This window comes from Cucumis melo, chromosome 4, assembly GCF_025177605.1.
Source record: "Cucumis melo cultivar AY chromosome 4, USDA_Cmelo_AY_1.0, whole genome shotgun sequence".
NCBI lineage: Eukaryota > Viridiplantae > Streptophyta > Magnoliopsida > Cucurbitales > Cucurbitaceae > Cucumis > Cucumis melo.
In genome coordinates, this window is record NC_066860.1 from 4,406,437 (window position 1) to 4,477,984 (window position 71,548).

Genomic DNA, 71,548 nt, shown 5'->3' on the forward strand with positions numbered 1-71,548 from the left:
TTCTCTCTTGTTTCTATTTGGTTCTTGACTGCTATCAGTGTCAATTTCTTCTTGTGGTTCTTGACTGCTACCAATGTCAATTTCTTTTTCAGTTTCAGTTTCGTTATTATCAAATTCATCTTCATCAATCAACTTTTGTTTTCCTTTTGTTGTATCTTTTGTATTTTCTTCCCCTTGTTTTTCTATTTTTTTCTTCAACGATTACAATATTTCCCAATTGAATCTGGCTTCGTTTTGTTTTGTTTTCCTGGCTCCTATTTTCAACTTCTTCTTCTTTTTCTCCATCTTTAAATTCAATTATCTGAATGTAAAAAGAGAATGTGTTGTCAAAATGATTGTGCAACAAAATGTAGACAGCCATGCAATATAAAGATCGTTTAAATATGTATATACGATCATCAAAGCAGCTGAGTAGCAAACAATTAAAAAATATATAAAAGAATTACAAACTAAACGAACAATCGTGTGAAATAAATAAACGATTGTCTAATATAATTAAATGATCGTTTAGTTATTCTAAACGATCGTTTAGTTATTTTAAACGGTCATTTAGTTATGTCAAATGATCGTTTAGTTATGTTAAACGATCGTTCAATTATATTTAAAAGATCGTTTAGTTATATTTAAACGATCGTGAAACCAGTTGTATAGTAAACAAAGTAAAACCTGTGTCAATACGCGTGTTTTTTGTGTTCCTAAATGAATAAGCCAGTTGTTATTTTCGTCTTCTTTATCTATCTGGAAGCACATAAAGTAAGAATATTCAAATACATCATGAAGAAAACACATCCAGACTAATAAATTATATCTGTCTATATGAGTTATTTTTATTGTTTGGAAAAGAGTTAAACCTTCGGCAATATTTGTGTTTTGGAGTTTCTAAATTTGTAGTTGCTATTGTTTCCAAGCTACTTTGTGTTTCCAAAACAGCAGTTTCCTGTAAAGAAAAAGAAACAACATAATCATGTTTTATTTTATTTGGAAAGTGAGGAACATTAAACAAAACAAATGAGTGGAAAATGAATAAGGCACTGATCTTAGGGCAATTTGTTGTTGCATACTTCACCATTGTATTAACTTGTTCATCATCATCAAGAAGATCAAGGCTACAAGTAGGTGGTTTATTTTTCTCCATGACTTTTGTATATGCAACTTCTTTCTCATTCTGTTGTTGTTGAAGTTTGGCTGATGGTGGTGGAACATTCAAGCTTGTCATAACCATTGTCAACATGCATATTATTTCTTTTATTCCATGTCTTAATAATATTTGTTATCTTTCTATTTTTTCTTGATTTTTTCTGATTTCACTTATTTCATTTAAGATTTTATTTGTTTCATTGTTTTTTTTCCATTTCTTTCTCTTTTTTTTTTCTTTTTTTTTTCTGTTGTTGCTTTGCTTTTTCTTTTCTTTCCTACTTCTCAATATTTTTGAAATATCTCAAAATTGTTTGAGACTCTTCTTCTGATGAGTCTAGAGGTGTCATGGAGAACTACAAATAAAATGATATTACATAATTAGTGAAAAAGTAGTAGCAAAGGTATTGATAAACAGTGATAGATTTATATCATCATCTATTCAACACAATTCATGAATTTCTATTCAAAAATGTCGATGTTTAGAGTCCTCCAGTCACTTGTTTCCAAACATTCCCATGTTATAATTGGTGGCCCTTCCTTTGCAAGCTTTCTTCCAAACCCAACATCTAAATTGGAAAGTCTTGGTATTTTCTCAAAAGCCCAATAGACTAAAGCTAAGGGAAATCCTTGAAGGTATACAGCATCCTTGTCACTGTAGGATGCTTTTTTCAAGAACTGATATGTTAGGATGTACGATAACCTCCCCCATGGATAGCCTTTGAAGATTTCTTCATTATCCAATATGTCTAGATGTAGGAGATTTATGTGGTTGTGTTGCTGTTTGGGAATTAAAAATGCTTCTAAGATATAGAGGTTAACTAGTTTTTCTTTCATTGAGTCTTTCTCATTGCATAACACTTTGAAAGTTCTTTCTATATCTCTTCTTGTTATAAAGTCATCATGACGAAAAAGCGCATTTTTCATACCATTTTCTTTTCTTTCTCCTAAATTTAACTCAGGGAATTTGTGACCTTTTAGTCCAGTCACAAAACAAAAGTCTTTCAACCCAAATTCTGCTATATGTCCATTGAAGTTGAAAGCAAGAACATTAGTTTTTTTTTTTTTTTTTTTTTGTATGACATTGTTTTCTTAATAGAAATTCATGAATTGTGTTGGTATTTTGGCCATTTTAATGTTAAGGAACTGGCCAAAAGGGTTGTTTGTCAAAACTCGAGAGAGAATCCTTTTGTCTATTTTTGACTTGATCTGATTCAATGTTTCTAAGCTGTAGTATACAGTAATTCTAAGGTTTTTTTGTTCATCTTCCATAATAATGTCATTAGGATAGTGTTTCACCTGTTGAATGACATAATAAATAGTATGTTTCAAACTAGGGCAACTTTAAACAAATTTACAACTGCAGAGCGCTATAAAGAAAAAGATACAGAAATATACAACGTTATACATACAGATATTCATATTCTAGTTTGTTACCTTTTTTTCCTTTTTCTTTCTTTACTTTATTTTCTTCTATCTTTGCTTTACACCTTATTGATTTGCTACACGATGTTTGTTGATTATTGCTCACCATCTATTTGTAAAAAAGAAGACTAATATAAATTATACAAACAGTATAGAAACAAACATGTTTGTATGTGGCATAGATCGCGATAAATATAGATTAAACGAAATGAATATAGATTACGGCCTATTTGTATGCAATATAAATCGTGGTACATATATATGGACGGTGGAGATAGATTGAAATGAATATAGACTCATACCTTTTTTATTCTTGCTCACCATCTATTTGTAAAAAAGAAGACTAGTATAAATTATATTAAATGAAATATATGCAATCACTATAGAAACAAACATGTTTGTATGTGTGATCGATCGCGATAGATATAGATTGATGGAAATGAATATAGATTAAGACCTTTTTGTATGTGATATAGATGGTGCTAGATATATGTGGATTATGGAGATAGATTGAAATGAATATAGATTCAAACCTTTTTGTATGCAAGGCAGATCGTCGATCGCGACAATTCTGTTGAAGTAGTTACCAGGATGTAAACGATTGATGACGAAGACGATGAAAGAAAAAGTCTGAGCAAGTTCCTTCACCTTTTTATAGCCTCTTTATTTAGATGGCATTTTTGTAATTACGATTTATTGGAGTTTCTGTAAATTTTCGTTTATAAACGATCGTTGAAATTTCTCTACACGATCGTGTATACTTAAACTTTTCCGTCATCTTTTACTGTTTATTACCTTATCGTTTATATTATGATTATCGTTTATATAATGCATAGAATCGTGTATGCTTATCGTTTATATTTACAAACATGATCAGATGTACAATCGTTAAAGTATATTTAGGGTTTAAATCATATTCAAATATGAATTTCTCTCATAACCTATAGTTTTAATATGTATCATATACACGTTAAATTTTAACTTATAGATTTAGTATGAAACTAATTCACATTAAATTAATATTTGAACTTATTCAAAATATTTTATTATTCAAAATATTTTATTCTCTCATGAATTAATTTTGAATCATATCTAAAATTAAATTTATATATTAAAGTCTAATTAAAATATAAACTTTATATTATAATGTATCACCACTACAAGAAATCTGGCCTTTAATGTCGGTTTAAAACCGACATTAAAGGCCTTTAATGTCACTTGGCGACCGACATCTTTGCGAGCGTTATTAAAGGCCTTTAATGTCGGTTATAAACCGACATCTTTGAAGGTGTTATTGAAAGCCTTTAATGTCGGTTCATCTTTAATGTCGGTGGATAACCGACATTAAAGAGGTCTTTAATTTTTTTAAAACCGACATTAAAGACACATTTAATGTCGTTTTTAAATCGACGTTAAAGACACATTTAATGTCGTATTTATAATAGTTTTTATGACGGTAAAACCGATATTATTTGAATCGATTACATCCGGAAATGTTCGTCATCGTATATTGTAAAAAAAAAAAGGCTTGCACACTGGCTATAACGCCTACTACTCAATGCCTTATAACTAGTTCACCTGCAATGCACACAATAATACCTAAAATTCCAGCATACACTTCCATATAGAACTACAACAAAAACACATCATCCAACACCTACATATAATCACATATCAATAAACACAACTATATTCAACACTATAAGTCCAACTACTCCAAATCCTCCAATATATCCACTTATATATATAATCACATATATCAAACAACACATCCTGCCATTCATGGCAAACCAATAATAAACACCTACAATGCATAAGATCCAACACTAAAATACGAGCACACTTTTCCACACTTCCATATAGTACTATAGCAAATACGATCATCCAACACCTAAAATATCAGCACACCTTTCCACCCTTCTATATAGTACTACAACAAATAAAATCATCCAACTCCTATATATAATCACATATTTAAATAAACAACCAACAACTGTAAGTGAAAACTCAAAAATATAAAGATAATATATAAGATCGTGATTAATAAACAATGTATATGTACAATAGAAAGTTCCTTCACTAACTAAAGTATACGTACAAACTATCTAACAAACAACAATTAGTACGGGACCACCTGCCCTTCAAAAAACTATAGGACTATCCGTCCCTACAAAAACTTAACTCGACCAACTACTAACCTAACTACAAAAAGCAACTACTAACTTAACTCGACCAAAAAACACATTTAAAAGATTACACAAATCTGCTAACAAAAGCTGCCCATTCAGTTCGAATCTCGTCAATCTCCTCTTGCCTATATGCATTTTTGGTATTGAACTACACACAAAGAGAAAGATATGGAAGGTATGAGTTTAAATCATAAATTGTAATATGTAAAAAGTTAAAGTAGAAACTTACAAGGCTAGTAATAGAAGTACTAGAATTATGCACTATCTCATGTATGTACTTTTGCACGTAGTACCCACACCCTACAGAATCCAATTGACGAGGGCACTGCATGTATATAAATTGAATACAAATTAATCTTATGTTTCATAAAAAATAATTACGTGTAAATGCAAATTACCTTTACAGGTCTCCATTTTGGAGTTGATCGATAGCGTTGTAGATCGTGTTTCGCTTGCCATGTCTTCAACCCTTTAAATATTTTGAAACATTAGAAGACAATAAAGTTAAATAAGAAGTAATAAAGTGAATACACTTACACATTTATGATTCCATGAATGTTTTCATTGACTTTACTCCGAAGAGAGTCCAAAACATAAACGCAATTTTCACGAAGATCAATAACATGCAACATCCAATGAAAACTACAATACAACATCTTCAATGTGAGTACACATTTAAGCTCAATGAAAATTTATTAATGTGTTTCTCTTCTTTATCTACCCGGTATTATATGGAATTAGCACTTTCTATTCCAAGTTAACTGCTTCTAGCTGGTTGGCTAAATTTCTGGATCAAAGATCACGATCTTTGATATGTGACGATATTTTTGATTGGTCAATGACAAAAAAATTCCTTGCACAGTCACCTTTTTCCCAAAGACATCTAAGTAAAAGCAACCATAGTTAAAATATCAACAAATTAACTACAACAGTGGTATTGGAGATAAAGATGAGTATAAGTTGTCTTATACTTACGTAATATACGCTAGTATACACATATAGCCGATTTCAACCATGCCGCAGTAATGCAACAAATCTTCACGAGCTAAATAAACATGTTTATATCCTTCATGTTGTTCACGACATGTCTATTTAAAAGCTTAATAATCTCGTTAACGTCAGTATAATTTGAAGAGTATACGACATCCTTCCTAGTTGAATGCTCCTATCACAACCAAGGTTCTAAATTCAAAATACATATACAAATAAAATCAAAACTTAAATAGTAAAAAAAGATACACACTTGTTTGTCATTGATAGTAGAAACAAGCCGACGAGGCCATTCTATAATGTTACCCAATGCTTGATTTAAAGTCTCTGTCTTTCCCTTCACTGGATTGGGTATAGTCAAATTTTCTCCCGTAACCACGTCTACTAGAACTTTAACATTGGGACATCCAATGTTATCCTCAACTATCGTGGCTACTGCAACAATATTATTAATGGATCCTATAGACAATTGGCATGGTGTTCCCTTTACAAATATTAAAAGCATAGTTAAGAACAATTGATCCTATATCGTTTTAAAACTAAAAGTGACAACAAAGTCAATTACCTCCACTCCTTTGTTGGTAGGTGTGTCCTCATCGGCATCAAGATCTATATTAATACTTCCAATGGATGACCTCGAGTGATTACTTCTCTTCTTGTCACTTTTGCATCTCGAGTCATCCTCTTCTTTATGACATATTTTGACTTGTGGAGTTATCATTTTCTCCTTCCCTTTTACTGTGTTGAAATATTGTGATTGAGAGGCAAAACCACCCACGCCTCTTACACGTCCACCGTGCTCCTTGGAACCCAATGCGTCAGTCAAGATGTCCTCAGTTTTATTTGTTGCAACTAATTCATCCTATAAAAAAATACAAGTATTTTCATCATCAGTTAGGTTAACAAAAGATTATGTATTGTAATCATAAGTATACTTACAATCGGAGAGGCACAATCTCGAGTAGCATCATCAAAATAATCATTATTTCTTCCTTTCCGTGCTTCTTTCCAAAGAGTTGAACGATAGGAAACATCATGCGTTATTTTCTACAACAAAAGATAGATATTTAATTAACAACAACATATTAAGATAAATTCTTCAATTTAATTAGAAATACTCACTAGTTCATCGGCAAGATTAGCATATCCCTTACGTGACATGTGGTGATTGTATACGCATTTCGACCTTCTTTCCCTTTGAATACGACTATAATCCTGTACAACGTATTAGTTTGTAGGTAGATATCAAAACAAAATTAAAGTGAAAATGTAAACTTATTTACCTCTCATTCTTCACTTAGTCTAGCATCCACAAACGATTCCCAATCTTCTTGATTTATATGAGAATAGATTTTGGGAGGAAACTGCAAGAGTGATGGTTGATCCTTAGACGGAAGTATATACTTCTAAGTTAACGTGGTCTTGAACGTTCGAAACTTTCTTGATGCAGACATAAGTATAGAATGTTTAGCATTGGGTTGTAAATCGAACGCCATCTACACAAAAAAAAAAAAAAAAAGCTTAGTTAAACTTAGAGTGTAAAGCAAACTACATTATATGAAAAACATAATAATAGAACTCATACCGATATACAATCAAAGATTTTATCTTTTAGCTCATTCGAAACTTCTTTCCAAGAGTTGTATGTGATAGGAATCTGTTGCCGAACGCACACACCAATGTAACTTTGCATTTTCTTAGACGTGGCTCCAACAGGTTGCCCGTGTTCATTAAATTGAATGGGCAACTTTTGCCCAGAATTTCTCACTAAGGTCAACTCAGACATAGTAGTTGGCCCACGTGGAACAAATGATTTCTTTCTTACTTCTGGAAGCATTTCTCTTTCATCCTCACTGCTATCCTTCATCTATGAATCTACAAAAAACGGAAATACATTAGTAAGCAAAGTCAACATACATAAGCATAACAATTATGTTACGAACTTAAACATAAATACATTATAAAGCAAAGTAATGACATACCATAAATATAGCAGTTATATTACGAACTTTAAACATAAATACATTATAAAGCAAAGTAATAAGATACCATAAGCATATCAATTATATTACGAACTCTAAACATAAATACATTATAAAGCAAAGTAATGACATACCCTTCTCTACCCATCTACCCTCACAATCATGTCTAATATAAGTTGAATTTGTATCATCAGTCTCATTAGGTGTATCAACATTGGGCATCCTTTTAATGGTTTCATAACCACACTCTTGAAGCATATCTCCTATTTCATCTTCAAAGAAATCTTCTTCAATTATTCTTTGTGGAGATGTTAAAACCACCGACCATTCAGGATTTGCAGAATCTTGGACGTAGAATACTTGTTTTGCTTGAGTGGTTAAAATAAATGAGTCTGATTTATGTCCAATACGTTTAAGATCCACGATGGTAAACCCAAGCTCGTCCACTTTGACTCCACTTCTATTGTCAACCCAATCACACTTAAATAAAATAAAAGATAATTGATGGTAATCAATCTCCCATATCTCTCGCATTACACCATAAAACATCATATCTGACATGACAGGGTTTTTGTCCTTAGAACTAGAGACTTGCATCGTAGTAGCGTTTATACTAACTCCACTATTTTGAACTCTCCTAATATCATCACGCCTTTTTGTGTGATAGTAATAACCATTAATTATGTAACCAGAATAAGTGGCCACATCTGGAGAAGGTCCGTGAGCTATCCATCTTAAAGAAGGCTTGATGGAATTTTTAGGTACTTAGAGAGCAAGTGCAACCTACACAATATATTGGATTTAGTTAGATCCAAAAAAAACATAAAAGAGTATGATTATAGTGATTACCCGTGTGGATAGCCACCGACTGAATGAGCGATTATGCTCTTCTTGAATCCACTTTTTACTTCGAGCTTTACCAGAGTTAAGCTTACGCAAACTCTCCATATGTTGTCTGTCATAAATGACAAGTTATTAAGTAATTACATAACCAACTTATATAGAATGAGAATAGATAGGATTTAGCACGTACTCGACGTATGGTAGAACATCATTTACATTCTGAATGACATAAAGATGAACTTGATCTAACTGCTCCTTACTCGGTCTGATAAAAGAAGAAGCTGATAATGCTTTATCCACGTTTGAATCTTTTTTATTACAGATGAGTTAAGTCCAATAGAACTAACTCCAGTAATAATTATTGTCTTAAAGATGTTTCAAATTTTTTTTAACAAAGAGAAATCACTTAGACATCTCAACTAGATTTACACTTCTTATCATCCTCGGCACTCCAAAGTTTAATGGAATTAAATAAAAGAAAAATTAGGATAGATATGAGTTTCTTTTAGGTAGAACAAAAAAGCCTAGAGATAGTTTAATAGTGCAGTTATGTTGACAATGTGCGGAAGATAAAATTAGTAGGAGATAATATTGAAGAAATAGAAAGTTTTTATTCTTTGAAATTTCTAACACCACAACAAAAATGATGTGGAAGCTGATAAGATTAGTGGAGATTGAAGAGAGAAAATTTTTATGATTTGAAATTTCTAACATCAGTACAGCATAAGAATGAAATGGGTGTGGGTCGGAGGTTCACAAATTCCATTGGAAATTTGAAATCACTCCTAAATAAAAAACAAATGTTGTGTGGGCCATAATTCAACTCACACCATATAATTAATCCCAAAGGTCTCAACATATCTCAAGTTCTATTCTGGAATCTGTAACCCCAACTCCTTTATGTTTTAATTTTCAAACTCTGAATTCCTAACAAGACACAAGTTTATAAATTTAGAATACTATCTACTCTGCCAAGAACTAACATTGATGGTTTAATTATATAATAAATCCTTAGTCCACAGATACTCAAATACTGAAATAACTCATGTTGAATTTTGAACAAAACCCAAACTCAGTCCTCATCAGAATGCAATAATCGCAACCACTTGAAAGAAGATGGAAATTATCGTTGCTGTGAATGTGAGAGGGAGACGCCGACATGGGCGATCAAAACAACAATGGTGGCGACAAAAAGCAAATTGGTGGCGGCGAGAACAATGGTGGCATCGATCACAATAGTGGCGACAAGCTCAATGGTGGCAGCGATGGTTATTTGGAGAAGGAACGGCCATCGGAGAAGAAAACATCATCGGAGAAGAAATGGAGGGATTCGTTTGGAGAAGAAAAGAGTTGCGAAAAGAGTAAAGAGGCGGTCGAAAAGAGTCTGGAGAAATGGAGGGATTCGTAGGAGACGGTCGCGAAAAGAGTAAAGTAAGAGAGAGACAATGTTATTTTTTCACAAAAAATTATTAAAAAAACATAAAATGGACCTTTAATGTCGGTGGAAAACCGACATTAAAGTGTCTTATTTTTTCACAAAATAAAATTATTAAAATTAAAATTTAAATGGACCTTTAATGTCGGTTTTCAAAATGGCGGACCTTTAATGTCGGTTTAAAACCGACATTAAAGCTTAGTCTTTAATATCGGTGGAAAACCGAAATTAAAGGTTCGTCTTTTCAAACCCGACATTAATGTTCTTTTTTCATTTTTCTCAACCGACATTAAAGCCTATATTTCTTCTAGTGCACCATACATTATATTAATTACCAAAGTAAATATAAATAAATCTCATTACCCTTTACGAGCTAGGAAGGGGACCTAATGGACCTACAGATCAGAAGCTACAACGATATGAGATTAATTGGCTAAACTCATTAACCACATTAATCAATATTTGTTAACTGTGTGTACACTCCACTAAAGACCCATAGTTGAACTCTTCTCACTATAGATATATTTCTGCGTCCACGGATATAGACCAATACCAGTAAGTTAGTCCTTCACAAGTGTTCGTAACACCAACTAGGTCAAATTACCATTTTACCCTTGGGTTACTTCTAATCCTTAAATACTAATGCTTCTCTAATGAAAAACCTGTTTATGGTTCAACCACTAAACAGAAACCCATCTCTTGAGATAGAGAAGGTAAGGCCCTTTGTTTAAGTCCTGGAGACACCATTTAAGGGAACACTTATCTACTTATCCTAAAGTCGGGAAGGAGTGAATTCCATCTTGTGTGGTTATGTTCCCAGCTCTCCACTCAGTCTTGTCTCCAAAATGATAAACATATTGAGTCGGCCATCTAGTCACTTTCACCCGTATAAATCAAAGGAAAATTCCTTGCGAACAGGAGTTCATAATACACTCAAGATTAAGACTAAGTTACCTAGGTTATCCTAATGAAATAGAAACCCAACTAGTTAACGTAGTTACATCTAGTGATTACTATTTCGTGGTCCGGTCTTATGCAAGCATAAGATACCCTCACTCGCATGTCGCATACATGAACGCATTGGATCAATGTGTTTGTATCAAATACAAAGTGAGTCATATCCATAGTGTTACTAGGATAAGGTATCTAGCTTAACCTTATACTATAGACCCTTTAAGCTGATCTTGAACATTGATCCCCGTATGTCTTTACATACTGTTCAAGACTCATCAAACAGCTTAGGATGTTAGTTTATTGGATTCAGATTATTAAGACAAAACTAATAATATAATCAATAACACTTATTGAAATTATAATAATAAAATACTTTATTAATAACGATCAATGGATTATATTTACTATCTACGAGTTTTAGGACATAAAACTCAACACTAACATGATTTTAGGAGTGCCACACATGCATGTTATTTTATATCATACCAAAATACTCACATTCACGAACTGTAATTATTTCAATATATGTGTTCTTATCAAAATTTTATCCAGTGTAATTAATTTGTGATACGCACTTATGAGTCTGTAATTAATTTCAATGTGATAATAACATATCAAACTCCTATCATAACATCTTCCTAATATCTCGGGATTTAACAATTTTGTTGAAGATTTTAACAACTTTAATTAAATTATAATTTCTATCAATATTGGTTTGACGTCTATAATTGGATGTTCTCTAATTGAAGAAATAAAGTACAAACTAACATGATTTCAGGAGTGCCACACGTGCATGATATTTTATACTATACCAAAATACACAATTGCGACCTGTAATAATTTAATATATGTGTTCTTATCATGATTTGTGATACACTTATGAGTATATAAATAATTTCAACGTGTTAATAACGTATCAAACCCCTATCCTAACTTCTTCCTCATATCTCGAGATTTAACAATTTTTTGAAGATTTTAATTACTTTATTCATTTTGTTATTTCAAAATAACCATATTATTACTTTTTATTGGCTAAATCTCAATTCTTGTTTTTATTTTAAAATAACGTTAATTGGTTAAATCTCAACCCTTCATAACCTGGAATTAAAATTAGTTTTCGTATTGGCTCTTAATTTATTTTTAGAATTTAAATTTTTAATTTGGAAATTAAAATTAGTTTTCGTATTAGATCTTGATTTATTTTTGAAATTTAAATTTTTAACTCATAGTCAATCTCTTCATTGATTTGTTTTTCCTCGTTCTCATATGTATCATCTTCAGTCTTTTGTTCCTCGTTACTATGATCTTACATTTAAAATAGTTATTTTTTTTAAGTGAATAATTATTCTTCACTACTTAAAGTTTCATTTTGTTTCAAATCTTTTAGTTTCAAATTTTTTAGTCTCTTTTCTTGTCAGCTCTCAATCGATCATTGCGTCTTATATTCGTTGTGGTCTTTTTCTCTTTCGTCCCTTTTAATTATATTAAAAAATGGTTTTAAAAGGATATACTATTCTATTTTTTTTCTCAACAAAATAGGCTAAGATATTTTGTTTTTTAAAATAAAATCTCCCAAAATCCCATCTATATTTTATTAGTTAAATAATATAAATAATTTTGAAAACAAATCAGTCAAAATTTCGACAAAGAAGATGCAACTTTTGTACCTTTGTTCTTTCGAGTGAAGATTTTTATTTTTCAATCCCAAGTGCTTGAGATTGCAAGTTGTAGACTTTGAAGATAAAAAATGAAAGATGAAAAATGAAGATAGTGTTTGTGTGCTTCAAATGGGACGTATTTTGTTTATATTTTTCTTCTTGAAAATGCATGATGAAATTGAAGAAGAAATGGAAACTTCAAATGAAACGGTAACTTGCAAAAGAGAGAGTGGAGATTAGCGTTTGCCCGCTTCAAGGTGGGAAGATTAGGGTTTTCCCACTTGGAGAAGATGGAATCGAAAAAGAAAAATGGAAAATGGAGACGAAGGAAGATGGAGAATCGAAAAATGGAAGATGGAGAATCGAAAAACAAAAATAAAAAATGAAGATCACTGCAATGGGTATGGAAAATGGAAATGAAGGTTCTGATTTTGATTGGACAATTAAGTAGGCGTAATTATGTTTCAACATTTATTAAAGTGTAATTATGTTTTATTTTAGCCTAAGCTTACATTCTATGTACATAGGAGTATTTTGAATTTTTAATTATTGTATATTGTTTTTCCGTTTTGTCATTTTTGAAAAAAAAAACGATTTTGCTATTTTCCAAAATGGAAACATTAAAATTGCTATTTTTCTTGTTGACCCTTTAATTTTTGCCAATCCAGATTGGTTTATAATTTGCCTTCAACCTGACTTAACCGGACTGCAACCCTACCAAACTGATTTACAAAAGAGAAACCATAGAATACCTTTAAGAAAGATTTAGAGGAAATGCCTAATTTGGCAACGAAATTTCACAATTATCATAAATTCTCAGTTTTTTACATAAATAGAAATTCTCTTTTTTTAGGACTATTTTATCCTTATGATTATCATTTAATATATATCATTTTCGGATTTAATTATTATTTATTTTCTTAATTACATTATTATTATCATAATTGTATACATTATATTTTTCTTATTTGTATTTTAAATAAATATGAATTAATTATATGAGTCAAAACGTTTCCCATTTATTATGGAAATATTATTCAAAAATCTATATTTTCTTTTAATTTTGCTTTTTTTCACTGCTCATAGGATTTTTTCCATTAGTCAAAAATTATTGTTCATCTATATCAATTCTTCCATAATTTTCTTCCACCACCGAATGACCTCAACCATCATTATTTTTTTTTTCTATCCTAATTTTATTACACAGGCGGATCTTTCGGCCACCGCCGGAAATCATCGTTAACTGAAAAAGAAATTTCACCACCGGATTTGCCTAAGAGCTTTTCCGACGTTTTTTTATTTCACGATTCCATTCCGTTTCACATATATTCGGTTAGTTTATTTAACAATATCATCATATGTCAATATATACCCAATATATTGTATGTTAGATTTTCAATTTCCGTTACAGTAGCTACATGTGCTCTCTGTTTATATAAATATATACCCCGTCATATTAACAATGTACGTACATTCATCCGGATGTACAGTTTTGCAGGATATTCCTTCCCTATTTAATTTCTTCATCACCGAAAGTCCTCAACCATCATTATATTTTTTTTCTACCGGAAATTTATTACACAACCGGATCTTTCTTCCACCGTCGGAAACCTCAACCGCCGGAAACTTTACTTTACATTACAGAGCTTCACTGCCATTTTTTTAGATTTAGAATTTCCATTACAGTAATTATTTATCTTCTCTATTTATGTAAATATATACCCAATCTACTGTATTTTAGATTTTGAGATTCCGTTACAGTAGTTATTTATCTTCTATGTGTATGTAAATATATACCTATTCATATTATGTAAATATATAACCAATGTACTGTATTTTAGATTTTTATATTGTAATGTTGTTAAAATTTTAATTTTAATTATAAACATTTCCTAAATTTTTCTTACTTTTATGTTCCTATATACTTCATAATATTGAAAATATACTATGTATTATTTTCCTATTTTTCAACCACATATTATTTTTTCAACCATAATATCTACATTATTTGCCTTAATTTTTTAGGTCAAACTTTGTAGTTCAGAACGTTACAGTATTGTATTTAATATTGTAAATTTTAGTTAACTTCAAATTATAATGTATAATATCCTGATATACATTATTTTATTTAATATATATCATCACAGTCGAAAATTGTATTATCAGATTGCTTTCAATTTTAATAACTGGAAAAATGCACTATTGTAATATACACTATTTTATTTAATATATATCATCTCAGTCGAAAAATGCATTATCAGGTTGCTTTCAATTTCAATAACTGGAAAAATGCATTATTGTAATATACACCATTTTATTTAATATATACCTCTATTTTTCTCTCACCAATCGTCTCTTTAATTTCTTCCACAATCTTCTTCTAAACTTCCTCATTCGCTATCAATTCCATCATCCCCCACTTTATTACTATCTCTGTCGTGTCTGTCCCGCCGTTCAAAAACTTTGAACAAAGTGTCACCAATTCCCTGTTCGTCGTCGACGAATTTCCTCCGCCGCCACGCCCGTCGATTTTAAAATCGAAAGCGTGTCCAGGTACAAAAACAGTGTCGCATCGCCGTCGGATTTCAAAATCTCGTCCATTTTCATAACCGTTTGGTCTTCCATCTCAATGTTGGCGTCGTTTTGTCTTCCATTTTCAAAACCCTAAAGATCGGTTGAAGAAAATTTTCAGCGTACGAAGGAGAGTATAATAGATTCCGCAATTGCCCGTTGCTCTTTCCTTACGTAGTTCAAAAATCCCTCATTTTCACGCCAGTAACGTATCACTTACCAAATTTCTTTTTGTTTTTTTAATTCGTAAATCATTTAATATGGGTAGTGTAGTAATTTGAGCCAGACTTTTCTGTAAAATATTAGCTCAATTAGGACATTAGTATAATATATAGGCAAATTAGGTCAATTGTGTAAAATCATAGGTCAAATTAGGCTATTTAAGTTAAACCTCCTTATTTTAATTATGAATGATCACTGTGAGTTAACTCATGCCTTCAAAGTCGTTTTATTAACTTATGTCCTCCCATGACGGTTAATCTTTCTTTTGAGGTTGAATTCCAATAAGTTTCTAAGTAATTGTAGATCTACATGGAATTATATTCCAATCAACCTAGAGATAATTTGTGTATAGTTATCAGACTACAATTTTATCAATTCTTTTAACGGTTCTTGAAAGCTAAATCCATCGTAAAATGTTTCAACAACCGAAGTTAAAACTCAACCTTTGACATGCAATTTTACATATTTTCTTCAAGGGGATTCTTCTTCCAATCTAACATCAAATACCAGCCAAACATTATGAGATGGACTCTCTTATACAAATATTTGGAAGATAATAGAAATTGACCAAGTTCCAATATTTGTGAATAGTGATTGCATCACTTCCTATTTGTTCAATAAATCAATGAGATGATAAAATCATTCTCTTTTTGAACTATTTATATCTTGATTGATGGTTGTTATTCCCCGGATAACCCAGAGAATATGAAGTATTACTAAAAAGGAATACATTTTTCAATTCATGTTTGTTTTGTACACAAAATCCAAAACCTAACTCAGGAAAAAAAATACAATGATAATTTCTCAAAATGGCTAATGAAAAAAAAAACACAATTCTAGTTCTCTACAAAGTCAAATCTTTGGGGTCCCAATATCTAAGAACATCTTTGGCCCATTGTCTTACTATAAACTTGAACATGCAGATTTTTTAGTAAAAAGTACTTAAAATATATTTCCAACTACACTTATATTTGTAAATTGTCTAATCATAATTTACTAGATGACAAATTCTTAAGTCTTTCTTAATTCATTTTTATGTGTAATAAAAGTGAAATGCAGGTAGTGTATCTCAAATATTGCTCCTTAGATACATTGACAAACAAAGCTCACATCCGACCATATCGCAGATACCAACAAAGTAGAGTTCCTCCGTGCCAAAACCGTACCATGACTATGAGACAAAATAATGTTAGCCAATTTCTCCATACATTAAAAATTTTGAAAAATAAAAAAGGGGGAAAATAGGGCAAGCAGCAAAATTAGAGACAGCATGTACAATCACAATACAAGCAAGCCACTGGCACAACGAGGTCACCAAACTGAAAAGAAACGAACTTTTGCTCGAGGGACCTAGATGACTCGGTTTTTGGCCTACAAGGCACCGAAGGCATGTGAAGAGAGCAACAATCTTCCATACCCAGCCATGGTGGCAACAAGATTTGGAGCTGGTTGTATCTCAGTGCTGTAAGCCTAAACGAACTCTTTGGATCAGCTTTTCAGAAAATCCCTCAAAGAAAATGATTGAAACCCATCCTGCAAATCCAGAGATATAAACAAATATGTAAGATTAGTTACCAACATCTCCCCTTAATCTTAACATCTAAAAACAAAGAAAAAAAACTAAAAAAATCAAGCCTCCAAAAACCCTAAAGAAGGAGCTTCCAACTGAATAACATTACCTAAGGAATAATAGTCTTAATTTGACAATTAAGCCCAAGAAGAGACATGAAACTGGTAAAAACCAAGGTAGCATGGGATGCCTTTGTCCCAATGTATTAGAATGGGATGACCAATGTGGTACTTAAATGGTTTAGCTCTCCCACTCCAATATCTGGTTTTTAAACTGTGATTCTCCAAGGTGCTTAAGTACTTAACATGAAACTACCAAGGCCAAACCTTGCAAGGGTCCCTATCCATCCCTCCCCCCAACTCAAAGATCCCACAATAGTGCATTCACCCCCGCAAGCCATAACAAACTCCCTCTCTTTGAAAAGCCGATAGAGGAGGATTCTCAATTATCAAAAGAACGTTCCTCTAGTCAGCAAGCACAACAAAGTCTATATTGAGTAATAATCATTTATAAAACATCTAGTAATTGAAGCAAGCAGTTAATGACCTCAATGCCCCTTTTCCTAAAGATAACCAATTTTAGGTTTGAGTAATTAGGAAATATCATTTGTTCTGACAAAAATATGTTCCTCGACTAAAATTATTTGTATGGCACAATTAGCATCGGTGAAGAACATAACGCGGATAAACACATCAATATTTTCATCAGAACCATTTCTTGCACATTACTGAAATGGCTGGCACATTGAAAGAATTGACAATAGAAGCACAAATGTAATTGCACCGGCCTTACAGCTCTTAGCTCAAGGACTAATTAACTACAAACTGAAAGGAAACGAATTTGGAATTTGCAGATTACCTTGCCCAGCTCTTGGCTCAAGGACTGTCTAACTACAGTCACCTGCTTTATCAGCCTTTCCATTGCTGTATAGCTCGGCAAATTTCCATGTGCTAATATCAACCAAGACCACACGAATAAGGAGTTGATTGCACAATATAGGGGGTTAGATTAAAATCACGAAAGGACAAAAAGGAGCAAACCAAGAATTGCTCGATTTAGACTTTCTGCTACTCTTTGCCGGTAATCCACGCTAAGCAGATGAAACATTGGAGACTTCTCTGGTTCTTCATAGGCAAGGAGGGCCATGAAATCCTACAACGACATAATGATTAGTATTTCAAACTTCTCAACATATTTATGCAAGCTGGTTCAGCCTGCCCAACAGAGGAATGAGGGAAAGAAAGTAGAATGCAAGAAAAGATGGAGAATATCTAAGTCAAGCTACCAGCTACGCACTTCAAGTTTTTCCACGTATTTATGCAACTTCCCAAAAGGAGCAAGCTTGACCTGAGCAAATTCCAGGGCCTCTGTGCTGCCATGTAAACAAACAAGAATAAGAACCAAAAGTTATAAACTGTAAAACAGAAAGTCCATCTGACCATCGGAGACTAGTTTTAAGGTTAAGGTATAAAGTTGTGATGATGGCAGGGGGCTCACCATTTCCTTGAGCAAACAAGTTCAACAAAATGAAGGCTTAAAAGATCAAAATGAAGGTCCTCATTCTTCTCAAGTAGACCAGGTGCCACCTCCTCCGTTAACTCAATGGCCTTAAGTGCATTCCCTTCTACTGCAAAATCATAAATTCCTGAAAGCACAGAAAGATTAAGGAAAGTTAGATTGAATTTTTCAGGAATACAAAAGCAGATGTAGTGCACACAAACAAATTTAAATTAACGCTGAGCTCAAATATTATAAATGTTAAATGCATATCATTCAGATTGTTTGAAGGAATTCAGTGTCCAGGCTGCGTTCCTTTGCATGAATTTATTCCTCAACTTGGGGGCACTTAAGACAGTGGAAATAGATCATTATTCCTTACAAGAGAGTTCTAAAATAAATCACAATTCATACCAGAAGAATCTATCTACAGAGAGGCAAACGATTAAATCTATATTAGTCAGATCGTTTGAGGGGGTCGGGCAATTTGGCAATTAGATGTAGATCTATATTTGTGCACAAAAAACAGTATCAGTCTTCCCAATTAGCAAGAGAGAAATTTCACCAACTTTTTCTTTTTGCCATGTCGACGAGATAATCCGTGTGCTGCTTAAGCCCAGTACAGGTAGTGAACGACTCTGCAGTTTCTTTATAACAATTATGAACAAGGTACGATAGAACAATGTTCTGGATATCACCATCGTTCACAGCCTGTAATGAAATGTGAGAAAAATGAAGTTCTTAAAATGAGGGACAAGTTAATAAGATTAACAATTTAACGAGAATCAAACTCGTCAAAACCATTGCGGTAACCAACATCAATTGCTTATTCACCTATACTGAAGTTTCAAAGGGTGAAGTTGTGAACCCATAAGGAAAAATGAAATTAGAAATTAAGTGTGGAATAAGTATTATTCCACACCCAAAAAGAACCAGAGAAGGAAATTTCTTACATAGAAGCAACCAACTTCGCCCTATCTGAACTCAATAGCAATGCTTTGTCACCATGTAAACAAGTAACCAATACATCACTAAAACGTTGGGCATTAACGTAATAGAAATTATCCAGACGTAAACAGAAAATGATTGTCCAATATCCGATATCTTTAAACAAGCAGAGAAATATCAACAAGAAGAGAAGTGAACTACGAACTGCAATTTCAATTGATCGATTAATCCTCCAATGAAGAAAGAGATAAAGAGCAACACCGTTAGAAAAATGTGTTCGTGAAAGTAAGTGAAATACCGTAAGGAACGGCTAGGGTCTAATTACAACTTCACAAATTGACCAAGATAAAGAGAAACAAAGTAATCGAGCAATGGCGAGCAAAGAGAAGAGAAATGAGCAAGTGGTATCAGTAATTTAAAGAGGAAAAGTTGGAAGAATTCAATATTGAAAATTGAGAGAAAAAGGTACTCACGATGTTGTCGTAGTGGCGAGGATCGACGTCCATGATTGGTCGTCGGCCGGCGAGAAATAAAGGAGTTGAAGTGATTGAGAGGCTAAGTTAAGAGAGCGGAGGCGGAGGAGAAGGAGAGGAGTACGATTCGGGAGTGGGCGTTGCGATGAGGAGGAAGAAGTTTCATGGAGTTCGATCTCTCAAATCGGCCCTCTTCGTCTTGGACTTGCGCGGTACGAAAATGAAAATGATCCGACTCGGTATCGGAATTTTTGGTTTTGCAGCCCGATGCTCAGTTTTCCTTTTCCTTTTTTTTACCGCAAGTTTTGTTAACGCGCTCCGGCGAAAACTACCGGATAAGACTAGAAGTTACGGCGTCAACCTTTTCTTTTTTAACTTTTTTAAGTAAGCCAATTAACTTTTTTTCTCTTTTTCTTTTTTCCTGGAAGAACCTCGACCAATTAACTACGCATAAACTTTTGAATATATTTACTGATTATTTATAATTCCTCATCTATCGAGTGTGTCACCTCTTTACTTTTTTTTTTTTTTTATGTGGATATCGAAGAATTGAATTAATTGGTACTTAGTAACGGACACAAAAGGACGAAGATCGTGTCAATACTTCAAACTCGTATATACAATGCCACTATTTCATGTTTGGGTCCTTGAGATTGGATACTGAAATTCAGTGTTACTATATCAATTGTGCCAATTTAAAGACTAGAATAACGCTAAATTACAGCTAAGCTAAACATTTTCTTTTCATTAGTTGTATTATTCTCTGGTATATGAACTTTTTAAAACTACTTTTGGATCAGAAATTTGTTAGTGTTGGAGAAAGAATGAGACTTAGAATTAGAATTGGTATGATGGTGACATGGAATGATTTTCAGGTTGAAGTTTATGTTATTAGTCATTGGATATTAATCCTAATCCCAACTATTGTCCAACATTCTAACCCATTTTTCACTCTAACAGTAATTTTAAAATAATCCATAACTTTATGTTGTCGTGTTTTAATTAGTATTATTATTTTGTAATTTAGTCTAAAAATCTTCAGTGATTGGGGATGATTGGTCCCAGACGTAATTTAATGCTCTCATTCTGTCTAATCCAAAGTCTATTGGACTTTTAGTAATACAAACACAACAAGTGAAACCAAGAAACTTCTATAGATAGTCCTTTTATATAATTTCAACTACATCACATATTATAAACATTCCCGATCAATTTTAATTGTTATACTTAATGAGAGAGAAGCCACTCACAATTGGACCTTGAAAATAAGCTTTTAATGATGCAAAAACCCTAGCAAATTGGAATTAGAAATCCTATTGGGATAACTAATTCTCAATCAAGAAAACCTCCTCAAGCTAAAGATTGGGTTAGACCGAATTCATATCAACTTGACTGAAGGGAACTTGAAAAAGGAGGAGAGGCAGAGCGTTCCACAAGAATTGATGTCTGGCTTGTTCATGCCCCTCATTATAGTGAAATCTCAATACGTTTGACTCGTAAAAAATCACCATGATTCACGCTTCAGTGCATTTTAATAGCTCACCATGGAGGATCTTTAGTACAATGATACAGTTATACAAGCATAAAACTTGAAACTTCCAGCATGAAGAACTCAAGCAAAGCAGTAGAGTAGTCAGTAGACCAAGCCAAACTCACATCCAGACAGTGAGAAAATTGGAAAAGCATAAAAGCGTATTAGATAGAAACATTATAAACAATCAACTCTAAAGTTTTTGTGTTCTTGCTTGAAGTTGCTTTTTCTGTCATTACCAAAAGTGAACGGAACAGACCACGTGAGTATGAAACAGATCCTCGTATTGCCCTAAACCTTTGAGAAAATGATACTGTACAACCTTTAGGGCTTATACGAGGAAGCCATGGTGAAGTCAAGAATTTCACCATACATTTTGACTGCCAAACCAAACGGATCCATCCCCCACCTCCACGACCTCAGATAATAATAGTCTAGTTCAAGCACATATAAAATTCAAGATCTTTGTGAACTTCCTTCAAAACTTATGGAGGTTAGTGCAAAGCAAGTTGGGGTAGTTTAGAAGATGAATGTAGGTTGAGGTCTAAAGGAGCAAAACTAGTTGTGTAATGAACTAATAGAACAATACCCATCATCACAAAACAGAACATTAAGAAATTTGACCATCCAATGTTCCAACAGAATGTACTGCTATTTCCCCCTCCACCTTTACATTACCCACAAGAGCGAGCTAATTTAGCTTTCTCAGGTACAGGAAATGCTTCCATACAATCAAAGACTAATGTCTGACTCTGATCCTAAAAGTGAACATCTCTAGGTTCTAGATGTTTAACTTTGAAAGCCATAGAACTCCAGATAAATATCCAAGTGCAACCAAAATCTGGTTTGACAAGAAAGAATGAAAACCAATAACTCAAGTAATTCACCTAAAACCTTCAGATCATGTGCAATTTCTATATCAAGTATGTAAGCATCGGTACACCAGATGAAGCAAATTCAATTATATATCAAAATTTACAGCTTTAATAACATCCATCCCTTGTATAAAGTACGTGTAAAGGCAAGCAAAACTTAAGCATTACCTTCAATTTGCTTCCTTGGGCTTCAACGATCTAGCTCAATCTGTTTTGAATTTCGATAGAAACCTCTCAAACTTGTCTTTCAACTGTTCGAAGGAAATACATCTTTAACAGCAGAAGCAGCGGTCAAGTAATTAAGAGTGTTTCTCAATGTCTCTTTCTCCCTTTTCAACCTCGCCGCCGTATCCTCCAATTCAAGCAACGCTTGTTGTTCTCTCGGCGCACCTTCAAACGTGCTTCCAACGAAGAACGAGAAAGGAGTTGGGAATAAATTCCTTCTCAAATCCTGAACCTCTTTCTCCGGCTTACCACTCAACCTATTCGACAATCGAATCACGTCCTTCATGTACGATTCTACCTCATTCGCCAACGCATCCAAATCCTCTTCACCATTCCCGGACGGCCGGTCCTCAAGCCATGTAACTTCAGCAACAAGATACGGTTTCGTCCGAACAAGATTAGTGACTCGAAACCGCTCTTGGCCTTTACAAATAAGGAAGAATCGATCGTCAACGAGACGCTCGTGTTTAACAACCTCACCAACACATCCAACATCCGTGGTACCGGAAACTGCATCAGTGTAAATAACTCCAAAGCGAAGATCGGTTTGGAGTAGAGTGTGCATCATCATCCGGTAACGAAATTCGAAGATCTGCAGAGGAAGAATAGCGCCAGGGAAGAGAACAAGAGGAAGGGGAAAAAGCGGAAGCTCAACAACATCGTCTGATTTAGGAGAGCCGGTGTGATGTTTTTCGGGGAAAGATGAAGCAGAACACTTGAGTGAATTGGGTTTGTGGTGGCGATGGCGAAAAAGGGCGGGGGCGGCGGCGGAGGCGGGAGAGAAGAATCTAGGGCTAGGGATTAAGGAAGAGGAAATGGAGTTGGGGTTTAAAATGGGTTTATGGGATAAAGAGGAAGAGGAAGAAGAAGGAATGAGCTGAGGGAGAGCCATTGAAAAGGTGCCAGTGTTTTCACAGAAGGAAAAAAAAGTGTTATAGATAAAAGGAGAAGCAAAATTGTTTGCTTGTTTGGTAGAGAGACTGTATACTGAGCTCTCTACCTCACAAAAAAAAAATATCAAAAACTCCTCTCCCAGAAATTAAAAATATTTATTTACTTACTCTCTTTTTTTTTTCTCTCTCTCTCTCTCTCTCCAATCAAAGAAAAATCCGGTGGTTTTAAGGAGAGGCCAAACTCCAATTCAGATTGTGGATAATATGGAGAGAGAGGAAATAATTTGAGATTGAGAATGTTAAGTCTGTGAAAATATGTGGATTGAGAATTCCCAACGGGGGATGTGAAAGGGAACAATCAAAATTCCGCTCATACGTCTCTCGAAATACTATTTTCATTGGGCTCATTAGGTTTAGTATTCGCTGTTAAGCCCAATAGTCCATAGTTCGAGGCCCAATAGTTGTCCTAGAGTACATGGGTTTGGTTGATTGGGTTGAGGGTCTTTTTGGACCAATCCGAAAATTGCGCCGGTAAAACAAGTCTTCAACTTTGGGTTGGATTGAATTGGAATGCTGATTAAAGCTTATTTTTTGAGAATTTGTAATGTATAAGCATTTTTGTATAAAATATTAAGAATATGTAAATATAGCAAATTTTTTATTTTTTAAAAATATATTCCAATATTACCCTTGTTTTAAAAAGAATACTGACGCGAATTTCTCCTCCTCCATTCCTCTGCGCGATTTTCTCCCTCTCCAATATATTCTCCACGATTTTCTCCCTTCTTCATCTTTACCATTCTCCACGTTAAGAACGCCTTCTTTCGCACGACGCCTTCTTCCGCCTCCAACGACGCCTTCTTCCGCCTCCAACTAGTCATCATCTTATTGTCTATTTTCTCTTATTTTCGTTAAATCATTTGGTATGTAATCTTTGATTTTAGTTTCGTTAAATCTCTAGATTGTTTCTTTTTAGTTGTTTCCTCTTATTTTAGTTTTTCTGTTTGTAATCTTGGATATGACTTAATCTTCTTGCAGAATTACATGTCTATCATTTTCTATTAATGATAGTGATATACTTGTATCCTAGTGTATCACTGATAGAAGTCTATCACTAATACACTATGATACAAGTCTATCACTGATAGACACTTTGTCTTCTAGCACTAATACACTATTTTTTTTAATTCTGCAGTAATATGGAATTATGATTAAGCTTCCAATAGTAGTGTTTCATAGTGGACAGTGGGATGATACAAATAGTTACTTGAATTACAAGACTACAGGTGTATTGGTTGATGAGATGATGTCTTTTGAAAATTTTGTGAGTTTGATGTTAAGAGAAGTTCGATTTGATGCATCTCCTTCTTCAATACAACTGTCAATCTTATTGGATTATGGTATCACTGATATTCAAACTGTGGTTCAAATTCAAGAAGATAAAGATGTTACTTGGTTTCTAAGTTTAGTTAAAGGGAAAATTACAAGACATCCATTAGTTGCTCATGCTATTGCTCATGTCTCTAATATGGATTTAGAATGGTCTAGTGTTGTTGACAGTGGGATGGATAATTTGTGTTCTTTGCTGCCTTCTTCTTCCATTGATGACGATTTTCAAATTCTTACGGATATTCATGTTAGTAGCTTGTCTTCTACATTCGATTTGAAAGAAAAGGATATGTTTGCTAGCAAGGAATTACTATCAAAGTCGTTTTACTACATTGCTATAAAGAACAACTTTGAGTTCAAGACTGTGAGATCAAATTCTAAATCTATTGAGTTAAAGTGCTCCCAAGATAATTGTCCATGGTATGTTCGTGCATCTCGTTACAAGGGTGGGGAATTATGGCGACTAAGGAAGTATATTGCTAATCACAATTGCTCCATAAATGTTATTCAAACTACTCATAAACAAGCATCTTCATCATTGATTAGTGATTGTATTGTAAAAGACTTTAGTTCTTTTGACCGTTTGACTCCAAATGATATTATGATTCACATGCGTACTAAACTTGGTGTAAATGTTAGCTACTATAAAGCGTGGAGGGCAAAGGAACTTGTTATGAATTCTTTGAATGGTGAAGCAAAAGAATCTTATGCCTTGATTCCAAACTTTTTTATGAAACTAAAAGAAATTAACCCAGGTATGTTTTTATTCTTACAATTTATATATCATCAATCAAGCTTTTAATGATATGGTCTATCACTGACAAGTTCTATCAGTGATAAGCCTTATAGTAAATGAGCATATCATCAGACGACTGGTGTTATGGTGGTTTACTATAGGGTCTATCAGTGATAAACTATATTAGTGACAGACCTATAGTAAAATTGATACAGAGGGACATTTTAATAATATTTTTTATTTCAGGTTCATTCACTGCTTATGAAACTGATACAAAGGGACATTTTAAGTACTGTTTTATGGCTATTGGAGCATGCATTGAAGGATGGAAATATTGTAAGCCCAATATATCAGTTGACGGTACATTTTTGAAATCTAAATATGGTGGACCTCTTTTGACAGCCTCAATAATTGATGGTAATAATCAAATTTTCCCATTGGCCTTTAGTATTGTAGATTCTGAAAATGATGCATCCTGGAGATGGTTTTTTGAGAATATAAAAAATAGTTTAGGGGATCGGGAAGATTTAGTATTAATATCTGGTCGACATTTAAGTGTCCCAAAAAGTGTTCATAATGTTTTTCCAAATGCTGAATATTGCGTTTGTTTGCAACACCTTCTAAAAAGTTTGAAGTTGATATATAAGGACCCTATAATTGATAAGCTCTTCTTTAGATGTGGAAAAGCATATACAGTTGTTGATTTTGAGACTAATATGAGATGGATGGAGTCTATGTATCTTAGTATACGAGACTATCTTAGTAAGGTTAGTTTTGAAAAGTGGGCTCGAGCATACTGTACAAGGAAAAGATATCAAATGATGACTACAAACATTTCAGAAAGCTCAAATGCAGTTCTAAAAGAATTTAGAGATTTGCCTGTTGCAACATTACTCGATTCTATCAGACAAATACTTCAAAATTGGTTTTATGATCGAAGAAAAGTTGCATGTTGTATGAGAACTGTTTTAACTAGTTGGGCTGAGGGAGAATTACGAATTCAACATCAAAACTCAAGAAGCTTCACAGTAAGTTTTTGTGTTTCAATGTTTATTTATTTAATTAAAGGGTAATGTAACAAGACCTATCAATGATAGATCTTATCAGTGATTGTTTATATCAGCGATAGATTCTATCAGTGATAAACCATATATGTTGACTAAGTTTTTTTTTCTTCGGGTTAATGCTATTAATGATGTTGAATTTCAAGTGATTGATGGAAGAAAACAATTTATTGTACGGTTAGATTGCAAATCATGTATCTGTCGCGTTTGGGATCTTGATGAAATTCCATGTGCCCACGCTCTTGCTGTTCTTCGTGGGCTTAATATGAATACTTACTCTTTTGTTTCCAAGTATTTTTTGTCAAGTACTTTGATTTCAACTTATACTGGATCAGTTCGTTCGGTTGGGAACCATGCTAATTAGAAGTCTATTGGGATTGAGAATAACATACTACCTCCAACTTTCAAGCGTCGAGTAGGACGATCGCGAAAACAAAGAATACTATCAATTGGCGAGAAGAAAAGTCACTCAAGATGCAGCCATTGTCATCGTGCTGGTCACAATCGTAGAAATTGCAAATTTCCACCATTTTTACAGTGACGTGATATTATGTTTTTTATAATAAACTTTTAGCTTTAGCATATAGAGCATTTATTTTGTGTGTGTAGTAAATACTTTCTATTTGTTTGACTCAAACCGTTCAATAATAATCTACCTTTTTCTCAATACTATAAAAGTAAAAGTGACTTTATTGTAAAGTCTATCACAGATAGTTTCTATCAATAATAGATTTTATTGTGTAGTTATCACCAATAGTTTCTATCAGTGATAGAAACCAATATACAATTGAAGGAACTAAAAGGGATAATTTATGAAAGGAATAGTTTAAACCTTTGAATAATAATCTACCTTTTTCTCAAGACTATATTGTAAAGTAGTAATATGAAGTAATCCACTATAAAGTCTATCACAGATAGTTTCTATCAATGATAATTGTGTAGTCATCACCAATGATAGAAACCAATGTACAACTGAAGGAACTAGAAGGGATAATTGATGAAAGGAATGGTTCAATAAATACTAATCTCAATGCAAACAAAGACAGATAAAAAACTTTTTCTTCATTAATATGGTAAAATCAACTAACAGCATATGAAGGTCCAATGTGAACTCTGTCACAAACATCCACAAAACAACTAATGCACTACAATATCTATCTACTAAATATTAAGAGATTTGCAATGTGAACTCTATCACAAATATCAACAAAACTACTGCATTACAATATCCATCTACTTATAATTGAGAGATTTTCAAATCAAAACTAGGTGCTAGATCCTTTATTCTAGGAGAATGTCTTGTTGGTTTTGGAGAATCATTATTCTTGCCTCTTGCATTCTTTTGTTCTTTCACATTCTCCAACACTTTCTTTGATGGTTTAGGTTGTCTCTTCGGCCTAGTTTTTCGATATTCGTCGTTATTTCCATAATTTTCACTTTTGCCTTTTCTTGAACAACCTGAAAATATAATATTAAATTAGAGTTTATCTACATATATACATTAAGTCTATCATAAAACAACAAAATGTGATTATTATAATACCTTCACTTTGTTTGATGTGTCATACACCATTTTTGACTTATTTTCACGATGATTATCATCTTCCTCGGTTTCCTCATTATCTTCAATCTTTTGCAGATATTAATATTAGTATTGCAATGAAAAGAATTATAGAAATTGTCAATATCCTATCATTGATAGACTTTTGAATCACAATTGAGATTTCAGATAGTCTATCACTAATAGACTTAAATCATAGAAAGAACAGTCTATCATTGATACAATTCTACCATTGATAGACTTTTCACACACAAACATAATAGTCTTGGAAAAAATAAAAGTAAAAGAACTAGAAGCTTTAATAATTTTACCTCTTTCTCTTTATCAACATCAGCATCAATCATTTCTAAACTTATTGATGGAGGAGGATTCTTTTCCAAGGGCTCTTGAGATTGTTTTTCACTTTCACATTTGTGTGAAAGTCTTTGATTTACCACTTTTGTCAGTGAAAGTAACAAACGAACAATCTCCTCTTGTCTCTTCTTCAAGCAGTCTAAATCTTCTTTGTGTTGTTTTTTTAAATCTTTAATATCTCCATGTAAAGAAGATATTCTTTCTTCCATATTGTTTTCCTTCATAGCACATTCTTCTTCATCCAATCTATCATTTTCTAATTCCAAAAAATATCTGAAGTACTCAGATTTCATTTCTTCTTCTGATGCAACAATGGGGACCACAGATAGCTAAAAAAACAAAATATATAATCAGTGTTAAACAAAAAAGAAACTATCACTGATATGGACCTATAACTGATAAGGATTTATCACTGATATGGATCTATCACTTAGTAACAACAAATTTAGAAAATACTAGAAACGAAAACAAATGAAACTTACATTTTTTTCCAGAAAGATGTTATCTTCAAGATCTTGCCAATCGAGTTGTTCACTGGATTCCCAATTTAATATTCTTAGACACCCTTTCCCTATTCTTGTCACATACCCACTAGCAAGTTGAGGAAGTATTTCGTATGCCCAGTAAGCTAGAACCATAGGGAAGCCTTGTAGAAAGGCATACGCTTTAGATTCTGTTTCTAAGTTCTTAGACTTTCTTTTGAATTTCACCGCATTTTGAATGAATTGCTTTGTAAGACTAAAGCACAACCTTCCCCAAGGATAATTCCTAAACTTCTCTTTATCATCCAACATTTTTACACGTTTTAAATCCAACATATTGTGATTTTGTTTAGGAATTAAAACATTGTACAAGAAGTAAAGGTTGACTAATTTTACTAGCTCTTCTTCATCGGTGTAGGATTTACAGTGATAGTTAAAAGCAGTCTTCAATTCTTGTCTACTAATGGAAGTGTTATTTCTAAAAAACAATTGTTTAACCATAGACTAATTTTCTTCCGTTGCATCTAAAACATCTTCTATAGGATATTCACCACAATTTAATCCTGTAATCAAACAAAAATCTCGTAGTCCAAACTCCACAATGTTACCTTTCATGTTGAAAAGAAGAACATTGTTGTCCATTGAGACACATTGTCTTTTAATCAAGTGTGCTAATAGTTGTAAAGGTATTTTTGTCATTTTTAAATTTAACAAGTGCCCAAATGGTCCTTCTTTAAACAAGTCTAGACAACTAGGTGATAAACTTTCGATAATATGGTCAGAAGTTTGTAGATTCCAGTACACAGTGATTCTCAAGGTTGACTTCCACATTTCTTTGGGAATAATTAATTGTTTTCCCTGTTTAGAACAAAATAATTGTTACAAATATGCAACATACTAACTTAGAAATAAAACAATATATATATATATATAATGTAATACCTTCTCTTTTTTTATCTTCTTTTTGCTTGATGAACTTCATGTGTTGAGACTCTTTTTGCACATTTTTCATTTGGTTCACTTTCCATAATATCTTTTTTCTTATCCATCTATTAAAATTACAACAAACACATCAACCTAATGAACTAAACATCCCCCAAACATATCAGTGATACAAACATATAATAACAATCCAACACAAACAAGGTAAAACATCCTTCAAGTTGATAGAAACATATCACTGATAGAACATAAACAACATCACATAAAAATATACATTAAACTAAATTATCACTGATAGACCCTAACCCTATACACTAACACACAAACCTAAAACAAATCAGCATGTTATACAATCCAACATAAACCAGTTAAACATCCTCCAAATTCGTTAATCAGTGATAGAAACATATCACTAACAGACCCTAAGCAACATAACACACAAAATCTAAATTAGACTAGAGCTTTTACTAATTTCCCAAGTCAAACAAGCTAAACATCTTCTAAGACTATCAGGGATAGAAACATATCAACGATAGACCCTAGGCAACAACATATAAGAAGTGCACATTAAACTAAAATATCTAATAACAATCCAACACAAACAAGTAAAACATCCTTCAAGTTGATAGAAACAGATCACTGATAGAACATAAACAACATCACATAAAAATATACATTAAACTAAATTATCTACTAACATCCCAATGCAAACAAACTAAATATCCCTCAAGACTATCAGTGATACAAATATATCACTGATAGACCCTAACCCTATACACTAACACACAAACCTAAAACAGATCTGCATGTCAAACATTTCAACATAAACAAGTTAAACTCTAAATCAGTGATAGAAACACATCATTGATAGACACAAACTGAAAAACATAGCGTAGAACGTAGTGCGACGGAATGAAAACAAAATAGAAGAAAGTAGTACCGACAGCGTGGCAGAAGGAAAACAAAATAGAAGAAAGTAGTATGGTAAGGCGGTACCAGCACCGAAAAACCAAATGGGAGTAAGAAGAAAGTGGAAGAAAATAAAAAGAGGAGGAAAGTACCGGCACCGGAAAACCAAATGGGAGTAGGAAGAAAGTGGAAGAAAATAGAAAGAGGAGGAAACGCAAAGAATCTGCTTGAAATCGTCTGGACTTCCCCACTCGCGAAGAATCTGCTTGAAACGCGAAGAAAGTGGAAGAAAATATATGTAGGGGTAATTTCGTCTTTTTTGTTAAAAATTGCCATATTTTCAATTTTTTTAATTTTTGCTATATCCTTAATATATTTTGGGTCAAATGCTATATACCCACTCGCCCCTTATTTTTTCTTTTCAATTTAAAATATGTTAGTTTTTGGTTAATTTTTATAAATGTAACCAAAACGATCGTAGGCCATTTGTTTAGACTATACACGATCATTTAGAAAATGATTACTTGGGTATGCGTGTGGTCGATTAGTCGCAAGTTGATTAGGGTATTTTTGATATTTTCCATTGTGGGCCTTTTTCGTTTTTAGAATTGTTCTATACATTGTAAATAGTTTGCCAATTTATTATATTTTTTTTAAAAGAATGGTCTTTTAAAAAATATAACAAAGCGGCAAAATATTTAAATTGTATAAAACAATTTCGAATACGGAAAAAGCTCACGGACCCACAATGAAAAATACCAAAAATGTCTCGTCAACCGCCGTCAACAACACGCATAATATTTTTGGTACATGATCGTTTATATTTGGCTATTATTTGGTACACGATCGTTTAGATTTGGAAACGATTTATTTTTTCAATTCTATAGTTTAATTTGTTTACATGATCGTTTAGATTTGTTCGTTTAGATTTGGCTACACGATTGTTTAGGGTTGGCTACCCCAAATCTAAACGATTTTTTTTTTCAAAATTTGGTACACAATCGTTTAAATTTGTCTAAACGATTTTTTTCAATATTCTTTTGGTACACGATCGTTTAGATTTGTTTACATGATCGTTTATTTTTTCAAGATTTTTTGGTACACAGTCATTTAGATTTGGCTAAACGGTTTTTTTTAAAATTCTTTTGGTACACAACCGTTTATTTTTTTCACAATCGTTTAGATTTTGCTACTTCAACCCAAACGATTTTTTTAAGATTCTAATTTTTTAAATTTGATTACCCTAATTTAAACGATAAAAAAAATACAATGAAAAGAAATCACAATAAAAAAAAAAAAGAAGAATGACAAGGAAAATAAGAAAAACGATGGAAAGAAATCACAAAAAAAAAACATAAAAAGCAAAAGGATGATAAAAAAAATTGATTTGGTTACCCAAATCTAAACGACATTAAAAAAAAGAAGAGGAAAATAAGAAAAACGATGAAAATAAATCGAAAAAAAAAAAAAAAGAAAGAAAGACAATATCACAACATCAAAAATATGGAAGGGCAAACTTAGAATATTTAAAAAATGGCTAACTTTATAGCCTTTGTTAAACGGCCCAAAATATTTTAGTAATTTGTTATATTTATGAAAAAAAAATTTTAAAAAAAAACCTTAATTTTATTAAGGAACATTTTTAAAAATAGTAAAATATTGAAACTATTTATAAAATATAGCAAAATTCACCCAACTCTTCTTGCTATATTTTGTAAATAGTTTCAATATTTTTTTGTTCATAAAAATTCCACCAACACATGGTTAATAACTAAAATTTTATTAGACTCATATATAAAATATCAAATATATATGATATACAAGGTTTAAACAAAGAAGAGTTACACTAAAAGAAGAATATTAAAAATGGACAAATTAATCAACAAAAAATAGTCAAAGTTATATATATATATATATATATATATATATTATTCATATATTTAGGAGTTTTAACTACTATGGCCTAAATAGGGTACCTTATTATAAGATGGACCCAGGCTAACCAAACTTTTCATAAATGTCCAAATGGGCTTCTATTTTAACAAATGTAAAGTCCAATTGACCAAACTATCCATCTTTATTATTAATAATATATTAAAAAAAATGAAATAAGAAATGTGGACCAACTCATTACGAAACGACAACATCTTTGTGGGAATGATTTTGGTATATTCAAATTTTGGGAAAAACTTTCTTATTGAAAAAACTTCCAAACGGTGGTTCTTCGTTCTGAAATCTACACGAAAGAAGCAGAAGAAACCATTTTGTGTGTAAATCTACTGGGTGAAGAAGATGATTTTCGACAGATGGCTGAAGCAGACGACTTTCGATTCTATTTCGGCAAATAGTTTCGGTAAGTAAGGGTTACAAAATTTGATAGGATATATTCAGTATATTGAGAAAATATTTGAATGTTATGAGACCGAAATTAAACTCCTTTCATAACTTGAGTTTGACTGTGAACAAATTAGGCTAGCGGACGGGTAAAATTTCAAAATTTCGATTGTACAATACCATATCATCTCTAACTCTATGATTCGTGAATTGAAAAAAGTACATCTCGTTATGTATTTCGTGCAATATATAATTGTTAGAACTTTAGGGAGAAATTATGTTCTGTTAAATGAACATGCATTTCGTTTTATCTATGTTATATGGTAGTATATGTTTATATGATAATGACAACTTTATATGCAGTTCAAAGTATGGTTCGTAGAATCGAAAAAGTGCTTGGATCAAGGTCTAGGCCAATAAAGTCAAACAAAGACGATCTCATTGTAATAAATGATGCAGAGGTGAACTATATGTACTTGTTTTGTCACTTGATAAACTTATATAATATATTATATACGGAAGTGTCTAATATATAATTGGTATATATGATATAAGATGAAAACACAAGCAAGTATTACTCTTCAAATTCTGAAGAGAGATATGACAACGACCCAACTGACTACTCTCCTCTAGCATCTGTGTTTCCAGGAGATGAAAATCATGATCTAATAGGATCACATGGTACACAAATAGTGGTGGACGAGAAAAAGAGAGAGGTAAAACCAGATATTGTTATTGAAACATCGGAAACGAAAATGCCAAGATATTAGGAAGATGTATGTTTCTTTGTAAGTAAATATAATATTAGCGTAGAATAGATACTAACCGATCATTTTATACGATATTTTTCTAAAGATCAATGAAGGAGACAAAATATTTGAGGTACCTAATGATGAAAACTTAGAATTTGATAAGGTATATTGGCGGGCTTAAACTGTTTGTAAAGGATATATACTAACCAATCATTATATACAATATTTTTCTAAAGATCAATGAAGGAGACAAAACATTTGAGGTACCTAATGATGAAAACTCAGAATCTAAGAAGGTATATTGGCTAGTTTAAACTGTTTGTAAAAGATTATTTTGTTTGATTGTATTAAATATGTATATAGAATCTAATTATACAGAATAATTTACCAATTGAAAAGAGGAGATTGTTTACAGAAAGCGCTAAGGGGAAAGGAAAAAAAATACGTGCATCTAACAATGTATGTGTGCACAAATTTCGTTGTAGTATAAATTTTTAACAAATTATACATTAATATAATCTTTTTTTATTTATATGAAAATGTAGGTATCAAGGAAGAGAAAAAGAGTGATTGAAGATAGAACAAGAGATAAAAAAAAAAAAATCAAAGAAGAAGGAATCTGTTAGGATACCAAATGGTATCTAATACTTATATTACACTTCTCAAAGATTACAAGAAAAACTAACAGCTCGTACTCAAGAACAATGACCCAAACGATTATTCACAACCAAAATATAACAAGAACAATTACAAAATACTAAACTAAACGATAATGCTGGAAATCGAAATACACAAATAACAAGAACAAAATAACCTGATCCTTCTGCTTCGTCTCTCTTAAGGAGTAAGGCAACCCTTTCCTTCACCAAAATCTTCATGCTCTCTCTTCTCTCCTCAACTTCCTATTTATAACCATCTAACTGCCACATATCTAATTACCTTTATACCCCTACCCTATACTAATCTTGGTATCTAACATTATCCAACCCTTCAAAAACACCTTGTACTCAAGGTGTGCTTACAAATACGATCACAAAATTAACTCTATTTTTCTCTCTCTTTGTTTATTATTATTTACCAACTTTTTTCAGTGATCTACTCTGAAATTTTTTCTTCAGCTTAAAAAAAAAAGTTCTTGACTCCAATCAGACCCAATGACTTCAGCCTATAGCCCAGAATAATCTCCCTTTAGCCCACAACACAACTCAATATTTATAAATCTTCCTTTTTCCAAACACGTTATTATACTTAACCAGTGTTTAATTTTCAAAATTTTCTTCTCAATGGGTTAGGCCCATAATCAATTAAGCCCATAATAAAAATCAGAATTATTCTGTCGCCCGTTTCAATTTCAAAACCCCCTTCTTTACACGTTTTTCTTCTCTTCCATTTTTGGGACTCACCACCCACTTCATTTACATAATAATGGGTCTCCATTATTTTATTTAGAATAAATTGAAGCCCATTTAGAATACGTTGAAGCCCACTTGAAATAGGAATAACCAAGATTTTAGGCTTTAGTTTTCTTCCTCTAACATCCTTTTCTATCACTTTCTGCCACATCATTGGCAGCATCACAACAACTTCTTCCTCTCCACGTAACTCCCCCGTATTCCAGGTCACTTTCTCGAACAATCGTAGATCACCATTTGCTGGCGTTTTCTTTCTCTTTCGCATCTAGACGATTGCCTCCATCTTCTTTTTCCATCAGAATCTGATAACTTTCGGCGTCTTCCTTTTTCATCGCAACCAATCAATTTCAGCTTCTTCGAACAACAACTTTTTCTTCACTCGAATTTTTGTTTCGAGTCTCACCAGTAATTCTCTCGATCTTCTACGATTGTTTCCCACTTGCTTGCTAAGAATCGTCTGTAGTTAAGTTCTTCCCTTACTGATCGAAAACGAAAGATCAACCTCTATTTTAATTCTAACTAGTTCTTGAATGGATCAAGTTCCTCTGGTGATCGAAGTGGTTCCAACAGAACTACGTACGCTAAACACTGACCATTCAAACTAGTTTCGATCGCTCAACTTCTCCTCAACTTCTATTTTCTCCGTTCATTCTTCATTCTCAATTCTTTTCATCGATGTCCTTCCTTCAATCGCCTTCTCTTCAATTTCTATTTCCTTCTTCCGTTCTTCGTTTTTGGTTCTTTTCATCGATGTCCTTCCTCCAGTCACGTTCTCTTCAATTTCCATTTCCTTCTTTCATTCTTCATTCTCGGTTCTTTTTGTCGATGTATTTTCTCCTTCGACTGTGCTCTCCATCATCGATATTTGACTCGTTAATTTTTTGCTTCCTTCACTCATTGCAATTTTTTCCTTCACCAAACTTTCGATGCACTGTTGTTGTTTCTCAGCTTGATGCTCAATAATCTTTGTGCTTGTCTTTGATTCCTCAATTATTTTCTTTATATACAATCATAACTTCCTAAAATATTCCATTCCTAGAAATAGGATTCCTTAATTATTAAATTAACATATTTAATTTTTTTAAAAAAATAGTTATAAATTTAAAAAATATTTAAAATTTTTCTTATTGAACTATTAACAAAATTCAAAATTAGAATATTTCCATAATTCAATAACGAAATTTTTAAATAATTTTTTTATATCATCAAGGATATCAAATCATGCATATTTTCAGTCTTGTAAAAAAATCTTGAATTTTTTTAATTTAACAAATTGTGGACAGATAAACAATGCTGACACGAACAAAGGCTTTAGACCATTACTACAACTTACAGATGAAGATATTACTCAGGTAAGCTAAAATTATTAATTTTGAATTTTTCCCTTAAACTTCACATGATAAATCTAAACATAATGTTCTCCAATAAATATTAGCTCTATAAATTTGAGTCAAATATGGTAATAATATATTGAAGAATTTCCACGAGTGTAACAAATTTCTCTTCATTGCACATTTAACAAATTAACTTCTATCATAAATAAGATCTTTGTCCACTTTTCGACGTCTTTCACTAATCAATTTGATCGTTCAATTTATCTCTCATCGATCAATCTTTCTTATTCCAGTCATCTCCTTTAAGTTATCTGGTGAGTGCATATTTCGTTCATATTCTCCATTAAGTAAATTATATATTGACATATATAAATCAGGTTTAATTTCTCGTTGAAGTTTCCAATCAATAAAAATTACAGTGTAAACTTTTCGGTCATCTCCTTTAACTAATTATTTCATGTTATTAATTTTCTTTATTAAATTGTAAAATATGCTATACATTATATAATGAACGTCTTTTCCCTTTCTTATTTAAAAGTATTATGCAATTATTAGTATATACCATTGCATATATAAAATGATTCTATGCTATGCTCATTATGTACACTTATGCTCATATTTATAATAATACATAAGCAGTGACACATATATTTCTTTTATCATGTGTGGCTAAATTTGCAATATATTATTGTTATATAATATGCATATTTAAAATAATTCTATTCTATGATCATTATATATGTACTTTGTTTGGCTAAAATCTCAAGGTAAGAGATTCTCCTTCTAGACCTTCGAACTGAATTTAAGTGACCGCATGTAATTATGATTATGCATTGATGGTAGCTAAAATGCATAATTTGATGCTATTGATAATGACTGTCATTATACTGATATTATGTTGATGATTGATGTTATGTTAATGACCGGTAGTATGTTGTTGATGACTGTTGATGTTGATGTTGATGCATGATATATCAATCACATGATTAAGGACGTTAAGATTAATATTCATGCCATGTTATGATGATTTGTTATGATACATGTTATGGATAAGGTGTTCTGTTAACTTTGTCTATTAGAGTCGTACTCACATGGGTGTCCTTCGGGATCACCACCTTTTTAGGACTGCGTAGTCCGACGGGACCGCCAGTCTGACATTGACATAGACATGATTCGAGTGATTCAACGGGATCACTCGCAGCCCGATTGTCTTAGTGTTTCCTTCGGGTACACTAAAGACTAGATTGTCCTAGGTGTTCCTTTGGGTTCATCGAAGACCAGATATGTTCCTACGGGATCACAGATTGCGCGTGTTTGGGAACGTGCTAGTTCTTGGGTACCACTTTTCAGGACTCTAATGGGAAGTTAACAGACACCTAGCGGGACTAGTAGTAGGTCCCTTACTGAGTATTTGTTTATACTCACTCTTTCTATGTTTAATATTTCTGGCGAAGGTAAAGGTAGAGGAAAGCTGGTGAGCGACAGAGAAGGATCCGTGACATGCCATATGGGGACTCAGTTTTGCTTCCGCGTTTATGTTTCAGTGTTTTAATATTCTGTTTTTTTAATGAAAATTTAGTCTTCCCTCGTTTCAAAAAGTGTCTCTTGTCATTGTTTTTTTTTAGTAATGACCTCAGCTTAGTATAAAAAGTTGGGTCGTTACAGTTGGTATCAGAGCGTCAGCTTTTAGGTTCTGTAGACTAACTTACGATGTGAGTCTTTGATTTTGTCCCTATGGCTATTACGGTTCTTCGTCACTCACCAGGTATGTATTTTATGATACATGATTATGAATATACATGTGACTTTGCCTGTATTAAACTGGAACTGCATGAATGTTATGATTTAATGGTGATGGCTTTGGTGGTAAAGTTTTAAGAAAAATGTCGCCACGTAGAGGTGCTCAACAGGGTGGTTGAGTAGGCAAGGGAGTATGACGTGTTCAGCCTGATGAACTGTTTTGTGACTGGATATCTAAGAAATAAGTTATGTTGGTGGTTTTAAAGGGAACTAAAGGCATGGGTAAGTTCAAGTATATCAAGCATATTTGATTGTGTTTAGAATTGAGGTACATGAGAAGGAGGAAAGCAAACTTTAGTGCATAGTTATTTCAGTGAGACTTCAAGAAACTGTTTTGAGTTTACCATGAAGGATAAATTACAGCTAGTTTAAAGTTTAAGTGATGAAATAACGAACTTCTTTAGAATAACTAGCTAAGTTGATGTCATTAAAGAAAGCCAATAAAATTAAATTAATAAAATATTAATTTAATTTCATTGGCTTACCAAGGTTACTCAGATGGATGTTGAAAAATCCTCTTATCCTTGATGGAAAAATACATCACTTTAAATCCTCAAGCTTCGAAGGTGGCGACAACAGAGGGTTATCTTAGAGAAGAAGATAAAGAACCTTTTTCTTTTTTCTTTACTTTCTAACTTAAGCATTCCAATGCTATTTATAGATCCAAATAACAACAATAATAATATTTATTATTATTATTTCCTTTTCCTTTTAGGATATATATAAATAATACCAAATATATACATATATCTTTATTCCCATTATCTTTCCTAAATAAATACCTTAAATGCACAAAATCTTAGCCATTTATAACCATTAATAATAATAATACTTATTTATTATTATTATTTTTCTCTCACAAAAAATCTACAACAAACATATATATTTATTTAAACTATTATTCTCTCTTTTAAATAAATATATATCTTTTTCGTCCAATCAAATCAACCATCTCTCTTCTCATGGATTATCTTCTTTTCCAAACAAATATAATTATATTCTATAATATAATTAACTACACTTTTCCAAATTATTAATTGAATATATATATATATATATATATATATATATATATATATATATCCATATATATATACTCAATTAAATCCAATTCCACCAAAACCAACTTTTCCCTCCAAAATAATTATCCTTTTACAAATAAGTATATTTTCCCAAAATATAATTATTTTACTTTTTCTCCCTTACTAAATATTCTTTCTCCAAAATACAATTATCTTTTCCTTAAATAATTATACTTCAACAAATATAATTATCTTTTCCTTTGACATAATAATTATATATATATTTCCACATATACATATAATTATTAAATCTCCAACAAACTTTCCACCCCACAATTTAATTAAATAACGTCAATAATTATTTAATTAAATTCAACTTCAACAACACTAAAATCCACAACTTTACTTAATTCTTTTAACTTACCATCTAATCAAAATCTCAACAAACAACACATGCCAAAACCTCTAATTAATTAAATATTCATCCGTGAAATATTTAATTAATTTCAATTCCCACATAAATCGAATAATTCTCATTAAATGAATTGAAAATAACGCCCAATAAATTATCTAAATTTTAGGGGCGTTACAATCTTCCCTCCTTTAACAACTTTCGTCCTCGAAAGTTCTAATCTTTGAACAACTTGGGATACTTAGCTCTCACATCTTAATTAATAACAATTTCTACCAAACTCCATAATCTTTAATTAAATATACACACTCATGTATATATATTTAATTAATCCAACACAAAACACCAAATACATTCCTTAACTTCCAATTCCACTCAATGTAATACCCATAATAAGTTCCTTAAACTTATGGGGTGTTACAATATACACTTGCATATTTGAAATAATACGTAAGCAGTGACTCGTATATTGGTATTATTTCTTGTTAGGTATGTCCAAAATTGCAATATATTATGATGGTTTTTCAATGATTCTGACAACTATATTAGTTAGAGTGTTTTCGAAATATTAGTGAATGAACATATGTCTTTTCAAGACTTATACATAGTATTCTATCTAAGTTGGGCAGTTATATTGATAAGAATAATATTGATATATACCTCTGTCTAGGTCCTGTAGAATGTCTTAAGAAGGACTTGCCTATTACCAATGATAACGATGTTAAATGGGTTTACCACATAATAACATATAATGTAGAGAAATACATTGCTCTCATTATTCATTTTGTTGGTCATTTTGCTATTACTTTAGGTTCTTCATTTTTTATTTCATTTTAAAGAGACATCCATGCAGATAAGGGTCGTTTTTTTTTTAAATATTGATATGTTTAAGATATCTTCCACTTTTGAACTTAAAATCCACGATATGTTTTCAACGAAAGCTTTGCTGAAACAATCCTTGAAAGCTATTGCCATTAGAGATAACTTTCAATATGTTAAAGTTAAATCAAACAAGAAAGTTTTGATTTTGCAGTGAGTATTTAAAGAATGTTTCTTTTCAATACGTGTTTCGTGTTGTTTCCATGTGGATAGATCTTTATAGATTGTTACTAGGTTCAATGGTGAACATACATGTTTTGTAGATGTTTCTTTAATGAATCACAAACAAGCTACATTTTCTGTTATCAAGAACCTAATAAAACCGAAAATAAGTATAGTTGGTTCAGAGTTGAGCACTCTTAAAGATATAGTCCACTACATACGTTCTCAGCATGGTTTAAACATTAGTTACCAGAAAGCTTGACATGCACGAGAAGCGACATTGGATGAAGTTTCCACTCTACCCTCCTAGAAAAAATTTATAAGAATATATCAATTAGTTTCACATTTAAAATTATTAAATAAACTATTTTACTTCTATTTTTTAGCATATCTAATTTTTCTTTCCTATTTGTTAACATCAAGCCGTTTGGTGTCTTGCTAAGTGGGACTAAATTTGGTGTATTAACTCTAAACAATCAATATAAATTGTTCAGGTCATCAGTTCTCATCACATAATGGATCCACAAGAGTTAGTTACGATACTTACAGTATTTACAACTTCCCAACGCCAATTACTTCTGACACTAGAATTATTACTGAATGATCATAAGAGGATAAAACATACATCATTTGATAGTAGACATCGTATTAGACAATTAGCATATTTTCGACTAATCCATGAGTCAGATCTTTGTAGTCGTCAAAGTACACGAATGGATAGAAGGTGTGTTGCCATTTTAGGCCATTTACTAAGGACAACTGCTGGATTAGTCGGAACAAAAGTTATAGATGTAGAGGAGATGGTTGCCATGTTCCTGCATATATTAGCTCATGACGTGAAGAATCGAATGATACAAAGGGAATTTGTACGATCTGGTGAGACTGTTTCTAGACATTTCAACCTTGCCTTGTTAGCAGTTTTGCGGTTACACGACGAGTTGTTGAAAAAACCTCAGCCAGTAACAAACTCGTGCACGGATCCGAGATGGAAATGGTTTGAGTAAATACCAATTTTCTGAATGTTAGTTAGACCTACAAAAAAATATGCGTTAGATGGCTATTTCATACAAATTTACATTATCATATCGTAGAATTTTCTTGGTGCGTTAGATGGCACATACATTAAGGTGAATGTCAGTGCAACCGTTGTCCAAGGTACAGGACACGGAAGGGTGAAGTTGCGACAAATGTACTTGGTGTTTGCGATATAAAAGGTGATATCGTGTTTGTGTTTATCTGGGTGGGAAGGATTGGCCGCTGATTCCAGAATTCTTGGAGATGCAATATCAAGACATAACGTACTGAAGGTTCCAAAGGGTAAATAGCTAGATGTTTTATCTCTTCGTAGTCTTTATATTCATAGGACGGGAATTCAAATAGTCGAGTTTTGAACAAGGTATTATTATCAATGTGATGCTGGGTACCCAAATGCTGAAGGTTTTTTGGCCTCATATAGGGGAGAAAGATATCATCTTTCAGAGTGGCGTGGAGGAGGTAATGCACCAACAACAGCTCGAGAGTTCTTCAACATGAAACATTCGTCAGCACGAAATGTCATCGAAAGAGCATTTGGGTTGTTAAAAGGTCACTGGACAATTTTAAGAGGAAAGTCATACTACCCAGTCGATGTCCAAAGTCGAACAATCATGGTTTGTTGTCTGCTACACAATCTTATCAATAGAGAGATGACTAACAGTGAAATAATCAATAATTTGGATGAGGGTGATGCAACATACGCTACAACTAGAGGTGACGAGATTAATTACATTGCGGCTTCAAATGAATGGAGTGAATTGAGGGATCAATTGGCTCATACGATGTTCAGTGATTGGGAGTTACGTGACCAGTAGTGCCTTAATACTCTTCTAATTACTATCAACGCTTCAAATTATTTTGTCATTTTTTCTAAACTGCTAATATTTTGTGAAATGTATGCACTAGAAACACTCTTAATGTATGTTATTATTGTGATGTTTACTAAATATGTAATTTTGATTGTCTATAATTAATTATGTCGAATACTAACCTCTCTTGTTTCACTTTATTAAATGATGTTAATATATACAATAGATGACAAGTTCGTCACGAGCACCAAAACACACATGGACTAAAGAGGAAGAAGTAAAACTTGTTGAGTGCTTGGTGGAATTGGTTTCAGCTGGGGGATGGAAGTCTGATAATGGGACATTTTGACCTGGGTACCTGGCCCAATTGCAACGAATGATGGCAGAGAAGTTGCCTGACACTAGTATCCAAGGATCGCCGACAATAGATTGTTGTGTGAAATCTCTTAAAAAAAACCTACCAAACAATTGCAGAAATGATGAGGCCATCATGTAGTGGCTTTGGATGGAACGAAGAATTCCAATGCATCATTGCAGAACGAGATTTGTTTGATAGTTGGGTAAAGGTATTAATTTCGTAATACAATTGTACGTACTTTTTATAATCACAATCGTCAACTAATCTGTCTAAATTACGTTTCTACAGAGTCATCCTACAGCCAAAGGCCTTCTACACTAATCACTTACATATTATGATGATTTGTCCTAAGTCTTCGGCAAAAATCGGGCAACGAGAGCAAGTTCAGAAACCTTTGATGATGTAGGATCTAATGTGCTAAACATGTTTAATGACGACGTTCCACTCGATGATTCACATGATCAAGACATCCCGATGATGTATAGCCAAGGAGTGCATATGTCACCAGATGAGATGTTTGGAATACGTGCAGCTCAAGCAAGTGAGAGAAAAAATTGTTCAAGTGGAAGTAAGAGGAAACAAGGTAGTGAACATTATGAAACGGTAGAGGTGATCAGGAGTGTAATAGAATTTGGAAATGATCAATTAAAGGCAATTGCAAATTGGCCAAAAGAGAAGCGTGCAACAGAGGTCGAATTGCGTGCTGAAGTTGTGAAACAGCTGCAAGATATCCCTGAACTACAAAGCCGAGATAGGCAAAGCTTATGCAAATCCTATTCCGTAGTGTGGAGGCCATTGAGGGATCCTTGTCGATTCCAACAGAACTTAAATTGGAGTATTGCAATATTCTCTTGCAAAATTAGGGTTTGACCAATTAACTATTTTATGACTTTGTACTTTTATTTTATAAACTCATATATTGGTTTGTATTGATCTAAGTTTTAATTACAAATGTTATGGAACTTTATATATTTATATTTTACTAAGAACATATTGTGGAGGAATTTAATTTTGTGGGATTAATCTCTTTTGAAATTTGTCGACGATTTGTAGGGATGTATCTATAACATAATTTCAAACACGATCACCTAAACAAATGAGAAAATTACATTAGGGAGATTATAGATAAATTTATTAAACAAACTACATAATTAACGAGATTGAATAAAATAATTTTGAAAAAAAATGTGTATTGCAAAATAGAATATTGAAAAAAACACTTTTGATATTCCCCAGATTATAATAATCTACACCCAAACACAGATTATAATAAACAAACTATAATAATATGCACCCCAAACACAGATTATAATAATTCAGATTATAATAATTTGCACCCCAAACACAGACCAATCTTAACCCAGACTATAATAATCTACACCTCAAACACAAATTATAATAATCTACAAACTATTATAACCACGTATTATAATAACTCACTCCACGCCTCAGCATCCCCTAAGTTTTTCTCACAATGGTAGACACTAGTTAGCAACTAATCTTTGACCAACACGAGGGTATAATAGATAGTTTCTAAAATGGAAGGACAATATGGTAAACAGATATTATCACTCGTATGGTTTTGTATATACTATCTATCAATGTAGATACTAGATATAGACTAATATATGTGTATAATTTAGCCAAGATTGAGAGGCGTGATCGATGCTTACCTAGTTGCGTACCGCGTAGTGTAAGCCGCAAAATCAGATGCTCTTCTCTTTTTTCTTTGCTTATTATACCTTTCTTGTATTTGTTCTCTCCTAACGCACTCCCATTGTTCCGATTCTTCAACGTCGAAAAGTCGGAGCTCTCCCAGCTTTCTCAATGGTTCCATTTCATATCCACCGCTAATGGAGCTTTCCAATTACTCCTTCATTTCCTTCTCTTCTTCCTATAAATGGACCCATTTACATTTGTATTACTTCAATTCAATTTCCCTGTTCGACGACGATCTTACAGGGAAAACCAATTCCAAGTTATTACTCTCTTTGCTCTAGTAATTTAAGATCCAACATGGCGGAAAAGAGCCAAGTGATTACGTGCCATACCGTTCAATCATGGAAGCAGCAGCTCCTCAAAGGGAAACAATCTGATAAATTGGTACTGCTTGATCCAAAATCTATTGGTTTCTTCATGTGTTCTTCCTCTTCTCTTCCTCTTTTTAAACAATTTTAATTCTACAGATTGTCGTGGACTTCACCGCTGCATGGTGCGGTCCGTGCCGTGCCATTGCTCCGGTTTTTGTAGAGCTGGCTGAGAAGATGAGTAATGTCATTTTCTTGAAGGTCGACGTTGATAAATTGACTGTAAGTTGATTCAATTCAAGCTTTCTAGATTTCTTTACGAATGACTCAATCCTAGCAGCATCAATGCAGAATTGTCCAAAATCTCTCGTGATTTGGGCCATTCCGCATTAATGCCTCTAGAATGGGCTGTCCGTACCAAAATCTCCAAGATCTCTGCCCTACAAAACTATTGTTTTGTTAATTGAGTGATATTGTTAAGACCACAAACGAATAATGGAAATCTTTTGTGCAGACTGTTGCTGCGGAATGGGGAGTGAGTGCACTACCTTGTTTCATGTTCTTGAAGAATGGGAATGTGGTGGATAGGTTTGTAGGTGCAAGAAAAGATGCATTGCGGAAGCTCGTATTACACCATGCCTAATCTAATGGGGAAACGCTATGCTGAGGAGATAACGACCATCTGTTTTTTTTCTTGGATTTCGATCAGAACCAGAAAAAGGTTTATGCAACTTTTGTGAGTTGCTATAAATTAATGCTTTTTAGTTAGCACAACTTTGATTTTTCTTGTTTAGGATTGTTCTTAAATCATTTTTACTATTTCTCGAGGCTAATGAATGAGCATCTATTCTTTTCTTGAATAAAAATCAGCACCTATTTTCAGTTTCTTACGGTTCTTTATCAGTTTGCAGCCAAGATGATGCTAAAATACTAATCCAAAAGAGAATGGATCTGAATAATGAATACGTGCTTCTTTATAACTTAAACTCATCCCATTTAATTAATACAATGCTTAGGGAATAGGGGCTATGGGGCAAATGACTACCATGATCTTTCAAGAAAACAATGTAATGAGCTTGAACCTTCCCAAGAGCTTATGAGTTCCACAAATGATAACTTACCAAATCTATCGTATATAATGCGTAATGCAACATATGATCTATGAAATTTATCTTCAATTTGTAAGTTGAAATCTCCTTGGCTTCACAACATGAAATAGCATGCTGGTAAGGAGCAAAGATGTTGGTTGTTGAAATATTTTTATGAACCGTGTCCATTGATATCTGCTACGCCACAATCAACTTCAACTAATAATTGTTTCAATTCACTAGGACATGGGTCTACTCCAAAGTTATCTCTGGTTGTTGATACTGAGCAACTCTCCAGCCCAATGCATTTCTGTAGAAATATTTTAAATTACGAACTGTTAGTTTTAAAATGGCCTTCAAAAACTTAATACGAAAGTTAGTCTTAAGATTGTTCAGATAAGAGAGGACCTTCTCGATTATGGCATGAGAATCTGGTGCATGGCAAGTTCCTTTTTGGTAACTTCCACAAGTTCCAGAAGGAGTTCCAAAACTTGCAAATTTTATGGCTGATATGACCTGCCCAGGATTACATTGCAGGTGAAGCGAATTTGGTTCCTCATTGCTTTCGATGATGTAACTTTCATTCTTAGCATGGTGTTCAACTGCCTCGCCACAAAGACCTGTCACAGACCTCCTCAAAAGTGATATTTTGGATGCGTCCCCGCCAAGTTCTTCAAACAACACCAATACATTGTTTGTTGGCTTTAACCAGGATCGAGGAATGTGATACCTGGAAGAACATAAAATTAATGAGGGGAATCAGCTTGTGAAAGTCGACGAATCATCTAAACTCATACAAAGAGTAGAATTTTATTCTGGTATATAGAGTTACCATCGTTGGGTAGGCTGCCCACAACCATTTTCACATTTGGAAGGTCTATATGTTCCAGCATAAGTACACCTACCGCAACCACCTTTTGCATAAGCCATCCAGTATCTTCCAATACTCTGTCCATTAATCCATGCTTGGCCCTTGCCCATGCTTCTCAAGTCCAAAGCTAATGGCTCGTTCCCTCCTGGAGCATTGAAACTAGCCTGCGATCCAATTAAGTTATAAAAACTTACCTCATTTGAGGGGCTAATTCAATTTGTACCTGTTTCCACTTTTCTTAGAGATTTTACCTTGTACCAAGTCAATGGCCGCTGACCTTGTGAAAGAGATCCTTTTATCCAATCTACAGACGTAGCTTCGGTTGGAGAGACCAAATTCATTGCCTCTCCTTTCAAGCCTACCTATTGCCAGTATAGGGTGTTAGACTGAATCAATCAATGGGAAAACCCGGCCATCCGGTTGATACATGTTTTGAGTCTTTTTACCTGGTAACTCCATTTCTGCCAAGTCAAATCTTTCTTTCCCTCATTAAGCCCACTTATTGAAATCGGACCGAGAATACCCGTTTGCAATTTCTCAAAATGCAATCCCACATTCTAACAACAAATGTAAATCAGCAATCAGTTAACCTGATTAAATTAGCTCACTATGGTTAAAAATGTAATCATCTATGTACACCTAAAACTATAGTTAAGGCAAAGTCAAGTTGCTTGCTTCAAAACTTAAAAGGTGGATTTATGGTGAAGGAGTAACCGGTAAGCCGACAGCAATGCTGAGTAGAGCAATTTTGTTCATTCCAGCTCGTAAGTTGATAGGGCCTGTATACGTAAATTCTGGATGTTCCCTACTTCCATAGGCCGACCCTGTATTATATGTTACAATACAACTTCAAGAGCTACGATTTAGTTGAAATTTGCAAGTGAAAGTGCGCTACTTCTAAACTTCAAGAAAATTAAACAACTAACAACATAATTTCAATCGCCACATTGAAGATGAAGTCTGAAGGATTGCAGGCAGACCTGAGAACTGTCCATTGATAAAAACATGGACAGCATGACCAGCTGATCGCACAGATAAAGTAGGCTTTTGTCCTCCTCTAAGAAATGCCTCTGATGAACTGATGCCAACACTAGATATAATGAAAATTTATTGTCAATGCAAAAGGACGTCATACAATATTATATAGGCCTATCTATTATATCTCACCTCCCGCCTCCAAATCTATTAAATCTAAATGAACAAGTATTCTATACGAGTTTCCTACTAAGGACTATCACAAGTACTTCAGTACCATTCACTACATTCTGAAGTAACTTGCATTCCGTATGCAATATGGTTTAGACGTGCAATAATCCAGTTACAATGTATAGATTTAATTCAATCTATATTGATAAGAAAGCTTTCATATAATACTATAAACTACGTAGCTGAAGGTACCATATAATTTCAGGCTCACCTTGTCATGTACCAAAGATAGTCACTGGCATCTCTAGTGACATTTATCTGCTCCAAGAGTCCAGCAACGGTCATTCTTGAACTGCCTCCTAAGGAATATGTATCTTCATTATAAGTTTCCCATGACAACTTGGAAATTGTTGGCAACATTTGGGTTCGTGCAATATGAACTCCAACCTTGATGAGCACAGAACAATCTGAATACTTAAAACATAGGAGAAGAAAATACGTGTACCAGAAAACATTTCCTAAATTTCAAGAGTAAATCTTCATAGAACGACCCGTATAATCTATACCTGTGCAGTGTTGAACACAACACGCTTACAGTTGGGAAGGATGCTTATTGACCATGGAGGCAAAATATAACGCATGTTGTTGAACACCACTGTAGCTGCAGAATTTGTATGGTAATTTGCAAGAAAAGCCGCACACCTTCCAGGTCCCGAAGAGAAGACATGAGCCTGGGGAATTACCACAGTTAAGCTAAGAAACTTCATCACAATTTGAGAAGAAAATAATTGAATAAATATTAAACAAAAAGGCCAACCTGCTCATAGGCTCCTAGTGAGGTAACTGTAGGATCTGAAGAAACTAAAGCATGCTCACATAACTTAATGGCCCTATGGAGGTTCTTCAGATGGCCATATTTTGGTTGTCTAATCATACCTAAACGTAATTAAGTAAGTATCTTCACTTGCTAGTAGCAGAAATAGAACTGCAGTTGATTTTTTTCAGCGATAGTGTCGAGAAATATACTTAAAGATGTTGTCAAATGTTCAGGAATAAACATTTCTAAGAACAAAAAATTCCTTGTCTTTAAAATGAACTCCAATTTATTTTGAGATATGTTCAGCCTTCTCACCATATTCATCGAGTGGCGCATCGTAGTCATAACTAGTTGTAATGAATGGGCCTCCAGCAGTGCGTCCAAAGTTGGTTCCTCCGTGATACTTCCATTAGTGACAAACAAGCAAATTGGATTCAGTTTTATGTCAGGCATATCATCAAGTCCATAAAAGCTGTAAAGTTAGTTGAGCAAGCTGACCAACCATGTAATAGTTAAAAAGTGAACCACCCTTTTGTACAAAGCGTGCAACTGCAAATGCCAAATCTTGGACTGGTCGACCATAAACAGGACCACCAAACTCTGTAAACCTTGAATTACAGGGTAAATTGTTAAGATAGAAGGGATTAGAATAGCAATTCCATTGGTGGATTGGATATTCCAGAGGATTGAGAAATAAAATATATACCAGCCACTCCAAGCCTCTGTCCATAATGTAGGCTTGTAAGGCTTATTAGGCGAGAAGTAATCACAATAAAAACCATTGCACGAATTTATCTGTCACCAAAAGAATGGAGAATATAATACTTAAATTTTGGAGTGAGGTTTAAAGATAAATTTCTGTGCCATTAAACAAGAAAGATATGACTTACCACAGGATCAGGAGCATCATCTTCCTTGCACATCACCCAAGGCACTCCTGTATTCAGTCCAACAGCCATTTTTGCCGCCCAATTCATGTAGGCATGACCAGCAGCTCCAAGGGCTCTACTTTGTGGCCCATACTCGTTTTCAATCTAAGAAAACAAAATTGAAATGTAAATATTAGCTCTGCTTTTATTTTAGCTTTCTATTTTATTTTTAGTGTTTCAATTTCTATTTTCATTTCTCATAAAAAAATTGAATTATTAACCAAAATTTTGAAACAAAAATATTTTTTAGTTTTTTTTTATAACTTGGTTTTGAATTTTGAAAGCATTAGTAAAAAGAAATACCAAAACATAGAAACTCATAGATAGAATTAGTGTTTATAAGTTTAATCTTTGAAAAATAAAACAATTATCCAACTAAGCTAGTTCATTTCTTAAACAAAATTCAATTTGAATCGTCTTCACAGCAGAGTAGCTCTTTATTCTGAGGACCTTTTCTTAGCCAAATAAACTGTATTGTGCTCACTTATAAACAATATCCATAGCATTGATTGTAACCATCCCATATGGAGATATCACTAAAGCTTCTCAACCATACCTGAGAAAGGATAATAGGGCCACCTTGTGAGGCAAATAGCTTCTCGTTCTTCATCATCTGTACAATTTTCTGGGTAAACCCTTGCATTGCCATCTAGAGAACAAAAAACCAAAAAAGAACCACGAACTGTAAACTTCATCAGCTGCTAGTGAAAGTCCCAAGTAATTTCCATGAACAATTTTAAGAATCAGCTAATAATAAATGGAGAAAAATTAACCTTGAAAGGTCCATTATCAGTTCTAAAGCTAATTCCAGGAACATACTTTAACCAAACGGGAAATCCACTGTACAATAAAATATAAACAAAAAATAGTCAAGTGTCATCAATAATAAACACTATGTCAGTATCATTTACCACAAAGTGAAATAACAGAGAGAAGAAAAGAAGACTGCATCAGATTTCAAGCATTTACTTCATAAACTGACAATCAAAAACAAGGGGAGAAGTATAGTGTACCCAAAATTCCACTCTGCACAAACATAAGGTCCTATACGGAGATGAATATAAAGACCCACTCTCTGCGCCGTCTTTATGAAACGTACCAGATCGTACCTCCCCTCAAAATCATACTAAGACAAGTGAGAGCAAACAAATTAACCACAAAATTTACGAAAATTTGGATCCATAAATGAGTTGGAGATAGTACATTGCCAGGAGAAGGTTCGTGAACATTCCAAAAGACATAAGTATCAACTACATCCAATCCCCCATCCTTCGCCTTCTGCATAAGATCCTCCCACATCTACCAGTACCAAATCGAAGAAACAGAAGCTAAATATGAGTGAAACGCTTAAACGATTGCACCACAATGAATTCAATATTACAAGAGATACTAACTTCAGGAGTGCTTCTAGGGTAGTGAATGGAGCCAGAAATGAGAATTCGCCTTTGGCCATTGATGAGAATGGCTTTCTTATCATAAGTCACAGTAGTACACTGTGTGGATCGAAAACCAAGCAATGCAGCCATGAAAACAAAGAAGAGGAAACTGGAAACCGAGAAAGTTTCCATGGATTTAATTTACTTTTCGAGTTAGAAACTGAAATGGGAATGTTGATCTAGTCCAGTGGTTTAATGGTAGCCTACTAATTGAAATCCGAAAAAGGAGAAGAATTAATCATTGAATTGTGAGCGTAAGGCTGAAGTGAACGTTTCACCAAAAATGGTCAGACTCACAAGTCACAACCCCTATTAACTACAGAAAGCTACGACTATGGTGTGTATATAAATGAGAATTATGAGCAGAAGCATTATCAGTTTGCTTATAAATGTGCCTTTTTTTTCAGCTCAGCTACAGCATATGAGCTTTTTCCTCATGAAATCAAAATAGCTTTAAAAAAATTGGCTTATATCAAATAATTTTCATTAAATTTTGAATTCATTACCTAACGCTACAAACAACTGAGTATGGAGTGACCCCGAAACCTATTTAAAATTCATTTTTACTAGAGTTTGGAAACGATACAGTTTCTATATTCTTTGATTTTGAAAATAAGTTAGCATTAAATTTTAATTATTTTTTCAAATTATATGGATTAATTTGGTAGTTTAATGAATAAATATGGTTATAACAACTGTCAAATTAACTTGGATGCGCCCAATCATAGCTGGAAAAGACGGTTGTTTTTTTATTGCAAAGATCACTGACAAATCTTACCAAATAAGTTATTTAATTCTAAAAAATAAAAACTATAATTATGTAACTCAACACTTCATTAATAACTCAATGCAGATTAATATATGTTATGATGATCTAATATCGATTTTCTATTCAATAGGACCCTGAAACGAATATTAATAAAAACTACTACTGGTGTAATTAATTTAAATCTTTATAATGTTTTTTAAATTTCTTTAGAGCAAAATTATTTTAGTATTTTTTTTTCCATTCGTTTTTTATTCATAATTGAACGGAAGGAAAATTCATTTCGAATGTGACATCTTACCTACTGTGCATTGCTACTCGTTCATCTAAGCATGTGCCCCGTCGAAATAATACTTACCTAATATATGCCACCTTCATGTTTCTATTAGATAAATAACAATAAAACAAATGTGAGAAATTATTTTCTTAGAAATTCATTTTTGGCATTTCCAAATATAAATGGGATAAATTTTCAAAGGGGTTGTTATAAGCTTGAATCCAGCGTCATGTTATGTTATGTTATGTTATTTGGAGAGGAGAAAAAAATGTGGGAAAGAAAAGTGAGCAGACAATGATTAAAAAATTGATGATAAGGATAATATTAATTTCATAATTTGGTAGCGTCACGTGAATTATTGGAACAAGTTTCTTGGTTGCATGTGGCCGATGTCCCTACCTTTTCGCCTTGTCATCCTCCGCTTGTCCTGTTTGTTGGATGGGACTCATAGCCCACCACCACCTTCTCATCCATTCCCAAATGCATTAAACAATTGATAATGCCAAATTATTAAATATTATTTTCCTCAATATTCTTTAATTTTTTCTCTATTTAGTACTTCCAAACGAATTTTTATTCGCATAGTAATTTATTTTAGTTTATGATATTTTTGTTATATCTTTGTGCATCTTTTAATTTATCTTGATATAATTAGAAGATTTTAATCATAAAATGTAAATTTGAACTTACTAATATTTATAGTAATAAATTGAATGTAATTTGTGCATCATCAGTCATGAATTATTAGAAAAGACAGACCATAAATACTCACCTAATTTTGTTTGCAAGAAGGATAATTTGGGTTGTTCTCCAACCTTTGATTGTGTACCTCTAAACGAAGATCAAAGCTTTTGAAAGCGACAACTCTCTTAATGTTTGGAGGAGGAAAACCTACCCTTTTCTTTAATGCAACAATTATACAGTGAGAACAGAATTTTCGATATTTAAAAGGAATATTGGGCCAATTTGAATTACCGATGAATTAAGTCCACTTTAACTATCCTAAATCTGTTACACAATAAGATATTGCACTGAGTAACGTGGTTCAAGATTTAACTTTTGGTATAAAGTTTACAAATACGCTTAAAAACCCAAAGAAAACTAAGAGAGTCTATGGGAAACCAAGTATCCCAAAAGAGAAAAGTCTTAACTCCAGAGTTCCAAGTCGACCAGTTGAGTTGAAGAAATTATACTAATTATATAAAATAGTTGATGTTAGTTTTCAGCAAAAAATTATTTCCATATATGAAAGATTGATTTGCAGATTTGTGGAGCTATTATTCTCCGGCATAATTTCAACCTTTATATTTTTCTTGCAAATAATGTTTATTCTTTCCAGAAATATATTTCAAAAGCAAGTTATATTTATATATTATATTATTATTCTTTTTTAGGATTAGTAGCCTTCATAGGAAAAATGTGTGCATTGAACATTTTGAGCTTAGGATTTATCTAAGCCTCAACCTTCAGATATTGATATTGAAAATCCTTATGCTTGTTGCTGAGACTTTTGGTTCAATAGCTATTGTAGAACTTGGGAGGAGTTGAATATTGATACTATATTTAGGGGAGTCTAAATATAATGAATGTGAGTGAACTCACACTTAGAGGAAACCTAAGCATATTGTATTGAGGGGATCTCATATAAAGCTTGAAGAAGTATTTTTGTGAAAGTGAGGGGAGCTCAAACTTAGGAGGAGCTTAAGTTGAAACGTCGAAGAGTAAGCAATATGAGAGACATTGAAGAATTCACATTTTTACTATTTTTCCCGTCTTGACTAATTCTATCCTCCTGAGTATGAATTCACATTCATCTTTTTAAAATTCAAATCATATTTAAATATAAACCCGATCGAAGTTTTGTTTCTCAAAGTTTAAAAGTTAACAAGTTGACTTTTACAACTTTGACCATTTCAAAACTTTTCAAGCTTTTAAATATAAATCCATATTTATATTTATTTAAATCATATTTAAACACAAAGCTTAAAGTTTATTTCTACCAACTTATATCTTTTGTCGGTTCCTCTCTCTTATCTTAATTCGAACAATTCGAGTTACTTCAACATTTTGTTCTTAGCTGAATTCATATGAGCTAGTAGGGGAACCTAATGGACCTATAGATCATGGGCTCCAACGATTCGAGATTAACTAGCTAAACTCTTTTAGACCAAGCTTAATCAACATTTGTTAACTAAAGAGTCATTTCACTAAAGACTTTTAGTTGCACTTCCCTCACTATAGATATATTTCTGTCCACCTGATATAACCATGATGAGTAAGTTGATCCTTCACAGGTTGTTTATAATCTTAGCTCGGTCAAAAAACCGTTTTACCCCCGAGATTACATCTTGTTCCTTAAGACCCACTGATCCACTATTGAACAATTGGTTTAAGGTCCAACCTATAAACCTTAATCCTTCTCGGGCCAATGAGAAGGTGGGACCCCTTGTTCAAGACTTGGATTCAGTCCTTAAGGGAACAACCTATCTACTATCCCAGAAATGGGTATGAGTGAATTTCGTCTTGCACCCTATGTCCCTAGCTATCTATTCGGTCTTATCCCTGAAATGGGAGGCTTATTGGGTCAGCGATGATGAGCTGCCCTCACCTATGCAGATCTAAGAATACTACCGAATGAACAGAAGTTCATAGTTAGTTCAGGATTAAGATCAAGTTACCTAGGTCATCATAAATGAAATAGTCAGTTTATAGTTTACGGTGTTATAACAAAAAGTGACTATTTCATGGTTCCAGTCTTATGCAAACCATTTACATAGGATGCCCCCACTCCCATGTCTCTACATGAACGATTCAGGATTACATCGTTTGTACTAACTACGGAGCGGGTCGCATCCATAGTGTTTATCCAGAATAAGGCGCCCAACCTTATTCATACACTATAGACTATTTGGGCTATTAACTTGAACTTAATCCATGTTTATGTCTCAACATAAAGTTCAAGTGTATTTGACAAACTCAATAATATAGCCTCGAGACTTAAATTTATTGGTTTTAAGATTATAGCATTCAATAATAAAATTTATTGAATCAAATAACAAAATACGAGTTTTAGGACACAAATTCCAAATAGTATCAATATTCAACTCCTCCCAAGTTCTACAATAGCTATTGTGAACCAAAAGTCCCAGCAACAAGCATAAGGATTTTCAATATCAATACCTGAAGGTTGAGGCTTAGACAAATCCTAAGCTCAAAATGTTCAATGCACACACCTTTCCTATGAAGGCTACTAATCCTAAAAAAGAATAATGATATAATATATAAATATGAATTGCTTTTGAAATATATTTCTAGAAAGAATAAACATTATTTGCAAGAAAAATATAAAGGTTGAAGTTATGCCGGAGAATAATGGCTCCACAAATCTGCAAATCAATCTTTCATATTTGAAAATAATATTTTGCTGAAGCTACTATCCAACAGTCATAATGTTATTCCCAATGCTTTTGACATATATTATCCAATATATTGCTCAAATTTCGCCTTTAATAAAATCAGCCAACCAATGTAATAATAGTTTGGAAAGAAGTTTTTTTGTAATGTTAATTCCTCTTAATTTTGAAGGCTTAGTATTTTTTTTGTTGTTGATTGATCATATTAGACTATTCTCTACTGCACCATGCATGAGAAGAGATTTTCAAGCTTAAGTTTTTTTTAGAATGAGTATCATACTTAAAGGGGACTCTAAGTAATATTAGGTTTTTCGTCTATCATTATAATATTAATTTATTTATAGATAAATACAGTATTATAATAGCTTGATGATAATGTTTGAAATGCGCTATCTATTTCCACTTCATTTAAGCTTGTTTCGTGATTTTGCAATCTTATTTGAGTGTGTTATAGGTTTTGAGCAATTCCTGGGTGTAATTTAATGCTAAAGCTATTTTGGAGGTAATTTAGGTGAATGCAAAGTCGCACGACATCACACAGTGGCAATTCAAAGTTTAGAAATCAAGGATTGGCGTGAGCATGGCTCGACGCCGCGATGCTCCATGGCGCTGGACTCGATGCCGAAAGTCATGACATGTTTTTGTGTAATTTAATGGCCTAGCACCATAACACTCCAAACTTGAGACGACCATCAGGCGCGTGCAGAAGGCTCGATGCTATGATGTCGTTTTTAAAAATCTTTTTTCACAATCGTCTGACCCCTAGTTCGAATTCCATCCTTTTCTATCTACTTTTCTCCCTATTTTCCGAGTTCTTTCATGTGCTTTTGGTTTTCGAACACTTCCTCATCATCCGACATGTAGATGAGAGGCTAGGATACTCATTCTAGCTAGCTTGGGTTTCTTAGAAATTCCCCTTTATCCTTTAGCTTGGTTTTCTTAGAATTCTAGAACTTGAACTTGTTTATGTAATCTTTAGTTTTAATTCTATTTTGGAATGATATTTTGTTATATGTTGAGACGCATGGGGAATGTATAACTTTTGTTTTACACCGAAACTATGACTTGTGATAATTAGATAAGATTCAGTTAGAACTTAAAAGTAATAGGGTATGTTAGAGATAAGCTTGTTAATCTATTTTGATGAGCATTATTCTGATCAATCTAGAATTGAACTTATTAAATATCAATTAGACGATTAGAAATTAGGCATTCCACCTAAGGATTATCTCTCGATCTTAATGCTATTGAGAAATCCAATTGGAGCCTTGAGACAATTTAGTTATCCAAAGTAATTAAATTGGTTAGGCGAAGGTTGCATATAGACAAGTGGGTGATAGTTCAAGGGATAAATCTTTACAATTTCGTTTTCATTTCATGCAATTTACTTTCTTGCAATCAATTTCAACTCAACAACACCTCATTCGGTTACTATAGTTGAAAATTACTTTGTTTAAAGAAATTGTCGTGCTCCCTGAGTTCAACCCCGACTTACCACTAATACTAGTGTTTGGTGTGTATTTTGATAATTATTTGGCACAAAAATAGGCCACGAAATCCATCTACCACTTGACTTTATAATAATAGTGAAATGATCTTTTACAATCATACTGTGTCCTCAGGCATAGGTGGTATACTCGGGTGACTGAATTTACTATATGTACTTTGTATAGTTTACTATATGTATTTAGAATTATAACATTATATGTATTTAGAATTGTAACATTGTGTGTTAGATAACTCTTCTTGTACATTGATATGTGATTAACTTGATATCATACGAAGATGAAATACTCCTGAGAAGGGTAGAGCATAAAAGGCCACGCATGGTTGCAAGTTTTTGGTGCCAACAAAACCATGTTGGAACCAAAATATTTAATATTCAAATATCAAAACATCTTTTGAATTCAAACATATATTGATATCGATTTAAATATTCATTCAAGGTTGAGAGATATCATTTTTTAAAGTTTAAGGATCAAAATAAATTAAAATAAAAGTATAAAAGAACCAATTTTGAAAATACTTTTACCAAAATGAATCAAAATTCAAAGTACAACGACTAAAGTAAATATTTTAAAAAATACATAGACCAAAATAAACCAAAACCCAAAAATACAAGAATCTAAAAACTATTTATACATTCTCTAATTATACAACAATAATTCATACTTCAAACGAAAACTTATAAAATAGTTAAAATTGTTATGCTATTTTAAAGTTTAAGTTTTGAATTCAAAATCCAAAATTTTAATTGAGAAAAAAAAAATCAATACTCCAAATTAACCCAAATTTAACCAGTTTAAAATCAAGATTGATTATTTAAAATAAATTATACTAAAAATGATGGTGCATGTATCACAATTTAAAACACATCGATTCTATAAATTTTCCGAAAATGGAAGTATTAAATACTATAAAATTGAAATTTGTTTCGAGTTATTTATTTGTATATGTTAAACATGTGAAATGAAATCATTTGTAATTAAATTAACAAAACCTAATCAATTAGAATTTTGGTTAAGAAAAAAAAGAGTTTCTTGGACATTAGTTGGTTGCTTAGAGAGCAAATTACGTAGAGTGCAAAGCAAATATGTTAAGTCGACGCCGTTGTTACGCCATTTGTTTCTCCGTTCCTTGTCCAATAACGTTGGGAATATTTGGCATTGGGAATTGGCGACCTTCGCTAGATTTCCGTTCCGTTTACGTCGGGCAGGTTGTTTTGATTCTCCCAGGAACACAAGTTGGTATGCTACACGAATGTGCCACATGCTTTCTTCACATTACTCCTTTTTTTTTTTTTGTAACGTGTACGAGGACGAGGACAATTTGAAAATAAGGATGTTTGGAAAACCGAATTAAAATGGATTGTGTATAATTTAAAATTGGATTTAACGATTTCAGTTTAAATTATAATATAAAAAGTTTTATTTTTCATTATTTTTTATTTTTTATAATTTCATTTTTGTTTTGTCCTCGATTCAACATATACTATGATATAAATTAAAGGTATTTATCTTTCTCGGGTATGCAAAAATGAATTGATCTCCAATTTAGGGAGATGCCTTTTATTTATATTGTTAGTAGTTACTCGGGTTGATCATCGGTCGATTGGAGTCACCGACCATAGTCAGTTTAGTAAAGTGTCAAACCAACTTTGATATCGATGAGTAAGGGTAGGTAAGTCGATTTAACACTTAAAAATATTTTTTGAAAATTGATTTGAAACTTTACAAAGCCAACCTCGATCGACGTCTCTCATTTTTCGACCAACCGACTTCAATTTGATCGGTTGTTCGATTTTTCGATTTATCATGCTCACCCTTCTAGTTACAAGGACAGTTTTACGCAAAGACTAAAACTACCTTAACAAAAGAGTAGTAATAGAAAACAATTATTTATTATTACATCACGATCCAACACTTGTTTAATTCTCAATGCTCCACAAACAAGATTTTTTATCAAGTTCAGTTGCACATATATTGTCAAAATTAAATTCTGTGGCATTTTTTTGGTTAAGGTTTTGGAAGCAAAATTATACATTTAAAGGTTGTAAACATATAGAAATTATGTTATATAAAATACCATTTCTAGTTCAATTTTAGATCGTATTCTTTTAATCGTTTCAGTTTTAGTTTTATAAATTTTAAATACTCTCTTTTAAGTTAATTTTTACTAAACTTAATTAAACAATAATAGTATTTATCATACAATAAAAATAATATTTTAATATATTTTCAAAATCTATAATAAAAGTGCTAGATAACCAAAAAAAAAAAAAAAAAAAAAGTAACAAGAGGAACTATTATTAAAGACTAAATTTAAGTATTTATATAGCGTATAGAAATTAAAATTGGATAACTAAAAATATATCTCCTTGAACTAAAAATATATCTCCTTGAATTAAACCAACTCCAACGTAAGGTATGGAAAACAAAATGATACTTTAACAAAAAATAAATAAATAAATAAATAACGAGAATTCTATTGAATGACTTAATAAAATGTTAATTTTTATAAATATAATAAAACGTCAAAATATTTACTATTCGAGTAACAAAATTAAAAGCTCAAAAAGTCGGTAAAATATATTCATATTTTTCAAAATTTTCCTTGATATTGCAGACGATTCATCACTTCTCTTTCTTCTTCTTTACAATTTATTCATCTTCTCCTCTAAATTTCTTCGGCTCATTTTCCAGATTTTCTTTCTTATATTTTTATTCATTTTCTTTCTTTCTTCATCTTTTATTTCTTTTTTCCAGCTCATCTTCCAAAATATCAAAATCATTTAAATATTATTTTGATATAATCTACACGATTGTTTACCTAGTCAACACGATCATTTTGATTTGAAGCTCTTTTCCCATCGTTCAAAAAGAATTACATGATCGTGTGAATATGATCTAAACAATCACTTACCTAGTCAACACGATCGTTTAAGATTTGAGCCATTTTCCCACTATTTAAAAAAAACTACACGATCGTGTAGATATGATTTAAACAATCGCTTACCTAGTCAACAAGATCATTTGGTATAACCAACACGATCATCTAGATTTGAAGCTAGCTCTTTTCCCATCGTTCAAAAAGAGCTACATAATCGTGTGGATATGATCTAAACAATTGCTTACCATAGTCAACGCAATCGTTTAACGTGGTCAACACAGTCGTTTAGATTTGAAGCATTTTTTTTCCATCGTTACAAAGAACTACACGATCGTGTTGATACTACCTACACAATCGTGTATTATTTTCTACACGAGCGTGTATCATGATCATTTAGAAGAAGAATTACATGCGGGTGTGTGGCTGATTAATTGTGTGTTGACTGGGGCATATATTTTTTGTATTTTCCATTATGGGTTTGTGAGCTTTTTCCATTTTCAAAATTGTATATACAATGTAAATATTTTGGTAGTTTGTTATATTTTGAAAAAAAAAAATCTCTTAATAAAATGTATGAATTGAATCGATTTTGGGGTTGCACACCACTGTTTTGATTTGAAAGTGAATACTCTAAAATAGACAATCTCATTCGTCTCTTTAACTTTTCTATATCGATCACACTAGCTTTCATTTTTTATTAGTTACGCTTCATTGCATTTTTATTAATTATTTTAGGTCAATATACTTTTTTTTATCTATAAATAAGATCAACAACCCTATTATAAATTATTTTCTATGATTTTTTATTCCAAAGAAGAGTTTGTTAGATATGCTTTTTAGCTGAATTAGCTTCTCTATGCAGCATGGCCTAAAACTCCAAGGTCTTAATTAGGTTGCAGCTTCTTGTGGATATGGTAACATTGCGTATTTTGATCAAAGTCAAACCATACTAATATACTTTCAAAATATGAGGATCATAGGCTTTGAGTATATCTCTAGATTATCTCACTATAAGATAAGATTGGCAGTCCATAATTTAGTAGTCATGCCTAGCTCATATCTTATCTTACTATAAGATATGTATGTATGTCTCTCAAGAGAAAAAAGTATATAGGAAATGTAATATGAAAACTGAGTCTCCTTCCTTCATCAACTGATTTAGTTTATCCGATGAATGTTCATATATACTTGTTACAAGTGATCTTAAATTAAGGGACAAAAAAGATATTCAGCAAACAATAAAAATAGCAAAGTTAAAAAGATAGAATAATTACTCGGATCGGAAGCGGTTGCATAGGATCCTTTTATTTGAATTTTTGAAAACAGTGCAGTAAGTAGATAACAAGCATAGTAACGTTTACAATCTAATAAATTTGAAAATATATATATATATATATATATATATATATATATATATAAAATGTATGCCTCTTTTAGTAGCTAGTTGATTTTTTTTTTTTTAAAAAAAACTGTGTTTGTTTCTTCCAACTTTCTTTATCAAAAATTTCATATTTGCTATGCAAAAGTATGAATTCAAATTTTGACTTAGAATCTTTAAAAAGACACTCTTAGAAGGTAAACAATAAAACATTCAAACTCATGTATAAAAATGCTCATTATATGCTTGATTTTCATAAATTAAAAGCTAAATATGAGACATGAATGATTATTAAACTAGAGGTGAATATCTTTATTGAGATTTTAATCGACCTAAAACCGGCACAAATGAATTTTGTTCCATACGGAATAAACATAAAATACATGCATGCATGAACAGATTTTTAAAATATAGATATTTGAAGCTGCATCCCGTTCTTGTCTCAACAAATTTTGAACGTTAAATGATAACATATGAAATATATGTTATCTATTTTCGCTTATTTCAAACTCGCTTTGTGATTTTATGTTTTTGTTTTGATATTTTATAGGTGAGGAGTAATTCATTATGTTATTTAGAGTTGATGTCATTTCAGAGCTAATTTGGGCCATTACGGATCACACGATGTCTACCAAAACATCTCGAAGCAAGTCGAGATGTTTGGAAGTGTAAAAGAAGCCATTTGGCTTCTGTCTAGTGGTGTCTGAGTGCTCCACAACGCCTTAAGCGGCGTTATAAGACAGAGAGGTTGAGTTTCATGAAACTGACCAAACGTTGTGGAGCTCTGAACTTTAACAGACAAAGAGGCATCCACGAAAGGTTGAGCAACATGGCACTACCCTCGAGCTTCGCAACACCTAGACATTTTTATAAATATAATGCTCCATCACCAGTTTTTAACCTATCTCTGTTTCAGCCACCTTGCACAATTTTACTTTTAGTTTTCTACAGTTTTTCATGTACTCTTCGATTCCGAAGATCTCCTCATCATTCAACACGTGGATGAGAGGCTAATGCATACTCTTTTCTAGCTTGGGTATGTAGATTCTCCTTTTGTCTTTAGGATTTATAAGAACTTGCATTTATGGATTGTAGTCTTTGGTTTCAATTTTGGATGATATTGATTTATTGTTATATATTAATTGGACACGTGGGAATGTATGACTATAGCTTTGCACTAAATTCTTTGACTCATGACAATTAGATAAAACTTGGTTAGAAGCAATAGGTTATGTTAGCATGTAATCTAATTTTGACTCTAACCAACCTAAAATTGAATCTATTGAATGTCAATTAGACTCTTGGAAATTAGACATTCCACCACTACAAGAGATGTGGGTACTCCCGACGTACAAATACGTCGGCAAAAATGCAAAGTACGTCGGGAAAGGATATCCCGACGTACAAAACGGCGTCGGGAAGAACGTCGGGAGAAATGCGTCGCGAGAGGCTTTCCCGACGCCGATTTGGTACGGCGTTCCGACGCTGGGAGGTGCGTCGGCATCGACGGCGTCGGGAAAACCTTATTCTCGACGCCGTCTATGTCGACGCATCTCCCGGCGTCGGAAAAACCTATTTTTTGACGTTTTTTTTCCCGACGTAATGAACGTCGGGAAATATTTTTATATCGACACTAAAGACAACATCTTTGCCTTGTTCTTGGCTCATTTTTTTAATTTTATTTTTATTAAAATGTTTCATTATTGTCCATTTTTTATAAACCGACATTGAGTCCATGTAGATAAATATTTTTTTACCCCAATAAATCAATAAAATTAATATTATTTTAGAAACTATAATATTTGTCTTTTACATTTGTATACACAAAATGGAATCTTATATTATGTTTATATATTCTACAACGGTACATGAAACAAGATCCTAATACAAAACTTAAATAAGAAATCTTAAACGCCTTCTCAAACCTTCAACGATCGTCTGACTTTCTACACAATCGCTTAGCTTTCAGTTTGATATGACTTCAATCATTCTACAAGCAATATCAAGAACACCCAACACGTGGATTTTGAATCTTCAACTGGCGCAACTATGATCAGCCCTGTTGTGGAACTTGGTTCAGTTCGTAATAATTGCAATTTCCCCGACTACTGTATCAAACACCTACAACACCATTCAAACATTTTCTTTCATCAAACTGAATTCTCCTACTTAAACCATTAAAATCAGTTTGCATAAGTAAATCTCACCCTCTATCAAACACTTTTAACTTTACCCAATTGAATTCCACTTTCATTAGAGCCAAACACTTTACCTATGGGTGAAAATGTAATGATATTCCCATTTTCTTTAAGAAATTATTCACTGCCTTTCCAACAATCCATACTGAATGATAGCCAAAAATCAAGGCAAATATTTAAAATAATGCAAGGAAATAACAGGAACCTTAAATTTTGCAACAAACTTAATCCAAAAGAAGTAAAACTTGCAGAAACTATAATCGACAATGAAAAGAAAAGAAAGAAAGAAGAAATTGCTCACCGCTCCAAGAACAAACCCAAGCAAACATAGAACCAGAACCAATATTTCCCGATACTTCATCTTCCTTTCCTATTTCTGCAACATTAACCACATAAATCTCAACCAGAAACAACATCCATGCAAACAATAAAATCATCAACAACGAAATAGAAAATCAAGCCAATTTTATAGCAATTGCAACAGAATAAAGAAGAGAAACTGCAGACCCTACTCACATTTTTTATTTGAACAATGTAAAACAGAGTTAATCCGATCATAGTATTTTTTGGTCAGCATGATCTAGCACACACCTAAACTAATTTTCATAAAAAAAAAACCCTAAACTAATTTTTATCAAAAAAAACCCTAAAACATAAACTTAAACTAAATAAATTTACATATTTCACTTACCTAAAGTGGCAGACGGCGACGAGGAACAACGGCGAGGGCGGTCGGCGACGGACGGCGACGGAACAAAAGGATTATGAACGGCGGCGACTTCTTCTTCTTCTCCTTTCTTTTTCTCCTCCTTTTGGTTTCGGTTCTGTGAATACAGAACTGAAACGAATTTAAAGGGGATTTCCCGACGCAGTGACGTGGCGTCGGGAAATCCCTCAAAATGCGTCGGGAAAAGGGGAATTCCCGACGCTCATTAAACCCCTTTTCCCGACGTTTCACGCGGCGTCGGGAAAAACCCCTATTCCCGACGCCTCTCCCGACGCACTGTTCACGGCGTCGGGAAAAGGGGTTTTTCCCGACGTATTTTTGCCGACGCCTTCGTGGTGCGTCGGGAAAGATGGTTTTTCCGACGCAGCTCCCGACGCGTTGTTGAGGGCGTCGGGAAAGCCCTTATTCCCGACGTTCTTTATGCCGACGTGATTTTCGGCGTCGGGAATGCTCCATTTTCTTGTAGTGCACCTAAGGGTACTTATTGCTAATTAGGAAATTCGATATTGCATGCTATTGGGTTAGAGCAATTAGAACATTAAGACAATTTAATTGGCAATTCAATTCAAATTGGTTTGGTGAAGATTACACATGACTAACTAATGATAGTTTGATGAATGAGTTCTTTAGATAAGGGAGAAATCACAACAACCCAAGCTAGATTCTTTTAACGTAGAATCTTCACAAATTTATTGCAACCAATTCACTCAAGCCCCCTCTCGGTTACCTCATGGTTGAGAATTAGTTGTTTGAGAATCTATGTGCTTCCTGTGATCGACCCGAACTTGCCACTAAGACTAGTTTTTGGTGTGTGATTCGGTTAATTGTTTGACTCGAGTTTGGGCGACAAAATAACATGTTTAACCATTGAACCATCTATTTTCCCATTTTGAAAAGTTATGAAATAAGTTTTTGTTTTTTTTTCTTCATATTTGGATTTCTAACCATATGCAGTTAGATTGTCAAAATCAACACCAAATTAACTAAGATGTTCACTCCCAAACCAACTTAAATAGTTCCGTTTCATTTTGATGGTCAAAACCTATTAAAAATTACTTAAAATGTGTCTTAATGACACTTAAACTTACAAATAACTTAAAATTCTTAAATGTGGCTTTTAAACTCAAAACCAACTATAAATTACCTAAAAAGGGTCCCAGTGTCCCAACGACACTTCAATTCTAAAAAAAAACTTTATAATGTCTAAGTACAACTTTTCACTCTTAAACTCAACCAAAAAAGTATGTAAGAATGTGTAAGTGCATTTTAATTCTCAAAACAATTTTACAATATCTAAGTGCAATTTTTACTCTTGGACCCAACTACTTTTACTCTCAAAACAACTTAAAAGGTTTCTAAAATCTTGATGATTCTCGAAACAACCCAAATAATTCCCAAGTGTCATTTTTATTTCCAAAAACAAATGTGTATAAATGATACTTAAACTTTCACAACAATTTAAAAATGTCTAAGTGTCACTTTCAATCTCAAAATCAGCTTAAAAAAATTTTAAAAAAATGTGTAAGTGACACCTCAACTTTCAAAACAACTTTAAAATGTCTAAGTGTATATTTTTACCCTCATCTATGTCTCTTTGATTCTCAACATAAACTATAAATTAATTTCAACATTGAATTCAGTTGAAACGATGACTTAAAAAAATATAATCTCTCTACTCCAAGAAACTCACAATGGATAAAACAAGTATAGATCAAATGTAAATTGAGTATTCATAGATCAACCAAAATTTAAATGAAAAACTAACACAAATTTGAATTATATATTCACAAATCACAAATGAAAACTAAGATAAATTTCGACGATACATGCTTAAACAACGTATATAACATTGATATCCAAAATCTCAAGAGGCATTGGAGTAATTAACTAACACAACTTTAAAAATAGTTTTGAAGATTTACAACAATTATCCAACACTTTCTTTTTAACTCCTAGGAATCCCCTTAATGTTCCCAAATTTAAAACCTAACATCCAAATATTATAAGTAAAATAAATTCAGACTAAATAAACGATAGTATTTTATTATATTTGTAAATATTTATTATAATTTGATTTCTTATAAATATCTTTTCAAACTTGATTATATTTTTTTTTAAGGATCGGTAGAAAATAGCAAATTTAACAAAATATTTGCAAACTATAACAAAATTTCATATTCTTTCAATAATAAACATTTGGTAGATACTGATATCTTTCTATCAGTGTCATTGATATAAAGTGATAGAAATTTATCAGTTTCTATCATTGGTAAAATCAAAAAATTTTGCTATAGCTCATAAATATTTTAATTTATTTTTCTATTTTTAAAAATGTTTTTTTTAATAATCATACTAAAAATACAAAAGAAAAAAAAATGTCAACCAAAATACTTCATGCTTGGATCAAGTTGAGTTCATTTCTTGTTAAGAATTATTTGGGTTCAACCAAACGATTAGGTGAAATAAAAAGTTTTTCAATCCAACACTCTCTCACACACATATAGAATTATCATTTTTGTATATGTAAACTTTAAATTTATTAGACATTTTCAAATGTAGTAAAATATTAAAACTATTTACAAAATATAACAAAATTCATCAAATTTATGTAGCTCATTTATTAATTTTTGCTATATTTTATAAATAGTTTTATTTTTTTTTAATAACAATTCTTCTCAATTTCATAGTGAAAATGTTACGTTCCAACCAACTTTTTTATATATATTTTAAAGAATGTATTATATCTAAAAAATAATAATATATTCTTTAATATATATATTAGTAGCGCAACTAAATTTAATTTAACTAGTTTTCTTTAATTAGTTTTTGTAGTTTGAAGTGATAGTTAGAACAATGATTTTAGAAAAAGAATTTAAGTATAATTGATTTTGTAAAATTATTTCAAACGTCAAACAAGTAACTCTTAATGTATTTAAAATTGATTTTTACTCGTTATGTTTATATAAAAAATGATTTTAAAACTATCACATTGTTAATGCATAATTCGGATAATTAACGAACTATACAAAAATAAGGTGATGATTATAATTTCCCTTTCTTTTAAATATGGTCACAAACGTTACAATATTTCCAGAAGCTCGGTAGCTCATCCTACCGATGACGAGCGCCTCTCTTGCCGGTTTTTTCCCTCGCCCTTCAATCCGAGAACCCTGTTCTCCATGCACTTCTTCCAACCACAATCGCATACTCTTCCCCTTCATCTCAAAAAAAGATACCAGGAATTCCATCTGTACGCTTGGAAGTGCTTTCCAACAAGAACCTGCCGTTGTATCCTCTGATAATCTCACTTTCCATGGTTCTTTTATCAAGCCTATTCAGGAAGTAGGAGGAACCGAAGATGTTGATGACCCTATCCGTGGCGTCTCGAGCACTGAACCAGAGCCTAAATCGCAGTTACCGAGTAGGGTTAAAAAGAAGACTCAAGAAGATGAAGATAGCATTGAGGGTAGGTTTAAGCTGCGAAATGGAAGGGAGGTTTGTTTCTTGAACCCTTCCTTTTCCTCCCTTTAAACACTACTCTCTTCGAAATGTAGAAGCAATTAGGACACGAAGATAGATACCGCCCTTATTTTGATGTGTTTCTTTTATCCATTTGCCATACATGATTTAGATGTTAGAATGTGGAGTAGGACACTTCATACTTTAGAAGGATGGATGATTTAGCTAAACAATAAGAGGTAGAATTCATGAATTATTCTATATTTGAGTGGAGTGGAACATTTACTAATTTCATTGGGCGTGATGAACAACGACAACCGCAAAAGAAGATATCAGATGTGAGGACGCAGAGACAAAAGAGAGGGTGTTAGTCATCAATTGGGGGTTATGCAAATTAGGTGGTTGCCTAAAATTTTTGGACTGGGTTCTTTTGATGTCAGAAAATACCTACTTTCAGAAGGAAAGAGCGCCTTCCCATAGGTGGGATAACATATATTTTAGTTCTGAGCAACATAGAGGGTGCAGTATGATACAGTCAGAGTTAGGATATGTGATCAAAACATGTCTGATAAAAGGTTCGGTTGAAATATATTGGGGAAAAGGTTTCATCACTCATTCTTCTACAGTTGATTGCAATCTACATTCGTGACTTTCTTTTAATTAAAAACATGGATTTATGGATCCTATCCTGCTATGGTATTTAAAAAAAATGAAATGAGGAATTTGACTTATTCATTAATTCAGGTTTTTGAAGAAAAAGCTTATCTCGTTGGTGTAGAGCGGAAAGGAGATGTTGGCCAACTTTTTAGCATCGATGAATCGCTGAAAGAACTGGCACAGTTAGCTGACACAGCCGGACTAAAGGTTGTTGGTTCAACATATCAAAAGTGAGTTCTGTGATACTTCTGTTCCTTTCTGCAGATAAATACATTCCTTCCGTTGGTATCTTTCTTTGATTTTGGGTTATATTTGGAATGGAATTGTCATATTTTCTTTTTCCCTCTGCATTTTCTCACTTTATTCTGTTAATTCATAAGTGCTGTTTGAAGTCTCTAATCAGCCTGGCCCTTAGGCTGTTATTCTGTTCTCAATGAAATCATCTGTGTCTTGTGCAGTAAGAATAACAATAAAAAAGAATATTCTCTAATCAAACCAGGTGTTGCAGAACATTAGAGGATCTGGCTTGGCATATTTATGATCAGATTGTTTACTATGTTTACTTTTGGAATCGTTCCAAAAAAAAAAAAAAAAAAAAGAGAGAGAGAGAGAGAGAACTAAGTTTACTATTGGAAACCTATTTCAATGTTTTTAAGAAATTTCCTGCGATATGCATTTCTTAATAGTGAAAGTGATACTAATATATTCAAATGGCGGTTGATGTTTATATAAAATTTTCTCTCTATTTAGTACTCTTTTAACAGAGAAGAATGCAATTTATGGTGGCCACCTACCTAGGAATTTAATATCGTACGAGTTTCCATAGCACCCAAATATTATAGGGTTAGACAGGTTGTCTTGTGAGGTTAGTTGGGATGTGTATAAGTTGGCCAAACACCCACGTACATTTAAAAAATGTGCAAGAATGTCAAATGGCTTTCATGTGGCATATTAGCCTTTTATTGAACTTCCTAATAGTTTTAATTACTTTATTTTTCTGTTTCATGTTCTTTCAGTATACTTCAGGGTAGTTGATATGAAATCCCTAGTAAATTGAAATTAAGAACTCTTTATTTTTCTGTTTCATGTTCTTTCAGTATACTTCAGGGTAGTTGATATGAAATCCCTAGTAAATTGAAATTAAGAATTCTTTCGGAATGAGAACCCCTAATTTTTATCACTAAAACCTCCAACTCAATATGATTTCAACCTTGATTATCTAAAGATCAATATCTTGAAACAAGAATACAAGTTCTTTTGCCCCAAGATTCGAACACTCCACAAATAGGATGAACAATCCCACTTGAAGGTTCTTACAAAATTCAAGAAGGTTCTTACAAAATTCAAGAAGGTTCTTACAAAATTCAAGAAGGTTCTTACAAAATTCAAGAAGGTTCTTACAAAATTCAAGAAGGTTCTTACAAAATTCAAGAAGGTTCTTACAAAATTCAAGAAGGTTCTTACAAAATTCAAGAAGCTTTAATGCTAATCTTGAAAAGAAGCACAAAGGCTAAATTTGATTCATTGTTAAAACTTCTTAAAACAGCCTAATAGCAAGGTTTAAATAGTCTCCTAATGTCATAATGAGGATAAAACTGGAAATACTAAAATTACATCAAAATTATTAAATAAAGTCTAATGAATAATTCAATGTTTGGTTGGTTCATATCTGTAGTTGTTACTTCATGCCATTCTTTCTTTGTCTTTGTGATATATATACTTCCGAGAAACTTTCTTTTGAAATGAAAAAAAATCTAGCCAATTTTGAATTTTGATAAGTTCTGAAAATTTTATGCCTTTATAATTTGGTTATCAATTCAAAAATATTTTTGAAAGGGTGGAAATAGAAAAAAATTAATTTTGTGATGGGAATACAAGCGTAGTTCTTAATAACAAAATTTTATAAAATGAAATGCAACAAAACAGGGGCTTAAATGTTTGTTTTTAAGAATCCGATCCACAAGTGTAATGCTAAAATGTTTATTCTCGCCCTAAGAATTTTTCATTATTTATCTCTTTCTGAAAATGTAGAGATTGTAGTCTGTCTTTTCTCATAGTCCAATGGAAATATATTTTGAAATTCCCCCGGCAATTAGTTTTCCATGTTTCTTACATATTTAGATATTTTTCTCTCCAATCTAATGATATGCAGGCTAGCTTCTCCAAATCCAAGGACTTACATAGGATCGGGCAAAGTTGCAGAAATCAAGAGTGCAATTCGTGCATTGGGGATAGAGACTGTGATATTTGATGATGAGCTTTCAGCTGGGTGAGTTTGTTCTTATTCATTATTTTTTTTATGATTCTTTTAATGCATGTTATCATTTCTCATAAGCGAGGAACAGTGCATCATTGGCATTATTATTATTTTGTCAAAATTTCTTCGCCAAAAAGTTTCCTTAATAGTTTAATTTTCCGTTCATTTCTGCTTGTGTTGTGATTAGAGTTGATATTTTGCAAATTGACAGTGGATTGGCACTGTTTTTGTTCCACATGTATCTTCTTGTTTAAGAGAACTAAGTTGTTTTCCCATTACATAGAACTTATAGTCTCTCTTCCCTTAGGCAACTGAGAAACTTGGAAAAATCATTTGGTGGAGATGTAAGAGTTTGTGATCGTACTGCCCTAATCTTGGATATCTTCAATCAGAGAGCAGCAACGCATGAGGCATCTCTACAGGCAAAATGTTCATGCACTTGAATAAATCTTATTTAGGGCCCTATTGATTTTGTTTTTAGTTTTGTATTTTCGAAACCCATGTTTATTTTCTCCCAATTTGTTTACCATGTTTTTCACTTTTTTTTAAAAG

General features: G+C 32.7%; 7 protein-coding genes across 9 annotated transcripts in view; 3 read left to right on the forward strand and 4 right to left on the reverse strand.

The window, feature by feature from the left end:
* Positions 1–16,466: 16,466 nt before the first annotated feature.
* Positions 16,467–20,298, reverse strand: LOC103503906 (uncharacterized). The gene is made up of 7 exons (XM_008468295.3): positions 19,892–20,298; positions 19,040–19,181; positions 18,471–18,618; positions 18,270–18,345; positions 18,014–18,125; positions 17,832–17,923; positions 16,467–16,936 (listed from the first exon to the last, which is right to left on the reverse strand). The coding sequence occupies exons 1-7, from the start codon at positions 19,922–19,924 to the stop codon at positions 16,892–16,894; spliced, it is 648 nt and encodes a 215-aa protein (XP_008466517.1). The 5' UTR covers positions 19,925–20,298; the 3' UTR covers positions 16,467–16,891.
* Positions 20,299–22,014: 1,716 nt separating this feature from the next.
* LOC103503907 (uncharacterized) lies at positions 22,015–23,696 on the reverse strand. Its single transcript, XM_008468296.3, has 2 exons — positions 22,466–23,696; positions 22,015–22,263 (listed from the first exon to the last, which is right to left on the reverse strand). Exon 1 carries the CDS (start codon positions 23,412–23,414, stop codon positions 22,545–22,547), a length of 870 nt encoding a protein of 289 aa, XP_008466518.1. The 5' UTR covers positions 23,415–23,696; the 3' UTR covers positions 22,015–22,263; positions 22,466–22,544.
* A 3,957-nt stretch (positions 23,697–27,653) lies between these two features.
* Positions 27,654–31,499, reverse strand: LOC103503908 (uncharacterized). 2 transcript variants are annotated; one of them, XM_051083710.1, is made up of 5 exons: positions 29,944–30,678; positions 29,002–29,859; positions 28,477–28,848; positions 28,148–28,234; positions 27,654–28,062 (listed from the first exon to the last, which is right to left on the reverse strand). In XM_051083710.1, exons 2-5 carry the CDS (start codon positions 29,500–29,502, stop codon positions 27,955–27,957), a joined length of 1,068 nt encoding a protein of 355 aa, XP_050939667.1. In that variant the 5' UTR covers positions 29,503–29,859; positions 29,944–30,678; the 3' UTR covers positions 27,654–27,954. The 2 variants fall into 2 exon arrangements, with proteins under 2 accessions (XP_050939667.1, XP_050939668.1); XM_051083711.1 differs by lacking the exon at positions 28,148–28,234 and having other exon boundaries at positions 27,655–28,062; positions 29,944–31,499.
* A 10,173-nt stretch (positions 31,500–41,672) lies between these two features.
* LOC103504027 (uncharacterized) lies at positions 41,673–42,809 on the forward strand. The gene is made up of 4 exons (XM_008468451.2): positions 41,673–41,918; positions 42,051–42,114; positions 42,208–42,276; positions 42,397–42,809. The coding sequence occupies exons 1-4, from the start codon at positions 41,673–41,675 to the stop codon at positions 42,807–42,809; spliced, it is 792 nt and encodes a 263-aa protein (XP_008466673.2).
* Positions 42,810–44,779: 1,970 nt separating this feature from the next.
* Positions 44,780–46,074, forward strand: LOC103503910 (thioredoxin H-type-like). Its single transcript, XM_008468298.3, has 3 exons — positions 44,780–45,264; positions 45,348–45,470; positions 45,703–46,074. The coding sequence occupies exons 1-3, from the start codon at positions 45,178–45,180 to the stop codon at positions 45,829–45,831; spliced, it is 339 nt and encodes a 112-aa protein (XP_008466520.1). The 5' UTR covers positions 44,780–45,177; the 3' UTR covers positions 45,832–46,074.
* A 66-nt stretch (positions 46,075–46,140) lies between these two features.
* LOC103503909 (beta-galactosidase 5-like) lies at positions 46,141–51,881 on the reverse strand. The gene is made up of 19 exons (XM_008468297.3): positions 51,434–51,881; positions 51,243–51,338; positions 51,053–51,165; positions 50,813–50,879; positions 50,596–50,688; positions 50,001–50,144; positions 49,817–49,905; positions 49,613–49,718; positions 49,426–49,513; positions 49,111–49,229; positions 48,860–49,024; positions 48,565–48,740; positions 48,128–48,237; positions 47,862–47,971; positions 47,594–47,704; positions 47,399–47,509; positions 47,109–47,311; positions 46,685–47,006; positions 46,141–46,586 (listed from the first exon to the last, which is right to left on the reverse strand). The coding sequence occupies exons 1-19, from the start codon at positions 51,605–51,607 to the stop codon at positions 46,449–46,451; spliced, it is 2,535 nt and encodes an 844-aa protein (XP_008466519.2). The 5' UTR covers positions 51,608–51,881; the 3' UTR covers positions 46,141–46,448.
* A 15,803-nt stretch (positions 51,882–67,684) lies between these two features.
* The window catches only part of LOC103503912 (uncharacterized), a 9,610-nt gene continuing 5,746 nt past the window's right edge, over positions 67,685–71,548 (forward strand). Inside the window, exons 1-4 of one of the 2 annotated variants that reach the window (XM_008468299.3) lie at positions 67,685–68,118; positions 68,827–68,969; positions 70,892–71,008; positions 71,304–71,418. In XM_008468299.3, the coding sequence (XP_008466521.1) occupies positions 67,741–68,118; positions 68,827–68,969; positions 70,892–71,008; positions 71,304–71,418 (753 nt within the window). In that variant the 5' untranslated portion in view covers positions 67,685–67,740. The remainder of the gene's footprint in view (positions 68,119–68,826; positions 68,970–70,891; positions 71,009–71,303; positions 71,419–71,548) is intronic. The other variant, XM_051083712.1, reaches the window with a different exon arrangement.

What these genes read in the sequence shown, in the direction of transcription:
- LOC103503906 (XM_008468295.3), bottom strand. Translation starts at nt 19,924, where the DNA reads ATGGACGTCGATCCTCGCCACTACGACAACATC. An exon ending in TCTAAATCGAGCAATTCTTG is followed by an intron (nt 17,924 to 18,013) that starts GTTTGCTCCTTT and finishes GGTTGATATTAG; the next exon opens with CACATGGAAATTTGCCGAGC. An exon ending in TGAGCCAAGAGCTGGGCAAG is followed by an intron (nt 16,937 to 17,831) that starts GTAATCTGCAAA and finishes CTGGATTTGCAG; the next exon opens with GATGGGTTTCAATCATTTTC.
- LOC103503907 (XM_008468296.3), bottom strand. Translation starts at nt 23,414, where the DNA reads ATGGCTCTCCCTCAGCTCATTCCTTCTTCTTCCTCTTCCTCTTTATCC.
- LOC103503908 (XM_051083710.1), bottom strand. Translation starts at nt 29,502, where the DNA reads ATGGTTAAACAATTGTTTTTTAGAAATAACACTTCCATTAGTAGACAA. An exon ending in ACATCTTTCTGGAAAAAAAT is followed by an intron (nt 28,849 to 29,001) that starts GTAAGTTTCATT and finishes TTGTTTTTTTAG; the next exon opens with CTATCTGTGGTCCCCATTGT. An exon ending in ATGTTGATAAAGAGAAAGAG is followed by an intron (nt 28,235 to 28,476) that starts GTAAAATTATTA and finishes TATCTGCAAAAG; the next exon opens with ATTGAAGATAATGAGGAAAC.
- LOC103504027 (XM_008468451.2), top strand. Translation starts at nt 41,673, where the DNA reads ATGGATAGAAGGTGTGTTGCCATTTTAGGCCATTTACTAAGGACAACT. An exon ending in TGTTGAAAAAACCTCAGCCA is followed by an intron (nt 41,919 to 42,050) that starts GTAACAAACTCG and finishes ATCATATCGTAG; the next exon opens with AATTTTCTTGGTGCGTTAGA. An exon ending in CGTACTGAAGGTTCCAAAGG is followed by an intron (nt 42,277 to 42,396) that starts GTAAATAGCTAG and finishes CAAATGCTGAAG; the next exon opens with GTTTTTTGGCCTCATATAGG.
- LOC103503910 (XM_008468298.3), top strand. Translation starts at nt 45,178, where the DNA reads ATGGCGGAAAAGAGCCAAGTGATTACGTGCCATACCGTTCAATCATGG. An exon ending in GGAAACAATCTGATAAATTG is followed by an intron (nt 45,265 to 45,347) that starts GTACTGCTTGAT and finishes TTAATTCTACAG; the next exon opens with ATTGTCGTGGACTTCACCGC. An exon ending in TCGACGTTGATAAATTGACT is followed by an intron (nt 45,471 to 45,702) that starts GTAAGTTGATTC and finishes TCTTTTGTGCAG; the next exon opens with ACTGTTGCTGCGGAATGGGG.
- LOC103503909 (XM_008468297.3), bottom strand. Translation starts at nt 51,607, where the DNA reads ATGGAAACTTTCTCGGTTTCCAGTTTCCTCTTCTTTGTTTTCATGGCT. An exon ending in GCCCTATTATCCTTTCTCAG is followed by an intron (nt 50,145 to 50,595) that starts GTATGGTTGAGA and finishes TTGTTTTCTTAG; the next exon opens with ATTGAAAACGAGTATGGGCC. An exon ending in TTGTGTTCAACACTGCACAG is followed by an intron (nt 48,741 to 48,859) that starts GTATAGATTATA and finishes GTGCTCATCAAG; the next exon opens with GTTGGAGTTCATATTGCACG.